A 58942-nucleotide genomic window follows, 5' to 3' on the forward strand; every position below is an offset into this window, starting at 1 on the left:
GCTAGGACACAGAAAACAGTGATTTGAAATATCATGGGCTCTCCACACACACACACAAATGACAGGTGATGAAAACCCTCGGGGGTGTGAGGGAGAATTATTTTCTTGCAATATTTACAGCAACCTTATTTCCGCCGAGGTGGCAATCATGGTGATAGAGAGATAGAGGGAGAGATAGTGAGCCTGTTGTTCTCTAGAGATGACTCACCGACACGAAACCCTTGCTAACATGAGTGTGTGTGTGCATCGAACATTGGAGTCAAGATGTAGACATAGCTTCTTTTACATAGTACAAATTCCCAAAGAAAATCGCTACACTAAGTCCCCTCTCTTGTGATGCAAATGTTGCCAATCTCTCCCACCAAAATACTACTAAGTGCTGACCTCTCATGAACTTGCCCCCCCCCCCCCCCCCCGATAGTGACCTCTCAGTTCCTTTTTATAGGTGCTGGCTGCTTTAGATTAGGGGTAATCTGATTTGATTAGGGTAATCTAATCAGGGGAGACAAAGCAAGGTGGTGGGCCCTGGGTGGTTGACCCTTGCTTTGTCTTGGGAAATATTATAAGGAAAACCTCTAGGTGGGCCTTTGTGACCATCACCTAGAGAGATGAGAATTTACAAAATTGGGATTTTTTTACAAGATTTGCTTTGAAATTGGAAAAATGACGACAACCTATGGATTTTACTGAAGAGAGTATCGTGGATGCAATGTCGGTGAACGGCAGCCTAGCTGGTGCGTCAGTGTAATGCATTCGTCACCTTCGGGGTCGTTTGGGGCATGCCTTCGGCGCCTTTGCTTGTTTTGGTGTCGGCGACGCGCGACTTGACCGTCTCCTTTCTTTGTCGATGACATCGATGTCCTTCGATTTTTTCTTCTTTTTATCAGTGCGCGCGTATATGCGTGCGTGTTATTTGGTTGTGTGGGTGCGCGTGCCGTGTATTTATGTATGTATGTGAGTGTGTGTACGAGAGTGTGAATGCGTTTTATGTGTGTCGGTATGTGTATAGAGGTTGCGGTGTGTGGGAATGAGAGAGGGGGGGTAATTTTAAAAAACAGGTGTGTATAATGTATATAAATATATATTTATATATATATGTGTTTTTTTTTTACGTGTCTTTTGTGCGCAGGGAACAGAGCGAGAGAGCGAGAGTGAGAGAGGGTGGCGTTGGGGAGAGATGGGGGGGAGAGTGTGTTTGTGAGTGCATGTGTGTGTGTGTGTGTCTGTGTGTGTGTGTGTGTGTGTGTGTAGGTGTGTGTGTGGGTGTGTGTGTGTGAGGGAGAGAAAGAGAGCGCCCAGGTTCTGATGGTCGGCGCCTGCGGGCTGTATGACACAGGGAGCGAGGGAGAGACAGGGCAGAGGGGGTGAGATGGCGAGGGATTGGGGAGTGGTAAGGAAGTGTGTGTGGATTAAGAGAGAGAGGGAGAGAACGCCCTGTTGGTGGCGCCTGCATAGGCCGGAAGTAAGAGAGAGAAAGAGAGAGAGAGAGAGAGGGGGGGGGAGAGATGCAATGGGAGTATGAGGGTGTGTGTGTGTGTGTGTGTGTGTGTGTGAATTAAGAGAGAGAGGGGGCGGTGAGGTACCACGTACGGCCTGCGGATTAATGAGAGCTCGAAAGAGAGAGAGATAGATGGGCCCGCCTGTCCGATAGAGAGCGAGAATGGGGGGATGGGAGGTCAACGGAATGGGGAGGGGGTGGTGAGTGGTTGGAGAGAGAGAGAGAGAGAGAGAGAGAGAGAGAGAGAGAGAGAGAGAGAGAGAGAGAGAGAGAGAGAGAGAGAGAGAGAGAGAGCGAGAGAGTGAGAGGGGGGGGGGGGGGGATAAGAGGAAGAGGGTATGTGGGGGGGGTGAATTGAGAGAGAGAGAGAGAGAGAGAGATAGAGATAGAGAGAGAGAGAGAGAGAGAGAGAGAGAGAGAGAGAGAGAGAGAGGAGAGAGAGAGAGAGAGAGAGAGAGAGAGAGTTATTCTATTCCATGCCCGCAGGGATGCTCACTCAGAGGGGAGAGAGTGAGAGCTAATTGAGGGAGGGGAAGATAGGGGAGGATAGAGCGGTGGTCCACCGGTAGGAAGAAAACAAGAGGGGAGAGATGGGGGGGAGAGCAAAGCCGAGGGGGTGTAGACAAGAGGGAAAAAGGAGGGGTGAGGTATGGCGGCCCGCTGGGCTGGGATATGGACGAGCGAAGAGAGAGAGAGAGAGAGAGAGAGAGAGAGAGAGAGAGAGAGAGAGAGAGAGAGAGAGAGAGAGAGAGAGAGAATTCAAAATTGGCGGCCCACCAGGGAATATAGGAAATGTTTTTTTTTTCTTTTTTGCGCCCATTGGGCCCGGCGATGCAGCGGCAGGGTAAGTGAGAGAGAGATTTTGGCGGAGCCGAGAAGCAGGGGAGAGAGGGCTCTGTCTTCTGGCAATAATGGAGAGATGTGGCCAAATTGGTGGCGCCCCGCCAGTGGTTAAGCCTAGAGGGGTGGTGAATGTTAAAGAAATTTTTCTTTTTTGTGTTTTCCCTTGGTAATATGCTCTCCCCTTCTTGGGGTTTGGTTCTTGCGGTCGCGGTTTCGAAAACCGGCTGTCATTAGCCCTCCCGTCTGGCTAGAGGCATTCATGCTTCTAGCCCTACCTCTGGTTCTTTAGTCGCGGAGTTGGAGGGTTCTCCCTCTTCTGGAATATCTAGCATGAACTATGGATCAAACCTAAGGAAATACCGTTTTAGCCTCCATCCATTGACTCTAGTCTTGTGAATTCTCCCATCTGCTTCCATCAGCTTATAGCTGCCGTTGTCATAGCGCCTTTTGACAATGAATGGTCCTTCCCATCGGGGTTGAAATTTCTTGTCCTTCTGGGTGTCAAATCTGTTGTCGTATCTCAATACTAACATGCCTTTTTCCAGGCCCTTTTCCTTAAGCCCTTGACTGAAGGTGAGCCGGTGTTGCTCTGCGTGCACTGCATAATGATTGATTGCATCTTCTCTATCTAGTTGGAGCCTTTCTAGATCCAGGATGTGGTTGCAAAGATTTACAATTGGGCGTTGTAATTGGCTAGCCATGACTTGTAAGCTGCCTATCTATCTATACCTCAATGGGCAGAATTGCCTCCTTTCTGTAAACTAGATGGAAAGGGGTGAAACCTGATGTTCGGAATGTCGTTCGATAGACCCATAGAGTGGCCATGAGATGTTTATCCCAGTCTCCGGTGTGGTTATTCACCTGCTTTGTGATGATTTTGCAGATCATTCCGGTTACCTTTTCTACTAGGCCATTACACTGTGGATAGTATGGTGTGGAATGTCAGCGTGTAATGCCTAACTTTTTCATCAGTTCTCCCACCAGATCGCCTCTGAAACCTGGTCCCCTATCAGATATTATCTCAAGAGGAGTGCCAAAACGGCAACAGATGTGCTCAAATATGAACTTTGCTCCCTCTTGGGCTGTAATGCGGGTGGTGGCTGCTGCTTCCGCCCATCGGGTCATGTAGTCTACACCAACTAGAATGTATAGTTTACCTGATTGGGCCCTTGGTAGAGGAACAATTGCATCTATTCCCCACTTCTCAAACGGACCGTATGAGATGATAGGAGTCTGTGGTTCATAGGTTAGTGTGTGATCACTGGCCACTTGACAGGCCTTGCACGTTTTACACCAATGATGCACATCCCTGTTCAGACTAGGCCAAGAGTATCTTACCTGTAGAATCTTCCTACTAGTGATATCTAAAGCAAAATGACCGCCGCAGACACCATCATGGCAACTTGAAATTACCTCTGTGATCGGACTGGAGGTTGGTACTCGCCTGAGAATCTGATCCTTGCCTTTACAATACAAGTATCATTTACAAGGCGGTATCTTGTAGCCTTCCTTACCAGCCACTGTTTCTGGCCCCTAGTGTACCCTTCCGGACATTCTCCTTGTCAGGCCAAGGGCCAACCAAGGGGTCGCGGACTCGGCCAAGGGCCGGCTGCCAGTGGGAAGGGGTCCGAAAGTGGCTAGGAGCCTATTAAAGGGAGGTTGGGCGGATGGACCAGGACCTGGCAATCCTTTGGTTTTAGATTGGTATCAGAGCCAGGTTTCGATCCTGGGACCTGTGGGTTATGGGCAAGAAGCAATCCTATTGGGAAGATTATCTTCCTATTCTTGAGTTTGCATATAATAGTGCTAAGCATGTTACAACTGGTTTTAGTCCATTCATGCTTATGTATGGTTTTCAACCTAGATCACCAGTGAGGGTGGGGTTGGCAACTGAAAAGCTCCAACAGGTCAAGGAGTTCCTCCAAGATCATATGGAAATGTTGAGACTTGCTCGTCAAAATGTTCGACAAGCACAGGATCAATATAAGAAGTATGCTGATGAGAAAAGTCGGCAAGTTACCTTCACGGAAGGGGAAGAGGTATTTTTGTGTGTGCCAGAGATTCAGAAAGTCTGAAGACTGGGCCTACACCCAAATTATCTCCACGTTATTGTGGGCCATTCAAGATACTCAAGTGAGTTGGAGATAGGGCCTACAAACTTGAGTTACCTGCGCACTATCGTGTCCATCCGGTATTTCATGTAAGTCGTTTACGTAAACGCTTGCATGGGGACGACAATGTTATCGGCCAGCAGATATTGGTTGATTTCACTGAACCTCCCATTCCACCGCATGAACCTGAACGCATTTTAGATTTTCATGAACTCCGTACTCATCATCATGTACGCAGTCAAGCTTTAGTCAAGTGGAAAGATCGCCCTAAAGAGGGTGCCACTTGGGAAAACATTAGTGTTCTTAAGAAGAAATTCCCCACTTTTGTTTTTGAGGACGAAAACGCTTCTCCAAGGGGGGAGTAATGTCAGGCCAAGGGCCAACCAAGGGGTCACGGACTCGGCCAAGGGCCGGCTGCCAGTGGGAAGGGGTCCGAAAGTGGCTAGGAGCCTATTAAAGGGAGGTTGGGTGGATGGACCAGGACGTGGCAGTCCTTTGGTTTTAGATTAGCAAAGTTATTTGTGGACAATCTTTACAGGTTGTATGGATTGCCAAGTAACATTGTGAGTGATCGTAATCCCAAGTTTAACAGTCATTTTTGGAGGGCTGTTTTTAAACGATTGGGTACACAACTTAATTTAAGTACGGCTGATCACCCTGAAACAGATGGTCAGATGGAACGAGTCAACCAAGTGCTAGAGGATATGCTACGAGCATACGTTAGCAAGAAGCAATCCGATTGGGAAGATTATCTTCCTATTCTTGAGTTTGCATATAATAGTGCTAAGCATGTTACAACTGGTTTTAGTCCATTCATGCTTATGTATGGTTTTCAACCTAGATCACCAATGACGGTGGGGTTGGAAACTGAAAAGCTCCAACAGGTCAAGGAGTTCCTCCAAGATCATATGGAAATGTTGAGACTTGCTCGTCAAAATGTTCGACAAGCACAGGATCGGTATAAGAAGTATGCTGATGAAAAACGTCGGCAAGTTACCTTCACGGAAGGGAAAGAGGTATTTTTGCGTGTGCCAGAGCATTTAGAAAGTCTGAAGACTAGGCCTACACCCAAATTATCTCCACGTTATACTGGGCCATTCAAGATACTCAAGCGAGTTGGAGATAGGGCCTACAAAATTTGAGTTACCTGCGCACTCTCGTGTCCATCCGGTATTTCATGTAAGTCGTTTACGTAAACGTTTGCATGGGGACAACAATGTTATCGACCAGCAGATATTGGTTGATATCACTGAACCTCCCATTCCACCGCATGAACCTGAACGCATTTTAGATTTTCATGAACTCCGTACTCGTCATCATGTACGTAGTCAAGCTTTAGTCAAGTGGAAAGATCGCCCTGAAGAGGGTGGCACTTGGGAAAACATTAGTGTTCTTAAGATGAAATTCCCCACTTTTGTTTTCGAGGACGAAAACGCTTCTCCAAGGGGGGAGTAATGTCAGGCCAAGGGCCAACCAAGGGGCCACGGACTCGGCCAAGGGCCGTCGGCCAAGGGCCGGCTGCCAGTGGGAAGGGGTCCGAAAGTGGCTAGGAGCCTATTAAAGGGAGGTTGGGCGGATGGACCAGGACCTGGCAGTCCTTTGGTTTTAGATTAGCGAAGTTATTTGTGGACAATCTTTACAGGTTGTATGGATTGCCAAGTAACATTGTGAGTGATCGTGATCCCAAGTTTAACAGTCATTTTTGGAGGGTTTTTTTTAAACGATTGGGTACACAACTTAATTTAAGTACGGCTGATCACCCTGAAATAGATGGTCAGACGGAACGAGTCAACCAAGTGCTAGAGGATATGCTACGAGCATACGTTAGCAAGAAGCAATCCGATTGGGAAGATTATCTTCCTATTCTTGAGTTTGCATATAATAGTGCTAAGTATGTTACAACTAGATTTAGTCCATTCATGCTTATGTATGGTTTTCAACCTAGATCACCAGTGACGGTGGGGTTGGCAACTGAAAAGCTCCAACAGGTCAAGGAGTTCCTCCAAGATCATATGGAAATGCTGAGACTTGCTCGTCAAAATGTTTGACAAGCAAAGGATTGGTATAAAAAGTATGCTGATGAGAAACGTCGGCAAGTTACCTTCACGGAAGGGGAAGAGGTATTTTTGCGTGTGCCAGAGCATTCAGAAAGTCTGAAAATTGGGCCTACACCCAAATTATCTCCACGTTATTGTGGGCCATTCAAGATACTCAAGCGAGTTGGAGATAGGGCCTACAAACTTGAGTTACCTGCGCACTCTCGTGTCCATCCGGTATTTCATGTAAGTCGTTTACGTAAACGCTTGCATGGGGACGACAATGTTATCGGCCAACAGATATTGGTTGATTTCACTGAACCTCCCATTCCACCGCATGAACCTGAACGCATTTTAGATTTTCATGAACTCCATACTCGTCATCATGTACGTAGTCAAGCTTTAGTCAAGTGGAAAGATCGCCCTGAAGAGGGTGCCACTTGGGAAAACATTAGTGTTCTTAAGAAGAAATTCCCCACTTTTGTTTTCGAGGACGAAAACGCTTCTCCAAGGGGGGAGTAATGTCAGGCCAAGGGCCAACCAAGGGGTCACGGACTCGGCCAAGGGCCGGCTGCCAGTGGGAAGGGGTCCGAAAGTGGCTAGGAGCCTATTAAAGGGAGGTTGGGCGGATGGACCAGGACGTGGCAGTCCTTTGGTTTTAAACTCATGTGTTTAGAAAGCTGATAATATCAGGCATAGCATCACTACCTTGAAAGAGGGGTAGTTTTAGTTTGATTGCTCCTATGGGAACGTCTTGTATTCTTTCCTTGGCAGAGCATCTACCTCCTGATTTTCTGTCCTGGGGACATGAAATAATTGCACTGCTTCAAACCTTCTTAAAAGATCCTTAACTTGGCGTAGTTGACCAAGTAAAACCTGATTTTTACAAACCCAAGTGCTGTTTATCTGCTTTATCAAAAGTAGAGCATCCCAAACACATTTAGGCACTGATTCCCTTGCAAAATACATTGTTCTAACCCAAGAATTAAAGCTTCATACTCTGCTTTGTTGTTGAAGTGGGAGTGTAATAGCTGCCCAATGGAGAATACCCTTTCCTGTTGCTCATTGAAAATGACGATGCCAGCTGCAGACTGGTCCATTATTCTCTTGTATGCTCCGTCAAAGAAAAGAGAGTGAGCTCTTCTAGCCTAGGACTTTCTACCATTGGTGTCTCTTCTTTTGCTTCCGTGTTGACCTTCAGCTTCTTCTCATAGTGGCGATGAGTAAGAATACCTGCTAGATTAGCCCTGGTGGAGTTTTCTACTTGCATGGTGTAGTCAAACTCTTGTAATCTAACCGACCATTTAGAGATCCTAGATGACATCCATGTGTCGCATTACATACGGAAAAACCTCCTCCATTGTCAGAATTACAAAGGGTCTAGGCAGTAGATAAGTGCGGAACTTTGTGGTAGCAAACATTAGTGTGAGCACCATGTGTTCTACTGCAGTGAATCCCTTTTCTGATGGGGTCATGACACGACTAGAGAAGTAGATAGGATGCATGAAAGAAGTTTGGGGGTCCTTTTGCATTAGTTGGCTCCGAGTGTATCACTTCCTACACTGGGGCTCACATAAAATGGCTCGTCCCATCTGGAGGGTGAAATGGTGGGAAGCGTGGCTAGGATTTGCTTCACTTTGGTAAATTGTTGCTCATTTTCTTCACTCCATGAGAACACATCCCTCTAGGTGACTTGTTGTAGAGGCAGAACCACTTGAGATAGCAAGTGAATGAACCTGCTTAAGTATCTTACCTTCTGAAGGAAAGAGACCAACTGCTTAGCTGTGGTGGTGATGACAAAGATACCAAAGCTTGAATCTTGCTAGGGTCAGCCTCAATCCCTTTTGCTGAAATCACATGGCCAAAGCGAGTGACTTTGCTTTCACCAATGTGACACTTATCCACATTGAGTTGGCCACCCAAGGTTTACAGCCTAATCAGGCCATCATAGACTTTGCTCAAATGCAGGGAGCGTGAACTATAGATACAAAAATAATCTATGAAGACCCGTATTGACGTTCCAAAGTATGGTTGGAATACAAAAGTCACATAGCGCTGGAATGCGGCCGGAGCATTGGTGAGGCCAAAAGGCATCACTCTGTAAGCAAAGCATCCCCAAGGTGTTATGAAAGTTGTATTTTTCTGGTCTTCTTCCGCAATGCTAATTTGAAAATATCCTAAGTAGCCATCACATACTGTGTAGCGCTCATGACCTGCCACTTCATTGAGAATTTCATCTTGGAATGGGAGGGGAAAGTGATCCCTCTGTGTGGCTGCATTGAGAGGTTTATAGTCCACACAGACTCTCCACTTGCCATTCTTCTTTGGTGTGACTACTACTGGAGAGACCCATTCTGAGTCTTCGACGGGGTAGATGAAACCTACCTGTAGCAAATTCCTCACTTCTTTGAGTAGTGCCTCTTGTTGGATTACCCAAGTCTTCTGAGCTTTTGCACTACGGGTTTACTTCCTTCTTTGAGTCTTATGCGATGTTGTACTACTGTGATTCCTGTGATCTTATCATAACCATCAATGAACAATGTGATGAAGTTACCTAGCATGGAGACATACTCCTTCCTCTCTTCATCGGTTAACTCATTGGAGAGCATCCGATGTAACTTACTTGTATCCTCTAAGGATTGCATACCTGATGGTCCCTCTTGGTTGGTCGGGGGTGCTTCAGATTGTGTCAATGTTTTTTGGTCTTTAAGGATGACCCCCATCACTTCGATGCTACTGTCACTTTCTTCAGTTGTTGTTGTCTCTTGTCCTAAGGTGGACGAATAGTCAGTGGTGGACTCATCTTCTGATGACAGCTGGTGGTGGGATTTTGGTTGCCTGGGCGGCGGTGGTCTCGCCCTTGGTGGAGAAATCTGATTTTGTCTTCCTCCTCTATTGAAATTCCGCCTTCTTGGATGTGGGCAGTAGTACATGCCATGGCCGTCTTCCCCGCAATTATAGCAGTGGTACTCTTGGTTTTGCCTTCCTTGTCCTCTCCCTTGCTCTGAATTTCTGACAGGTGCATACCCTTGCTGCATCAAATGCACGGATGAACTCTCGAGTTGGGTAGTGATGCGACTCAGCAGGTCTTGCTGCTCTTCTGATGCCTCTTGTGGTTGGGCTCTATGAATGGCTGTTGCAGTCACTGGGGTTAGTCGGACTGAGCTTGATTCCTCTGACTCGTTGACTCTTGCTTGCATGCGCAGCTTCTTGTCTTTAAGGCGGGCTACTTCCACTGCCAACTCATATGTTGTAGGAAACCTCCCCTTCACCTTCTCCTTAAGCGGCGACCACAGGCCAACAATGAAATGGTCCTTCTTTAGGAAATTAGGCTCTCCTTCACCTTCCTCCAGTGAGGCAACCCATCTCTCCCACAAATCCACAAACTTGGACTCGTATGTGGCATACTCTAGCAGACTTCCCTGCTTTAATCCCGTCAGTAGCTGCCATAGCTTTTCTGAGGTTGTGCCTCCACCAAACCTCTTCACAAAGGCAGCACGTAGTACATCCATGCATTTTTGGTAGCTTGGGACAAAGCATTGTACCAAGACTTGGCCTCTACTTTCATCAGTAGAGGAAAAATTTGTAGCCGTGACGCGTCGTCATCCTTGTTGGAAACTACACAAGCGATGTCGAAATCATCCAGAAAGTCGGTGGTGACGTCTTCTCCCTTGTTTCCATTGAACGTGGGGAAAGAAACACTTGCCATGGTAGTTACTCAGGAAATTACAAAAAAAAATTTCTTGAAGATTAATGACAGCAGCGGCTCATAGCGGCTTTTTACAAGGTTGGGTGGATAGATTAAAACAGGATAAAGATGGAAACATTAAAGGAGTGGTGGTAATCCAATATGGGGAGAATGATAGGGTTTGGGGAGCTAAGGATTTCTCCTAGCACCGCAGCACCAAACAGATACACAATCTTCTGTTGGTAGAAGATTTTCCTATCTACATAAATATTCACATGCATATGCTGCAGGAATCTAAACGGGAACGTTGTCGGCCCGTTTTCCATCATGCACAGAGGGTGGAGCACTTACTTATACTCTTACCGTGCCGGTGTTGATGAGTCGGCACATCCACAGGAGGTCGTCGCCTTTCATAGGCTTCACTTTTCCTTCGTCTCTCAGCACGTACGGGGTGATGGTGACACGTCTGACTACTCCCAGCCTTTTGGCTAGCAGCAACTGCAGATAATTACCGTAGTCGACGCATTGCATGAACTCCACTCCATTCAGCTGTAACTCGTCTCCAGCCCACTAGGTTTCACCCGTGGTGGAGAGCTTCTTCAAGATGAGTTGTACGGGGAGAGGAGGAAGACCCTCTACCCGTCCTCCAAAATAGCAAGAGCAATAGCCGAACCACTCTTCCTTAGGGCATGAAAACCTTTTTACCACTTCTGCTTTAGGATTGTCGAAATGGACTAGCAGTACTCGCATGTGCCGTACGAATCGATAGGCGACCTTCCGCCGCTTAGCCTCGGATGACCTTCTCTTTGGCAAACTGGGTACGGTTCGGCTTTCCAAACTTGAAGCACTTGCGTGGCTAGATGCTTCTTCCTTTGGGGTCATGTGTTTCCAGACTGGATTAGCCTTTCCTTACCTTTGGCTCGAGCAGCCCCTTTCAGCCATTTTGGAGTAGAGGTTATACCTTTGATTGCAGTTTCCTTAGGAAAGAGAGGCCTTATCGTTTTCTTTCCTCCTTTGATATGAACGACCTCCTCGCGGTGAATGTCAACGTAGACAATTTTAGTCCCTTCGCTGCCTTCGTTGCTGGCACTCATTGACAGTGTGCTTTGGTTGACAGCAGTGATGACACTTCATAGACCTCCCACCTGATGCTCTCAATTTGTGGTTAGAACGAGCAACACGAGATGGGGAGCTTACATCTTGAATACTGACGAAACTACAGCCTCGTAGTAGTACTTCAATGAAGGCGGCTAGTGCCTCTTTAGTCTCCTCCTCTTCTGTCCTCCAGTTAGAGAACTCCTTCAGCCATTCATCCATGATTGCTGATGTGCGTTTCTTTTAGCATTGTAAATTGAACGTTTCCCAGAAGCCATCCTCAGTGGGGGCACCAAATGACGAGCGCAAAGCGTGACACGAACCCCGAAGGCCTCGAAAACGCCGGGAGCCGATGCACGCCGCAAGCCGGTCACGGTGAAGCGAACAGGAGGCACCACCTAGCTTTGAGCGGCTAGGACGCAGGCAACGGTGATTTGAAACATCACATACTCTCCACACACAAAGACAGAGAGAGAGAGAGAGAGAGAGAGAGAGAGAGAGAGAGAGAGAGAGAGAAAGAAAAAATGACAGGTGATGAAAACCCTCGAGGGTGTGAGGGAGAATTATTTTCTTGCAATATTTACAGCAACATTATTTCCGCCGAGGTGGCAATCATGGTGATAGAGAGATAGAGGGAGAGATAGTGAGCCTATTGGTGTGTTCTCTATAGATGACTCACCGACATGAAACCCTTGCTAACATGAGTGTGTGTGTGCATCGACCATTGGAGTCGAGATGTAGACATAGCTTCTTTTACATAGTACAAATTCCCAAAGAAAATCGCTACACTAAGTCCCCTCTCTTGTGATGCAAATGTTGCCAATCCATCCCACCAAAATACTACCAAGTGCTGACCTCTCATGAACTTGCCCCCCCCCCCCCCCACGATAGTGACCTCTCAGTGCCTTTTTATAGGTGCTGGTTGCTTTAGATTAGGGTAATCTGATTTGATTAGGGTAATCTAATCAGGGGAGACAAAGCAAGGTGGTGGGCCCTGGGTGGTTGACCCTTGCTTTGTCTTAGGAAATATTATAAGGAAAACCTCTAGGTGGGCCTTTGTGACCATCACCTAGAGAGATGAGAATTTACAAAATTGGGATTTTTTTACAAGCTTTGGTTTGAAACTGGAAAAATGACGACAACCTACGGATTTTACTGAAGAGGGTGTCGTGGATGCAATGCCGGTGAACGGCAGCCTAACTGGTGCATCGGTGTAGAGCATTCGTCACCTTCGGGGTCGGTTGGGGCATGCCTTCTACACCTTTGCTTGTTTTGATGTCGGCAACGTGCGACTTGACCGTCTCCTTTCTTTTTGTCGATGACGTCGATGTCCTTCGGATTTTTCTTCGTTTTATCAGTGCGTGTGTATATGCGTGCGTGTTATTTGGTTGTCTGGGTGCATGTGCCGTGTATTTATGTATGTATGTGAGTGTGTGTGCGAGAGTGTGAATATGTACATTTTTTGTGTGTCGGTATGTGTATAGAGGTTGCGGTGTGTGTGAACGAGAGAGGGGGGGATAATTTTATAATGTATATTTATACACATGTTTTTTTTTTAACGTGTCTTTTGTGCGCAGGGAACAGAGCGAGAGAGCGAGAGTGAGAGAGGGCGGCGCTGGGGAGAGATGGGGGGGAGAGTGTGTTTGTGAGTGCATGTGTGTGTGTGTGTGTGTGTGTGTGTGTAGATGTGTGTGTGAGAGAGAGAGAGAAAGAGAGCGCCCGGGTTCTGATGGTCGTCGCCTGCAGGCTATATGACACAGAGAGCAAGGGAGAGACAGGGCGAGGGGGTGAGATGGCAAGGGGCTGGGGAGTGGTAAGGAAGTGTGTGTGTGTGTGTGTGTGTGTGTGTGTGTGTGTGTGTGTGTGTGTGTGTGTGTGTGTGTGTGTGTGTGTGTGTGTGTGTGTGTGTGTGTGTGTGTGTGTGTGTGTGTGTGGATTAAGAGAGAGAGGAAGCGAACGCCCTATTGGCGGCGCCTGCATAGGCCGAGAGAGAGAGAGAGAGAGAGAGAGAGAGAGAGAGAGAGAGAGAGAGAGAGAGAGAGAGAGAGAGAGAGAGGGAGGGAGGGAGGGAGAGATGCAGCGGGAGTGTGAGGGTGTGTGTGTGTGTGTGTGTGTGAATTAAGAGAGAGAGGGGGGCAGTGAGGTACCACGCACGGCCTGCGGATTGACAAGAGAGAGAGAGAGAGAGAGAGAGAGAGAGAGAGAGAGAGAGAGAGAGAGAGAGATGGGCCCGCCTGTCCAACAGAGAGCGAGAAGGGGAGGGTGGGAGGTCAACGGAATGGGGAGGGGGTGGTGAGTGGTTGTAGAGAGAGAGAGAGAGAGAGAGAGAGAGAGAGAGAGAGAGAGAGAGGAGAGAGAGAGAGAGAGAGAGAGAGAGAGAGAGAGAGAGAGAGAGAGAGAGGGGGGGGGGGGGGGGGGATAAGAGGAGAGGGTAGGGGGGGGGGGGGGGGGGGGGGGGGGGGGGGGGGGGGGGGGGGGGGGGGGGGGGGGGGGGGGGGTGAATTGAGAGAGAGAGAGAGAGAGAGAGAGAGAGAGAGAAAGAGTGTGTTATTCTATTCCATGCCCGTGGGGCCGCTCACTCAAAGGGGATAGAGTGAGAGCTAATTGAGGGAGGGGAAGATAGGGGAGGATAGAGCGGTGGTCCACCGGTGGGAAGAAAACAAGAGGGGAGAGATGGGGGGGGAGAGTGAAACCGAGGGGGTGTGGACGAGAGTAAAAAAGGAGGGGTGAGGTATGGCGGCCCGCTGGGCTGGGATATGGACGAGCGAAGAGAGAGAGAGAGAGAGAGAGAGAGAGAGAATTTACAAAATTGGCGGCCCGCCAAGGAATATAGGAAATGTTTTTTTTTTTGCCTTCATTAGGCTGGGCGATGCAGTGGCAGGGTAAGTGAGAGAGAGAGTTTGGCGGAGCCGAGCAGCAGGGGAGAGAGGGCTCTGTCTTCTGGCAATAATGTAGAGATGTGGCCAAATTGGTGGCGTCCCGCTAGTGGTTAAGCTTAGAGGGGTGGTGAATGTTAAAGAAACTTTTCTTTTTTTTGTTTTCCCTTGGTAATATGCTCTCCCCTTCTTGGGGTTTGGTTCTCGCGGTCGCCGTTTCAAAAACCGGTCGTCAATGGCACCATTTGATGATATGTTGTTAATCACGAATGGGCTATTACCTTGCTTTTTTAACTCTTTGGAGTGTTGTTTTAAGGTGTAGACTAATATATAGTCACTCTTTGTGAAATCCTCGTTGATAACATGTTACTCATGGAACTCCTTCATGCTCTTTTTGTGCATAGATGTCTACAACAGCTCGTAAACGTATTTTGTCTAGCTTCTCAAGATCATCAACCCTTTTTGATAGCTCGTGGCATGTCCACTCTAAGTTCTTGTCTACTCGAAGTGTAGAAACCAAGAATTTCATGGACAGTATAGCATTAAATCCGAACATATTAATAGGTGTTGTCCCATTCGTTGTTTTGTAAGCAACTCGATATATCCAAAGAGTTGAGTGTAGCTTTTGGTCCCAGTTTGCTTTCGACTTACTCACTATTTTTGTGAACACCGTGCATAGGATTTTGTTCATGTTGGTTGCCTTTCCATTAGCTTGAGGGTGATAAGGTGATGATTTGCGATGGATTACCATGAATGACCATGAACTCATCTAATAACAATTCAATCACTTCGTTTAGAAAGTGAGTCCCTCTATCGCTAACTATCTCGATTGATAGTCTATATCTCATAAAGACGTTCTCATACAAGAATTGCACTTTCGTTTTTGCATCGTTTTTTCTTGTAGCTTTGGCTTCGACCCATTTGGTTGGATAGTCAGTGGACACTATAGTGTATTGAGCATGAGTAGGATACGCGAGAGGTGCTATCAGTACTACAAAGTCTATGCCCCACTTGGCAAAGGCCCTTGCCCCCATCATCAGTCGTAAAAAAAAATTGTCTCTCCGCATAGGTACTTTTGTCCTTTGAAATTCGTCACATCTCTTCACGTATGCTTCAGCATCCATGAACAATGTTGGCCACCAAATTCCTACAACAAGAGTTGCTTTTGCGGTTTTGTCAGTAGAAAAATATTCACCTGCTTGTCCATCATGAGCTTGCTCAAGAATCAAAATGTATTCACCTTCAGCGGCACACATTTTAAATTGATTGTCCTTTCCTCTCTTATAGAGGTGATCCTCAATCAATAAGTAACTTTTCGCTTTGGTCTAAATGGATTTCATCATCCTTGCTTTACTCAACCCCTCTGGTAAGGTTCTGCTCATCAGGTACAATGTATAAGCTCCACTTAGGTGCAATCGTTACCCTAAATAGTGTCGCATGTTCTACAGGTGCTTGAGTTGCACAAATGTTGCATGAACTAATGTATTCATGAACACTTCTTTGCATTATAAGCCACAGTATACACCAAGTCTCATTAATCTTTGGAAGGTTTGCACTTTTCCATTGTGGATTTTTGTGTTTTGCACATGATCTTGGCTCAAGTAAACATTTTTCTCTATTGGCTCTAGACATAGCCTCAATATACCGTTGTTTCCTTGCTTGTATAGCCTTCCAACTATTAGCACTAATGTTTGTGTTTTCTCAATGATTGATGGATGCCTTTCAATCCGTAGTGAACCAATGGTGAGCAAAGGTATGACATGTTCACTCCACCTTGACACCATTTCAATATTGAATAGATAAGAATCAGGAAAGTCATCATCAACAGCTTGTGAGGGACAAAAAGTGCATAATCAATGAGACTCCTCGGCAGTGCCCTAATGCCCTATCTTGCATTGTAGTGGATGACAGCTGAGTTGGATATAGGCAATAGGGAAAATTGCAGCCAAGGGGATTGGCTCAAGAATGTAAGGGTGGGTGTAAGCCCCTCATTAGAGACGAAAATGGTTTTTTGATTGGTGTAGTATGTGTGATGTGATGTATGAAGCATTAACCTCCTAATGTCTTCCAAGATGTGATACATTGGCATCATCAAAAAGCCTCAGTCACACTGGAGTCTCTTGCAGCATCATTTAGCAAGTGTAATGCATCCCATCTTCCAAACCACTTCTTAATATTTTGCATTCATCTTGAATTTTTGGACTTTTTTACTTACGTCCCATTCAATTCTAGGAAGCCAATGTGAAGCCTTTTTTTCATCTGTAGCATATAACCCCCAACTCTCTTTATTCCCATAACCTCAATAGGAAGTGATACAAACTCAAGAAGCAAAAAGGGGCACTAAGTTCCAATTTTCTCATATTTGGGTCATGAGAACTCATATGTGCCAAGTGTGGGAAGCAGGGGAAGGAAATGGGGTGTTGTTTCAACTTGTGACAGCTTGTTCATCTAGAGTGGATGCTTTTGGTGGAAGCCATGTGCGCTCTTGTGGGTTTGTAAGGATTATCTGGACTTGTTAAAGGTATTTCTTTCCTCCTCAAATCTTTTCAATTTCTCTTTCTTGATTGTAAAAATCCTCTCTTTGTGAGAAGATTTGCACAAGAAGGGTTTCTAGTTGAATATGTCTTATCGCCTACACATATTTTGGTGTGTATTTGCCTTGATGGCTTGCGGTAGTTAGTAGACATCCATGATGAGAACTTTTTTTGAGCTTTTTTAAAGTTCTTTGAGATAAGTTTTCTTAATTTTTCAGTACAAGTGGTGGCCTCTTTTGGTTTTATTTGACGGTGTAGAGAGGGTGTTGTGCCATGTGTAGAGAAAACTGATTGTGCGTGACGTCTTTATTCTTTTGGGTTTTTGTGGATGGTTAAAGCGGTTTGAGAATACATTTTATATATCTTCCTTTTCTGATAAGTCATGGTTTGCAACCTAAGGTGGCCACTTCTAGTTGTGAGGCTCAATACAGGGCAGCTTTCGCAGCGATTGTTGAGTGTGTTTGGCTCAAATGCCTTATGACTAACTTGGGTGTTGGACAGCAGTATGCCACCACTATCTTCACTAACAGTCAAAGTGCTTCTGCAATTGCAAAAGAACCCGGTTTCCATGCTCACACAAAGCACTTTGAGATAGATTATCCTTATCTCAAGGGAAGACTCTCTGTAGGAGAGGTCAGCTCTGCCTATGTGCCTACATAGGACAATCCTACATACCTTTTTACATAGTCTTTGCTTTGTGAGAAGTTCGAAGCTTTTTGCAAAGCTTTGGGCTTACTCCCCTTTTTTTATTGAACCCATAGGACCTGACACTTCCCTATACATGAGAACCAACTCACGTTCACCGCATCACACTCAAGAGAGATTTGTTACCATATATTTGATAGTGGTGTGTGTGAACGCACGTAGGATCGTCTTGGCAGTTTATTGCCAATCTAGGAGGTTTTTTCCCCATCTTATATATATACCCATTGTTCTAGGGTTAGCCTTATCTTTGTACTAGCACACTCCATAATACTACTTCATGTGTTGTGTGCTCTCAAGCTTCTCGTGCTTCTTCGTCATCTTCGCGTGCATTCTTGCATCTACATTTCCAAGTAGGGCTTGAAAGCTTTATCTAGTCTAGATTATTATAACAATGATATTTTTCTATTTTTTGTTTTTTACCATAAGCCGCAAGAAGATTATTTTAAAAGGAAAAAGAAGCTTTACAAGAAAAAGGGGACAAAGGCCTTGGATACAAAAAGAAAGCCTATTTCATAGGCTTATATCTAGGGAATTTTTAGATTTGGCTTCTCCACAATCAGTGTCTAAATTCTTGAGGGACTTTTTGTTGTCGTTTTGAGCCTTCATGGGGGTAGGTCGATCTCTAGTAGAGGGCTCGCCATCCACAATTTGTCGATGAAGATATTTATCCAACTCATTAACTTGCTCTATCAATGCAAGTAAAAGAGCACCTTCCTCCCTCTCTTCCTCTTCCAAGGAGGCTAGAAGAGCATATGAATTTTGCTTTTATGAAGCAGCAACATTATTGTGAGGGGGGGGGGGGGGGGGTCCAGTCTAGTGCGATGAGCCGATGTATCCTTGGTAACACACGTGTCGGATGGGGTCTTGAATCTTGAGGAGGGGCATCCTTTTCAGATTGAGAGGGTGGATGATGTGTAGGAGACTTCTTGCTCGGGCATTCCTTGATAGGTTACAGGAGGAGCCATTTCTTAGAGATCATCTTCTTCCACTACAGAGGTTGAGTATGTTGCAACGCCATATGCCACTAAGGAAGCTATATGGTTGGCACGTTTAGTGGGAGATTAAGATATTCAATGGGTTCCAATTTCGCATTATGATCGTCAGAGTGCCATTGCTTTGGCAAGTATGCCCGTGTTTCGCTCTGTTGAAACACATAGAGGTGAGGTATCATTTCATTCTAGATGCGTTGACGGATAAGAAATTGGAGCTTGTCAAGGTCCACACTCATAACAACCTATCGGATTCTCTTATGAAGAGTCTGGCTACATAGTGGTTTCCACATCGCATCGAATTCGTGGGTGTAGGGTGAACACAATTGTACAAGGATGAAGCTATCGCGCTTCACGATTGTACATACTAGCTTTAGTCATAGCCACTTACGGCCATATTGGCTTTTAAGTGGGAGATTGTAGGGGTAAAGGCCTATGGCCGCCCGCATGACTAACACCCTTCTAACCACTAACTCTTGTACACCATATACATTTACTACTAAAGGAGACACACCCCAACTCGCTTGGTATGCTATTTCTCCCAAAGTCCTTCTCCTTCCTCCTCCTCTTCTTCTCCTTCCTGCACACACGTGCACACAGGCATTAGCTACCCTACATTAACAAATCAACAACCTCCGGAATTTATTGCTTCTATGCCATATCTGATGGTAGAAGCATACTGAAGTTGCCATGTTGGAGACTGGTGCAAAACCAGACATAATTGTTATATAAATTATCATGATAATAATATGTCATCATCTTGTAGACAATTGAACATATTTACCCTTAAATCCAGTAACAGTATCTTTAGCCTAGGCAATCAAGCAACCACTTGACTTGTGATGATGACTAAAAACTCGCAAGCAAGCGATCCAAGTAGACATAAATTATTGTAGTCATGCAAAGATGAACTACCAATTTGGTCAACATGAATGCATTACTCATCTTGTTTTCTTTTGCTTTCTCACTCAACACATAGTGAAAAGGTAATCGATTAGGCACATCCAAAAATAACCTCATCTTGTAAATGAGTATGGCATGAGATTCAAAGTATCCATCCATTTTCCCTTGGTGCTCCTACAAATTCTTGACACAAAGCTTTACACTTTCTTGCAGTTCTTGCAAAACCCAACACTAAAAACTTTCCAAAAAGCAAGTTGGTAAAACAAAACCATGGGAGAAGTCTCTTAATTTGGGTAGAGCCCAAGTTAAGGTGCCCAAAAGCAAATCAACTCTAATATGAAAAGGATCTCATCAACCAATAGCGATGGTGAGCGAGCAACGAACACAAGAGAAAGAGACTCGTGTCATTTTGAGTTGAACTGTAGAAACGAAAAATTGTTAGAAGGTTAAGGTGACCTCTTTTTGGTGCACTTATGTACAAGTTGATGGAGGTTGAAGCGTTGCTTCCCTCCTCTTGACAAGAAGCTCACTCACAATGAGTGTCTTTAGGAGCCCCTTCACTCTAGCATAGTTTTAGCTTTAACCTTATCTTTGGTCTAGGACCTTGTCCAACATACTATTGTTAAGAGTTAAGAAAAAGAAAACCGCTTCCCTCCCTTTGGTATAGGCACATTACCAAAGGAGAGAGACGAAAATCACATCCTCACGTACAATGATCTCAAGAGCAGATGCACTTTTAACATTCCTATGCAATTTGAGTGCTTCAAAAGGAACTTGAGAGGGTAACCGAGGGTTTCACCTCCCTTTCAAGCTAACAAAGCAATCACAACTTTCGTGAAAGAAATGCAAAAAAGTAGACTTTTGCCATTTTTCGGGTATATTTTGTTACTATGTTGAAAGGTTCGAGAAGGAACTAGTTGGCTAATAGTGGTATCAAGACATAACCAACTTCCTCTTCCCAACTCAAGACACTTCACCTTCCCAAAAGGAAGAGATCCAAAGACCCCAAAGGAGGTAAGTGAGATGTGGTAAAGAGTGACTACGATCACAAGGAAGAAGCTAGAGATAAAGGTGTCATTGTGTCTTTTATGGAGTATGTTTTTAGGATATTTGACTTCGTTAAGAAATGTGTGATCATTTCACTTCTATTGTGTGAAGGGTCCCCTCTTCATATAAAATTTGATTTCTCTAATATCTCCAAAAAGTTGCTACCCTACTAGAAATATACTAGTACCAACAATATTTTTTTGAAACAACTTTACCAATATTCCATACAGGTTTCCTACAAAACAATTCAATAATGCTAGTGTCAATAGGACTCCCTTTTCAACCACTATAAAGTGGTAAGAAAACCACTTCTTCAGTGCCTATTGCACATACACCATAGTTAGGAAAGAAGAAAAACTCCTTAAATCACAATATTGCTCGAGCAATCTCAAAAAGAATGCCATCCTCAAGACACAACTAAGAAAAACCTCAATGGCATCCTCAAGACACAACTAAGAAAGACCTCACAAGCTCATGCTTATCATGCTAAAAAGGGTTTTCCTCCCTTTCGAAGCCAACAAAGTAGTAAAAATCTCTATTATACCAAATATATATATATTTCTCGCCTTTTCTATCCTATATTTATATTTTATTGTCGATGTTCTTCTATGTCTGTTATCTTCTATACCAAATTTGCTCCTGAATTTTGGATCACAATGATTTTCTTCCCCTATGTCATTAGCAAATGGCAAGGTATGATTGAATGCAACTCTTAATGCCCATTAGAGCATCTCGTTTGATTCCTTTAGTCTATATATCATCTACTCTTTCATGTTTGTGAAGACTATGATTGATCACTTTAAACTTACAGTAATGTACAGCTTTTACAAATATAGACCTTGTTGAATGGGCTTCACATTAACATTGGGCATAAACATACTAGTCTTGTCATCAAAACTTGAGCACATTCCTTTCATTATCATAATCTCCCTTAAGATTTGGTGAGAGTCAAGGCACCTTCTAGATGTTATCAATCATAATTTCCAACCAACGTTGACATGCAATGATTGGACGCAACACCACCAAGAGCGTAGACTACCTTGGGAGGAACCTCAAACTTAGGTTAAGGTAGAGCTTTTGTGCAAGTCTTTTCATATAGGCAAGAGAATTGACAACCTTTCCCCTCCAATTTTTGCCTAGGCTATGTGATTAAGAAGGCTTCATGCAATACCGGTTGTGTTTGGCATGGATTTTTATAAAATCTCACAATCCCTGCACACATTAGGAGCATCATATGATGGCATGCATGCCCATGTGCAAAATACATGAATAGTGTGGGTTTCTATGTGACCAGCTCCACATGTAGATCATTGCTTACATGTCCCATTGAGCTGAAGTGTTGCTTATCATGGTCACCATCCCGACTCAGACCCTGGAAAACGTTCATGGACAATTTTACCAACCCTTTAGAAGAATAAGTTTAATGCCCACATAATGCTCAGTTGAAACTCTAGAAAGCAATCAAATACATAGCACTACCAACCCTTCAAAAAAATAAACCAAGGCCCATACAAATCTGAAGTTGCTACAATACTCTTTTAAACATCTCCAATGCTGCATGTTGGATGCACTAAATTCAATAGTGATGGACACAAACATGTGCCATTGGATTCGAGCTCAGACTAAAAACTAAATGATCATCACTACGCCAAAGAGTAAATCAAAGAGTATGCATCATTACCAATTAAAAACTGAACTTAAGTCCCTTAACAGAACAGTAGCCATACCTTCCCTCCACACAAATTAGTTCAAAATGTGTGCTAGTCATTACAAATGCCTCCGCACCAAAACACTACCAATGCAAATTGATGTTAAGGACAAGGGAAGATGGAAGCACACTTCCCCATTCTTTAAGTCATAACCATGCCAAGGCTTCCTTTTTAAAGTTCTAGTCATTGTTTCTCAAATGAAGATGATGAAATTTGTCAATGATCCCGTCACTCTCTATTGGAACTTAATAGCCATTGGCACTTAATAGCCTATACTAAAAACACACGTTCCTACTACTCCCAAACTCGGAACTATTTGCAACTTTGATGTTAAACACTCCCAACAGGAGATCACCCGAGAAACATAAGCTCAATTGATAAGGCTTCACAAGACTCGGAGCCAAGGTTAAGCTTTTGTTGCTGGTTTCGCACCAGTGGGCAGGCACCCACTTCCTTGTTGGGGTGGGCAGGTGTGTTCACACCCACCTGCCCAATTAGAGAGAGACATTACATGAACAGGTCAGGGCACGTGCAGCCTATTGGTTGCATCCAGCTTTTGCTACTGTCATAACACAGGTTCCATCCTGCAAAAAAGGCACGCCGCAGGCCTTCTTGGCCCACCAACCCTTGGCCAATGGGGGGTTCACCATCCATGCTCTTGGACGCTCAGATTTTCGCTTTTCAAGTAGCAGGTCACCACCAACTTTGAGCAGGCAACACATAGGCGAGGCTCGTGCTACAATCACGGTGGGTCTGTCGTCTCCCATTTTGGAGGATATTCCCCCGGCTCAAAGGGCAGCCACACAGGATGAGACATGCAGCAATGAGCGCTTGTAATACATGGATATGTATGCAGTTTCACCCTCCTACATACCTGAACTGATAAGTCTCTTTTCTTTAATATGAGGACAACTCATTCCAAATTAATAAATTGATTTCAACTGTTCCATTGTGGATTTAAATACCAACCTTTACATCACAAGAGCCTCAGACAATTATATCTCCCCCACCCTTGCATCAATTCTGGCCAACTACAAGTTCTAACAACATGGACCCATTAAAGCCAACTTGCATTCTGATTGACATACAAGGAAAGGAAGGGCTGTAAGCAAATTGTAAAGATTAAAGAACTAAACAAGCTAGTCAGCCAAGTAGCCACCAAACCAATCTTTCATCAGTCAAATCTTCCAAAAGTTCTCTCAAGTCAATCCTCCTAAGAGACTTTTAAGAGGAACCTTACAATAAGCATGAAAGACGCCTTGAATATTGACAGACAAGAAATCAAAAAACTGTATACGACTTGGGAATTGGACAAGCCAGTCAGCCAGGCAGCCATCAGACCACATACTCATCAGTTGACCTTAAGAAACTTCCAAGAGGCAATCTGGCTAAATTACTTGCAAAAGCTACAATGTGGCAGGAAGGAGAGAGCTGAGAAAGAACTGAAACACCAAGCCACAAACTTCACACTAACGCCCACAACACACACAAGCATACCCAAAGAGCCCTATACAGCAGAGACAATACTTCCTTGTTCACACCAACAGATGGGAACTGGAGATCTTGCCAACCAATTCCATCTGGAAAACTGGATGAAAAGTGTCTTTTTCACAAGAATGAATGATTTGACCTTGTAAAAAGAACACTCTACAAAATTACGGCGCTCTATCCTTCCAGGAAAAGAGAGCTTACCGATTTCAGCTTTCCTAAGCTAAAACTCACTCCAAATACATTGCAAAACAAAAACCCTACCATTCCTTTTCTTTTTTTGACAGCCTAGTCTAAGTCAGGAGGTAACAATGAATGGTTAGTTGATACAACTCCTTGTTGACTCAAGCACCACCTTGAAACCCTCGTCCTTGACCACGGCCACGACCACGAACCCGCCCTCGCCCTCGGCCACGACCACGACCTGCAAAAATAGCATCCATAAGGCCCTAACAAAAGGAGAAGTCATCATTTGTATCTTTCACAAGAGGTGGCAAACTAGGCACAAAACCATGCTACAGCGATCACAGCCTGGCAATAAAGCTTCTTCATGAACATGAATCTCACCACGACCAGGGCCAAACTCCTCTGCCAATGCAGTATTTGTATCCTCATATCCAACTACATCATGGGGCATATCACCACCCCCAAAGCCCCGTCCACGACCCCTTAGACCATATCCCCTTCCACGCCCCCACCCACGTCCTCGCCCTCGATTGTAGCCTCCATCATAGCCATTGTATTCAGGTCCGGCTTCAAAGCCTCCTGAAAAACCAATACAACCATGACAAAAACATCGTGACAGCATTTAAAGGTCAACGTGAACAAAATATCAATTTTCAATTGACCTCTTTCTCTGCCCCTTCCACGACCTCGGCCCCTTCCGCGGCCTCTGCCTCGCCCCCGGCCTCTTATCTGCTGAGGTGAACCCTCTGAAATCAAGCACAAAAAACATGAGACTCTTGACAAGCTTGCCTCGTGCACTGTACCTGAAAAGTCTTCAACTAGTAATATACCTCCTTCCTCATCAAAATCAGCTAATGGCTTCACAAGTTCTGGAGGAAGAGGGGGTTGATACCTTCATCATGTCAAAAGTTCAAATTAGGGCATATGGCACAAAGCTACAACCGACTGACCAATGTTCTGGATCTCATTTTCAAAAAAAAAAAAAGTACAAATTTCTTGATTAACTACCCAATAGATGTAGTATCCAACTCCTTAACAGAAAGGACAATTGTGATCATCGACACATGTCGAACTTGCTCCAACCTATGTCATCAATGCACAAATTAAAGAGAAATTCAGTCAGTCATTAAAGCCATGAACACATTGCAGCCGGGGGGAAGTCATGTAAATGACTTACGGAACAAGACCCTCCTCCAAGGGTTCCCATGTATCCGTTATGTCCGTGGAGCCAATTGTTGTATCCTGGTGGAGACCTGCAACCCTCCTCTGCGACACAAATATTGCATAAAGCCTTACATCTTGGGCAAGGAGATTTACGGCATTCAGACCCAGTAAAAAACAAACCTTGATGATCTCTGCAATGTTCACCGTTTTATTGATAGCACGACCCATTGCTTTCAGAACAATTTCCGGCGTTCCTTTGTCCTGCCAGTTAGAAATCAAGAAGTAAGAGGATGACCCAGAGCAATAACTCGCTCTAGCAACATGCATCCTCTCTACATACAGCAACAGAAACGCTTGTCTTATGTGTCTTTACTGCTTACTAAAACAAGACAACAGATTCTTACAAGGTGTTTGTATGTGTGCATAGAGACGCTAAGCTGCATTGCAAGCCAATTTACAATTGAACCCACAAATAAGAATACTCTGATCAAAAATAATATCCTCCACAAGGTTATCCTCTTATTACAAATTTCCGGCTAGCGGCCATGAACTCAGAAAGTACTCTCTCTCTCTCTCTCTCTCTCTCTCTCTCTCTCTCTCTCTCTCTCTCTCTCTCTCTATCACACACACACACACACACGCACGCACGCACAAAAGGAGTGGCACAATTCATGAAAATCAACGAAGAACAAATGATTGAGAAATTAAGAGAACTAATTACCTGTAGCGTGGAGATGGCGTAGGTGATGTAATTGCGCATCTTGCCCTGTGTGGTAATTCGGATCTCATTCTCGCTAATGGGGGTTTCTGGGCGAGGCTTCTCCACGCGCTGGTAACGATCCATGGCGGCAGATCGGTAAACGAGGGCGCGCGCGAATACACAAACGCAAAAACGCACACACACACTCACACACTCTCTCTCTCTCTTTCTCTTGTCTTGCTATCTCTCAATGATGAGCTCTCTCTCTCTCTCTCTCTCTCTCTCTCTCTCTCTCTCTCTCTCTCTAAGCTCCGCCGAGACAGCCTCTGCAGATACGACCTCCCGATGGCCTTGTCAACCAAATGAAGACGATGAAGACCAGCCCACGCTCCCTCTCTCTCTTGCTCTCAGTTCATCCTAGCACGATGTATACGTAGTGGGTACCTCTCCCCGACCCCAACCCAACCCCCTAGGGTTTTTCCTATCTGGATTCTAGACTTGTCCGTGCCATTCATTTTTTAAATATCTCTCATTCTTATTACCCCAGAGTGTAAACGTGCCCCTTCATCATTAATACGGGGTATCCCCTTTGGTATCTTGTGGCCTTGTACATTTGGTGCATCCTTATTCGCCCACTTCTCTCCTCCTTAACTTGCATATGTGCACGCGCAATACAATAGGCCTCATGAAGAGAAGCCACTCGAGTGAAGTAAAACCGTTTCGTTGGTGCGGCACTAGAGCTACAACTTGGCAATGATGTGTGTGCACACTGGGGGGGGGGGGTAAAAGATGAGGGATGGGTGGAGCTCAGCAATCATAGGAGCAAATAGTGTAGCTCCTTATTCTTAATGAACAAGTGGAAGGGTCACGACGACTTTCAGAAACAGTAAGAAAGTGATAAAATTGTTTAAATTGGTATCAGTATTTGGGAAAGGATTGCATCAGCTTAGTCTTGAGCCGATTGAAAATCGAGACTAGCTAGCTGCAAACCATGGTAAATGAATGAAATATGTGAGAAAGTCGTCCAAACATTTTGCAAATCTCAAAGTTTCTGCTAGTATTTCCGTTTTTTCTTTGTGAGGAGGAAACTCGATCAGCAGCCGCTTAATAAAAGAGACTTTCTTGAATGCTAACACTAATTGGAATCAAGCTATAAAATGTGAGAAATGTAAAGCCCTGTGAAGTTGTGAAATGAAAGGTGAAATAAAAAGAGCTAATTAATATATGTGTGTGTGTAAAATTTATTAGAATTATCCAAGGTGAAGCTTCACTTTAGCATTCTTAAACAATAGAATGCAAAAAAAACATATATGTGTGTGTGTGTGTATAAAATTTACTAAAATTATGTAAGGTAAAACTTCACTTTAGCATAGTAAAACAATAGAATGCAAGAAAATTAAAGACAAGATGTGAAATGAAGGTAAGTCTCCATCATGCACTGAAAACTATGAAAGTCCTCCTAACCCAGCCCAACACTAAGGGTTTCTTTTAGAAAGCCAAAAAGGCTATGAATGAAGGCTAGTAATGGGTGCCTAATCAAACCTAGGCGACTAAGAAATCCATTGGCCTTTAGACCCAACACAACTTGTAGGAAACCCAAGCCAGACATTCACATGTCTCTTGGCATTGTTACTCTACCCCTAATTGACCCATGGCATGTCATGGACACAAATGCATCACAATTTCTCCTTGATTCCTTCTGTGTTTTACTCTTTCTTGACTTTTTCTTTGTGTGATGGATTACTTGTGCATCTCTTCCTTGATTTTTTCTTTGTTTGATGGATTACTTGTGCATTTTGGGGATCCATTATAGTTAAACGCATATTCTAAACGAAATTCATAGATAATTGCAGCACCCGGTCGACTAAAGTATGTCAAAGCGATCACTATTAGTGCTCACATAACCCAGCTCGAAATGTAAATTTCTCACTTGTAGTTTCCTTTGAGCTTTATTATCAAGGGATATTTGTAAGCATTTTAGTCACAAATCGTGGTATAAACCTTAGATTTTTGAAAGAATCCTAGAAGTCTAATCATGTCGCCCTAGGTGTATTTCATTGCAAATTAAGGGGCTAGACCACCAATGGTAAGATTATAGCTACAACATAAACCAAGGCTAGGGACCAGTAATTGTCATAATTGTGGGGGCTGATAGTGGAAGAACATGTCATAATAACTAATATCTAATTCTCCTCAATGATTTTCTCAAGTTTAACTGATCATTTAATATGGGAAAGTGCCAGGGGAGAAAAGGCTAGAATATTGGTTAAGCTGGCAGACTGGCCACATTAGGGATCCAACGGAGGGAAAATAGGGATCCAAAGGGGGGGCCATCTGCAAAAGAGCAATGTGCAACAACGGGCTCCAAAGACCTTACGGTTCCGCCCATTAAGACTTCCAAAATGCTAAGGTTCCAAAATTCAAAGGTAAGTCCAAGTGGTCAGGCTTAGTGGAATTGGATGCTTTGTGAGTGTACAAAAAAGTCTTCAAGTGGTCCTAGATTGATGGGGGCGAGCCCTTTTAGTAGGGGATGAGAGAGAAACACACACACACACACATATGCAAGCCCCTTTGCACAAAGGGAATAAGGGACACATGTCAGCTCCCTAGCCCAGTTGCCCTCAAGGTGCACTCAAATCCTATTGGATGGCCATAGAGGTGGACCAATGAGGATTAGGCTAGAGTACTTTTAGTTTAATTCATTTAAAAACACTTGATAATAGAACCAATAATAATTAAGCTCTCCAGAAGACTATTGGACAGTCTCCCAAGGGGTCCAATGAGCATTCAGCAACCCAATGGCTTGCCTGATTCCTATTGGCCAGAAGACAAAGGGGTCCAATGAGAGTTTAGTTGCATTATTTAATTACCTAAAGCTCTCACAAAAGGGGAAAGGGGGCACATGTCACAAGGCTATCACTTATGCCTCTTATTTCTTATTGGCTAAGCTTGGAAAGGTCCAATGGGAAGCCAACAAGAGGAATTAGCAGGAGGGATTGACCAAGATGAGAGAGGGGGCTGATTTGTGAAGTCATTATCACTTACACACTCACACTAGCTCATGTGTGAAGCAAGAAGACTCTCTCTCTCCTTCTCAAGCTTTAATGGAAAGCTTATCATCTACTCCAAGCTTGTGAGAAGGGAGGCCTACACCAACAACTCTTGGCTTTGTGATGAAAATCCAACCAAGAGCCAAGCTTCAATGCATGCTCATCTCCTCTACCATGCTAATTACTAAGCTACGCTATGCTAATATGAGTGATTATGTGAGGAGATATACATCTTTCTCGTAAGATTACTCCTTCTCCCCATCGGAGATCGAGGACAAAGAAGAGGTGCTGCAGCTCGAGTCCATTCTCCGACATAAAGACAAGGTATTAAGAGGCGGTAAGACTATCGGACGATATCTTATTAAGTTTAAGAATTGTCCTTTTGAAGATGCTATATGGATGCAAGGCATACAATTAAAGGATAACCTAAACCTTTTCAATGCTTACAATGCTCCCTAGATTAAGAAAATGTACAAATGTTTAAAATTAACAAAGTTTTTGTCTTATAAGACTCTCTTTTTCTTTATTGTGCACAAATGTGAAGTATTATGCATGCTTAGAATGAAGTTTGCGGAGAGGACGTCTCCCAAACACCAAGTAAAGCTTGTCACTCTACTATGGAAGATTGATAGGATTAAAGATTGATAGGACTAATGTGCATACATGCTTGCGGCAGCTTAGGCTCTCAATCACCAAATGGATTAGTTATCCATTCTGGAATGATGTCGTACGGTAAGATAGGTGTCCTCTACCCGCTAGAAAAAGGACTAATAAATAGGCTTTATCTTCCCTACCCCATAGATGAGGACGACTATGATTTCAAGAGAGAGGTAATGTAATAATAACTATTACCATATACATGTGGTAGTGATGTGTCTGAACATACTAGGACTGCCGGGGCATTTTTCCCCTCTTTAGGAGGTTTTTTCCCTCGTGCATTGTATATACGCCCATCACTCTAGGGCTATCTATCTTTCCATTGCACACTAAGTAGCACACTCTCTATTGTGTGCCTTGAGCTTCCTTCGTCTTTTCCAAGCTGTGTGCGTTTCTCTGCAACCCTAATTCCAACAATTGGTATCAGAGCAGGTTACATCCTCCCGGGCTTAGTCGCCAGCTACTCCAGCACATGCCTGCTCACTTTCTCCGATTACAGTGACGTTTGGCAAGCGTTCGCAGGTCGACAAATATTTTGGGTGTGCTCATAGAGCTCAGTCTGCTTAGATTTCTGATTCGGGCTCAATTCGGCCTCCGTTTCCACTACATGCAGGTCTGCACAAGCAATTTTGTCATTTTGTGCAAAATTTTTGTCAATGCCAATTTCTGCATAACAGGTGCCTTACAGTCTTCTACGGTTTGTGCTATATAGCACATGTTGTTCCCGCTCTATTTCTCCTATTTTTGGGCAGTTTTCACATAAGGTGCAGCATTTACCATGGCTGACAACAACACAGATGTGTTCAAGATGTTTGCTGCTGAGGACAGGTTGGATGGGGACAACTACCCTATGTGGGCTTATATGATGCAACATGTTCCTGTGTCAAAGGGCGTCTGGAACATTGTGCAGGGCATTGATGTACGTCCTGGTTCTGAGGATGTAGGCGATGTTGAGGATGTTGCAGGTCTTGCTGCAAGGATTGCTGCTATTAGAGTTGTTTTGCCTACGGCAGAACAAGCTCGTTGGGATGTAAAGGATGTGAAGGCTCATGCATTGATTGCCTTGTCTGTGAAGTGCACCATTGTTCCTCACATTCGTTCAGCAAAATCTACAAAACAGGCTTGGGATATTCTAGCAGGTCTTTATGCAAGTCGCAATGAGGCTAAAATTGCTTTGCTGCGTAAAGAGCTGGAGTCGAAGATTATGCATGAGGGAGATGATATGGACACTTTCCTTACTAGTGTCAAGGATACCAATGAGCACCTTATTTCTGCAGGTGAAGTCATTTCAGACAGTTCACTTGTGCAGACTGTTCTTGATGCCTTACCAGATTCTTACCAAAATTTTGCTAGTACTTGGAGACTTATGACCCAAGGAAATCCAGAAGTTGTCAAGTTTGATCCATTATGCACATTGCTGTTGCAAGAGTCACTCTCTAGAAAAAACAGGACTAGACAGCGTGCAGCTGAACATGCTTTTATTGCTTCTCAAAGAAAGGGTGGTAACAGCAATGCAGCCACTTCTTATGGTTCTGCTGCGAGTGGCAAAACTTATGTTCCCAATGCTTCTGCTGGCAGCACTTCGTCTGGCAATTGTGGTGATAAGGGCAAAAAGAAGATGCGTTGCCATTATTGTAAAGCTAATGATCACTTGATCAAGTCGTGTCCTAAGTTGAAGGCCAAAGAGGCTAAGAAGAAAGAGGGTGGTTCCATTGCAAATGTTGGTTCCACTACAAATGCAGTCATTGTTGAGTCTTCTACAAAAGGATATTGTGTTGCTGATGTCGATGCAGAATGGGCTTTTAGCGCAGAGTGAACTTACAATCCTGTTATCCATGATGCATGCTTGTCGGTTGCTGCAGATTCACATGTGTGGTATTTTGACAGTGGTGCTACAAAGCACAATACCTCACATCGTGAATTGTTTACCTCTCTCAAGTCTGTCCCTCATGGGAATTCAGTCACTCGTGCCAACAATGCCTCTTATCCGGTTCAGGGAGTTGGAAAGATTGTGCTTACTGCTGCAAATGGCAGTTCCTTCACACTTGTTGATGCACTTTATGTACCTGGGATCAAGAAGAATCTCTTTTCTGTATCCGCACTTTCTAGACTTGGACTTGTAGTCAAATTTGTGGATGACATATGTACAATTCATGATCTCAGTTTTGGTGATGAAATTGTTGCATCTGGCCTTTTGTGCCGTGGGTTGTATAAGCTCACTTTGTATGACAAGTGTGGACAAAATTTTGCAAATGCTGTTGTAGATTCAAGGGCTATTTCAGATGCAAAACTTTGGCATGCACGTTTTGGTCAACTGAATTTTGCCAGTTTACTGCGTTTGCAAAAATCTGATATGGTTGCTTCTTTGCCACCTCTTGAAGCTCCCGTCAAAAATGTTTGTGAAGACTGTATTTTGGGTAAGATGCAGAGTCCTAAGTTTCCAAAGGATGGTTCAGTTCGGGCCACATGTAGGTTGCAGCTTGTGCATAGTGATGTTTGTGGGCCCATGCAGACTCCGTCCTTGGGCAATTACCTTTATTTCGTGACCTTCATTGATGATTACTCCAGGCATGCATGGGTATTTCCGTTTAAAGCGAAGTCCGAAGTTTTTATGTGCTTCAAACAATTTCTGGCCATGGTTGAAAATGTCTCGAAATGTACTATGGGCACCCTCCGTTCCGATCAAGGGGGGGAGTAGATGTCTCATGAATTTAATGCATTTCTAGCTAGTTGTGGGATAAAACACCAATATACAGTGCCTTATACACCTCAGCAAAATGGTGTTGCTGAGAGGAAAAACTGATCACTGACGGAAATGGCACGATGTATGGTCAAAAGTCAAGCTTTGCCACATTCTTTTTGGCTTGAGGCCCTCATGTGTGCAACTTATGTACTTAACAGGTGTCCTATGAAAGCTTTGCAGTCTATTACTCCATATGAAGCATGGAATGATAGAAAGCCTTCTATTGAGCACATGCGTGTTTTTGGTTGTTTGGCATATGCTTTGGTGCCACAAACACAACGCAAAAAATTGGATGATAAGGCTTCCAAATGTATTTTTGTTGGTTATAGTGCTGAAAGCAAAGGTTACAGGTTATACCATCCGCAAACAAAGCGTATTTTGGTTTCACGGGATGTAGTGTTTGTGAAAGATTCTGTTCAGCCCTTGCTGTCATGTACTAGAGACAGTAATGTAAGCTCACAGGACATTTATGACACTTTGTTGCCTCTTTTCAGTGGTGGAAATACAAATGTAAGTTCCAATGAGGCAAATGTACAGCCTATGGGGGTTTCTGAAAATGTTATAGATCAGCCTATTACTGATGCAGATGTACATGATGTACTTGATGAGGAAAGGGCTGAAAATGAGCAGGCTAGAGGTATGCCAAAATGGCTGGTGCACACTTTGCGTGACTGTAAATTGGATGCACCTTTGTCTAGTCGTACTCGTTCAGGCTGTCGCCATGCATCTTATGCATCAGATTGTTATGCTTTGGCTGTGTCTAGCTTACATGATGTTGAGGAGCCTCTGTCTTTTGATGAAGCACATAATTTAGAAAAATGGATGGCTGCCATGCAATCAGAATATGATGCACTTATAGAAAATGACACATGGACTTCATGTGATTTGCCTCCTGGCAAAAATTCCATTGGTACGAAGTGGGTTTACAAGTTGAAACGCAAGCCGTATGGTGAGATCGATTGCCATAAGGCTCGACTTGTTGCAAAGGTTATGCACAGCAAAAAGGCATAGATTATGAAGAGACTTTTGCTCCCACTTGTCGTATGACTACTGTGCATTTTCTATGTGCATTAGCAGCTCATTTTGGTTGGGATGTACATCAATCAGACATTATTACTACTTTCTTGAATGATGACAAATCACATTGAGGTGCACTACCACTATGTCTGTCATAAAAATTAATATCTATCCAACCCAAATGATTTTCTCATATTAAACTGATCACTTAATGTGGGAGAATACACGGGAACACGGGTTAAGATATAGACATGTGCTTATAGATCTATCTCAACACGGGGCCAATGGTTAAGGGGCCCAAATGAGAGATGGTCTATCAAAGAGCAAGGCTAACCAATGGAGCATAAGACCTTAGGGTTAGCTTCATTGAAGACCTCCAATAATGTGTGTAAAAGTCCTTTGACCTTAGGCAAGCTAGGGCTGAGCTCGATGTGGGAACCCGGCCTAAGCTCGAGGTGCTTGTCCTGCTTGAGGTGCTTGTCGTGCTTGAGGTGCTTGACATGCTTGAGGTGCTTGACTGGCTCCATGCTTGAGGTGGTTGACTTGCTACATGATTAAGGTGCTTGAGGTGCCTTGAGATGCTTGCCTGAGATGCTTGTGGGAACACCCCCTAGTCCAAGTGCTTTGTCATGCTTGATGACTAAGGTGCTTGAGCTCCTAAAGTCAAAAAGATCCCTACAAGGAGGGGGGCGAGCCTTCAAGGGGGGGGGATGAGAGAGAACACACACACACACACACACACACACACACAAGGGAAGCCCCAGCTTGAAGAGGCAGCAAGGACACTTGTCAAGTTCCTCCTCATGTTGTCCTCATGGTGTGCCTAAAGCCTATTGGTTGGCCACCCAAGGGGTCCAATGATAATTTAGGATATTTAATTAATTGATTTTGCATTTATCAAGTCCTCTCTCTCAAAGGGGAAAGGGGGACACTTGTCCCAAGGCTACCCCTGTTGCTTGTAATGGCTCCTGCTTGTGATTGGCTAGGCCTGGAGGGGTCCAATGAGCTTCAAGCATGAGCTACAAGGGGGGGTCGACCCAAGCAAGCTAGGGGGGTGCTTAGGGGGTATACTCACCCACACACACTCACAAACACTCTCATGGTGTGCTATGCAAAGTGCAAGAGCTCCCTCTCCAAGCAAGTAGAGGTTGAGAGCCTACACCAACACTCTTGGCTATGGAGTGCAAATCCAACCAAGATCCATGCTTCAATGCTTGAGCTTGTCATCTCCTTCTTCTTCATTACTATGCTATTATGTATGCTAGCAACAAGAGTATGATAAGTGAGGAACTACTTCTTTCTCCTATGAAATGTTTCTTCTTCCTCTTCCCTACCCTCATTCCCTGCTAGCTCTCTCCACCTTCGAAGGTGTTTGAGGTCTTGGGATTGAGGCTTGGGATAGTTAATGCTTTCTACAAGTGCATGTTATGCTTATTGCAAGAAGGCTAATGGTTTATTTCAAGTAGATTAATTACTTAATGCAAGTAGATTAATTGTATTGCAAGGTAGATTAATTATTGCTTTAAGCACAAGTTGATGCATAAAAAGTATACATCTTCATGCACTCAAATGATTTAGGGAACACAAAGATTAATGATGTTCACAAGTTCTTGATTGTTTCCAAGCTAAGATTGATTGTTGAAATTATGCAAAAGCTTGGTGTGTGAACCTTCCATCTTCATATTGCCAAGGAGGTCTCAAGGAACACAAAGATTGTATTGTACCAAGTCTCTCTTAATGAGAGAATCTATAATACAAATGCCTTTTGGAGGGGGGACCGGCTCCACATAAATCCGGTCCTCAACTGTTGTCATATTCTCTACACTCTCTCTCTCTTGTAAAAGTATTGTTCATGCCTAGTTAATTAAGTGTTATGATAGAGTTGCTACTACAAATTAAGTTCACCCTCTATGCTCTCAAAATTGCTCACTCTAATTCTCTTAATTCCACTATTCTCTAAGTTCATAGGCCATTCCCATTACATTGGTATCAAAGCATTTGTTTTCTCTTTTCTTGCTTAAGAAGAGGGGTCCTTAAGTAGCCTATAAATGGTTGATGTTGTTAATTATAATAGGGTAAGTGGAACTGGGATCTAATATCGGTTTTGTTAAGCCCACTATGTGGGGGATGGTGCACACCTCGGGAGCTTTGGACTTAATAATGGAGTCTTTTTAGACTTGCCCACGGCTTTACCATTATTGAGCCATAAGAAGTCCGAAAGGAGCTAGCCCTTGGCAACTCTGCTATGTTAGACCTACTCCTCTACTCTCTATAATTAACCACTTTGAGCCGTGGGTGTAGATACTTAAGAGCCGATTTTCAAAGGCTAAGAGGAGGGGAAACTAAGGTTTTGTATTGCCAAAGCATACACTAAGTATAAACATAAATTTTGTTAACATGGCTGACAATAATCAAGAGAGTAGAATGAACATTGATAGCTTTGATTTTGCACATGAAAGTGCTAATGATGATGCTCCCATGCTTATCAAATGTCTTATTTCTAAGCTGCAACAAGATATGGCAAACCCATTCCTACAAGGCGAAGTTTTCCAACAACTTCATAGTTATGGGATTCTCCAAACTCCCCCAAAAGAGAGAGCACCTGAGAAGTCTCTTCATGAGATTTCCAAGAGAGGGCTCTCTACGGTGAGAGAAGAGGAGAACCCATACGAAGCGCTTAAATGTTTACTAGCGGGCTTACCTCCATCCAAGAAGAAAGACAAAGTCTCTACTTTAGAGCCTTCACCAAGAGGAGGAGAAGGAAGTGAGTCTTCCAATACTTCCAAAGATATGGCTCCAAGAAGACGGCAACCTCAACGATCTCCAACTTCCCCCAAGGGGGAAAGATCACTGCAAAGTCCTCCTCCTCGTTATCACAAAAGGGAAGAGAGGTACCAAATAAAGGAAAAGGAGAGAAAGAGGTCACCCTCTTCTCCATCTTCATCAACTTCCTCATATTCCAATGAAGGTAGCGGCTCTTCTCTCAAAGAGCCCCAGAGGAAAGGCCATCGCAAGTTCTATCTGGTATGGACAAGGTCCAAGAAGCTAAAGAAGTTCAAAGAGGGAGGGAAGAACACCACTTTCCTTGCCTATGCTGGCACCTTTGGTGCTATGGACAAGGTCTTGGCCTTCGTCCAACAACTTGATGCGGCCTTTGGTGATGAGGGCTTCACAGAGTCCTCTAAACTGCGTCAAGTATCTATGCATTACCAAAGTTCAGCTCGACAATGGTGGGATAGCCTACAAGCCCAAAGAAAAGCTCCAAAGACATGGAAGGCTTTAAGAGCCTCCATCATAAAACAGTTTCTGGCAAGCAACGCTCAAGAAAATGTCCTCACAGAATGGCAAAACTTGAAACTCTCTCCCTACGAGTTTATCCAAAAATATGTAGATAAGTTTTGGGATTTATTTCTCAAAGCCACTATCTACAAAAAGATAGACTTTGGGGAGCAAGAGCAACAATTATGTGCGGGTATTTCTGAAGAGAAGGCCGAGTATATTAACTCACAAAGGCCTAATACCATATCGGCGGTCATATACCATACTATGGTCGCCTCTCAAATCGATTCCCAACAAGGGGTTAAGAGAAACTCTAAATCCATGGACGTGAAGGATCAAAATGAGCCTAGAGGGAGGAATAATGCTCAAACTTCCTCCAAAGGCAACTCTAGCAACACCGATAACAAAGCTAAGGAAAAAGGAGTCTATAAAGGTAAGAATAAACTCTCTGCAATAGAGCTAGAGTGTTATCGTAAGGATAACAAATGCTACAAGTGTGGACAACAAGGGCATGTCTATCGTGCTTGTCCCCAAAGAAATGCACGCAACAAGCCACCTTGAGTTTCTATGTTGGAAACTCCAAAAGAGGATGCTTATAGAAAAAGGCTTTTGTTTTTCCTATGCTAGGAGATATGTACATACATGTTTATGAGTCGGGTAGTATCCTATTCCTTGTAAATATGCATGCTTTCACAAGTTAATGAAAATTTATATTTTCACATACATGATTTCTGTTAGAAAGTCTGTAAATGAATTTAATGTTTCAACCAATAACAATATTATTAAAAAAAAACGGGAATCAAGAGGAATTAGAATTGTCTAAATTCCTAAATGGATTCCAAAATGTTTTTATTGATGATATCCCCATGAGCTATCTCCACAATGAGGGGACAATGGCCATACAATGGAGATTTTACCATGAAGCTCACTGCCTAATAAGCCTCCTTATTGAGCTTTACAAGATCCACAAGAGGAGTTCGAAAAGGCAATAACATGGACTGGTAAGTTTCGAGAGAGATTCAATAATTAGGTCACATTATCTCTAAAGGTGGTATTTCTATGGATCCACAAAAAGTAGAGGTAATAAAAGATGGCCTAATCCAAGGAATCTACATGAGTTGCAAAGCTCTAAGGGTATGAGTGCATACTAGAGATGCTTCATAAGAAAAATCCATGCTTATAGCAGGTCCAATACATGACTTAACAAAAAAGAACGTTAAGTATACATGGACCGCAAAGAGAGAAAAATATTTCTAAAAAGTTTAAAGAGAAACTTATTTCTCAACTTATGGGATCTCTCAAAGCTATTTGAGGTCCAATGTAATGCCTGGATGATTGCCTTTGAGCAAAACTTTGCTTCAAGAAGGGAATACCATAGCATACGAGATTCAAAGACTCAACTCCAATGAGCGAATGTTGGTCATATACAAAAGGACCTATGAGCTGTTTTAAATGCTCTAGACACATGGAAGTACTTCTTGCGGACTCCATTCATGATGCAAACCAAGCTCTCGGACAATCAAATGAGGTAGGAAAATTTCTTTTTGCAATTTAAATTCTACTTTGCTCACATTGTTGGCAAGCACAATCATGTAGCCGATGCACTTTCCCAATGGCCAAGGGTAGATAGGATATCAATAGCAACTTACAATGAGCTATGTTTTATGATAGTTAAATATGCTTCTAACCCAGGCTTTAGGGATATGATAATAGCCTTACAAATGGAAGAAAAAGAACCACTCACGTAAAAGGATGGTTATCTTCCATACCTCAATAGGCTATATCTTCCTTACTTCCCATGCTCCTTCCATATGCGGGGCAAAGAGAAATTCCAATTTACTCTGCTAGGAGTAAAAGCATACTTGTATTGGCTTACCAAGAAACAATAACATACAAGAGAATGTTTCAAAATGTATGGTATACCAAAAGATGAAGTATGAAAAAAGGACCATGGCTTGCCAACATCCAATTGTGTCGAATAGAAATCCTACTATGACCACGAATTTTAGTCTCTATCAGAATTAGAGTAATCCTCTTATGTCGGCCTACTATTCCAACGGATGGCCAAAAGCAAAGTTACAAAACTAATGATCATTGATCTACTAAAAGCCTGTGATTCGAAGTAGATCAATGCTCAAAATGAGAGAAGTACTTATCTTAACAACAGTATGTCTCTAATAACGTGAACATACTTCTAAGGACAAACTACCTTTCGAGGCTAAAGACGGAAGATCCAAAAGTCCCTTGTAGCTTAAGGTACCTGGGAAGATCTTCACTGCAAAGGAGTATAGCCGAGATCAAAACGAATATTTTTACAAGATTAAACAGGCTATATCCATTTATTAGCTAGGCAAAAGAGGCTCCTGCCGTTACGCACAAAAGAGCCTTATCCTTTTATAAAAAAAAAAAAAAAAAAAGTTGGGTCTTACTAAACTTTCCCAAGGCTCATGTAAGGCAAATTACACATAAATGAAGACCCGCCACAGATAGAGGATGAAGCAGAGGAGCTCCAACCCAAGTTCATCCTTCAACAAGAAGACAAGGTATTAAGAAATGGTAAGATTAATGACAGTATCTTATTTAATTATCCTTTCAAAGATGCTAAATGCATGCAAAGAACATGGCTTAAGGATAATATGAACCTTGTTAATGATTCTTACAATGACACAAAAGAGTAAGCAAATGTAGAAGAAATGCATTTTAAATGATCAATGTTTTTGTCTTATAGGACTCTCTTTTTATGTTTTGTGCACAAATTTTAAAGTATGCATACTTAGGATCATGTTTGTGGTGACTAAGTCTCCCAAACACCAAGTAGACCTTGTCACTCTACTTTGGAAGTATGATATGGACTAAAAAGAGCAGACATGCTTGCGGCAGACAATGTCTCTCAAGCACCAAGTGGATTAGTCATCCACTCTAGAATGATGTCGTAGGGTAAAAATGGATCCTCTACCCGCTAAGACCAATGGACTAATGGGTGAGACTTTACCATCTCTACCTCATAGTCGAGGACGACTATGATTTCAAGAGAGAGGTAATGTCATAAAAATTAATATCTATCCAACCCAAATGATTTTCTCATATTAAACTGATCACTTAATGTGGGAGAATACACGGGAACAAGGGTTAAGATATAGACATGTGCTTATAGATCTATCTCAACACGGGGCCAATGGTTAAGGGGCCCAAATGAGAGATGGTCTATCAAAGAGCAAGGCTAACCAATGGAGCATAAGACCTTAGGGTTAGCTTCATTGAAGACCTCCAATAATGTGTGTAAAAGTCCTTTGACCTTAGGCAAGCTAGGGCTGAGCTTGAGGTGGGAACCCGGCCTAAGCTCGAGGTGCTTGTCCTGCTTGAGGTGCTTGTCGTGCTTGAGGTGCTTGACATGCTTGAGGTGCTTGACTGGCTCCATGCTTGAGGTGGTTGACTTGCTACATGATTAAGGTGCTTGAGGTGCCTTGAGATGCTTGCCTGAGATGCTTGTGGGAACACCCCCTAGTCCAAGTGCTTTGTCATGCTTGATGACTAAGGTGCTTGAGCTCCTAAAGTCAAAAAGATCCCTACAAGGAGGGGGGCGAGCCTTCAAGGGGGGGGGATGAGAGAGAACACACACACACACACACACACACACACACACACACACACACACACACAAGGGAAGCCCCAGCTTGAAGAGGCAGCAAGGACACTTGTCAAGTTCCTCCTCATGTTGTCCTCATGGTGTGCCTAAAGCCTATTGGTTGGCCACCCAAGGGGTCCAATGATAATTTAGGATATTTAATTAATTGATTTTGCATTTATCAAGTCCTCTCTCTCAAAGGGGAAAGGGGGACACTTGTCCCAAGGCTACCCCTGTTGCTTGTAATGGCTCCTGCTTGTGATTGGCTAGGCCTGGAGGGGTCCAATGAGCTTCAAGCATGAGCTACAAGGGGGGGTCGACCCAAGCAAGCTAGGGGGGTGCTTAGGGGGTATACTCACCCACAAACACTCACAAACACTCTCATGGTGTGCTATGCAAAGTGCAAGAGCTCCCTCTCCAAGCAAGTAGAGGTTGAGAGCCTACACCAACACTCTTGGCTATGGAGTGCAAATCCAACCAAGATCCATGCTTCAATGCTTGAGCTTGTCATCTCCTTCTTCTTCATTACTATGCTATTATGTATGCTAGCAACAAGAGTATGATAAGTGAGGAACTACTTCTTTCTCCTATGAAATGTTTCTTCTTCCTCTTCCCTACCCTCATTCCCTGCTAGCTCTCTCCACCTTCGAAGGTGTTTGAGGTCTTGGGATTGAGGCTTGGGATAGTTAATGCTTTCTACAAGTGCATGTTATGCTTATTGCAAGAAGGCTAATGGTTTATTTCAAGTAGATTAATTACTTAATGCAAGTAGATTAATTGTATTGCAAGGTAGATTAATTATTGCTTTAAGCACAAGTTGATGCATAAAAAGTATACATCTTCATGCACTCAAATGATTTAGGGAACACAAAGATTAATGATGTTCACAAGTTCTTGATTGTTTCCAAGCTAAGATTGATTGTTGAAATTATGCAAAAGCTTGGTGTGTGAACCTTCCATCTTCATATTGCCAAGGAGGTCTCAAGGAACACAAAGATTGTATTGTACCAAGTCTCTCTTAATGAGAGAATCTATAATACAAATGCCTTTTGGAGGGGGGACCGGCTCCACATAAATCCGGTCCTCAACTGTTGTCAGATTCTCTACACTCTCTCTCTTGTAAAAGTATTGTTCATGCCTAGTTAATTAAGTGTTATGATAGAGTTGCTACTACCAATTAAGTTCACCCTCTATGCTCTCAAAATTGCTCACTCTAATTCTCTTAATTCCGCTATTCTCTAAGTTCATAGGCCATTCCCATTACAATGTCAGGGAGAGGCTCTCAGCAGGAGAGATCGGCTTGGCTTATGTGCCAACACAGGACAACCTTGCAGATCTTTTCACAAAGGCATTGTCTCGTGAGAAGCTTGAAGCTTTCCACAAAGCTTTGGCTTACTCCCCTTTGTGGACTGATCATGTCCTTAGGGCATGGCACTTCCCTTTACTCATGTGCCATCTCTCGCTCACTGCATCACTCCAAGGGGGATTTGTTACCATATATATGTGGTAGTGATGTGTGTGAACACACTATGACCGCCGAGGCATTTTTTCCCTCTTTAGGAGGTCTTTTCTTCCTTGCATTGTATATACGCCTATCACACTAGGGCTATCTATATTTCCATTGGACACTAAGTAACACACTCTCTATTATGTGCCTTGAGCTTCCTTCGTCTTCTCCAAGCTGTGTGCGTTTCTTTGCAACCCTAATTCCAACAATAACTAATATCTAATTCTCCTAAATGATTTTCTCATATTAAATTGATCATTTAATATGGGGAAGTGCCAGGGGAGAAAAAGCTAGAATATTGGTTAAGCTGGCAGACCGGCCACAGTAGGGATCCAAAGAAGGGAACCTAGGGATCCAAAGGGGGGGCCATCTTCAAAAGAGCAATGTGCAACAATAGGCTCCAAAGACCTTAGGGTTCAGCCCATTAAGACTTTTAGTAGGAGATGAGAGAGAAACACACACACACACACACACACACACACACACACACACACACACACTCCCATGCAAGACGCTTTACACAAAGGGAATAAGGGACACATGTCATATCCCTAGCCTAGTTGCCCCCAAGGTGCACTCAAATCCTATTGGATGGCCATAGAGGTGGACAAATGAGAATTAGGCCAAAGTACTTTTAGTTTAATTCATTTAAAAACACTTGACAAAAGAACCAATAAGAATTAATCTCTCTAGAAGACTATTGGACAGTCTCCCAAGGGGTCCAATGAGTATTCAACAGCCCAATGGCTTGCTTGATTCCTATTGGCCAGAAGACAAAGGGTCCAATGAGAGTTTAGTTGCTTTATTTAATTACCTAAAGCTCTCACAAAAGGGGAAAGGGGGACACATGTCACAAGGCTATCACTTATGCCTCTTATTTCTTATTGGCTAAGCTTGAAAAGGTCCAATGGGAAGCCAACAGGAGGAATTAGCAGGAGGGGTCGACCAAGATGAGAGAGGGGGCTGATTTGTGAAGGCATTATCACTTACATACTCACACTAGCTCATGTGTGAAGCAAGAAGAGACTCTCTCTCCTTCTCAAGCTTTAATGGAAAGCTTATCACAAACTCCTTGTGAGAAGGGAGGCCTACACCAACAACTCTTAGCTTTCTGATGCAAATCCAACCAAGAGCCAAGCTTCAATGCATACTCATCTCCTCTACCATGCTAATTACTAAGCTATGCTATGCTAATATGAGTGATTATGTGTAATGGAATTGGCCTATTTAACTTGAGAGTAGCGAAAATTAATGAGAATACTTTTGAGAGATTACTTTGTCAGCATAACGGGTGAACATAATTGAAGATAACAACATAGACATAGAAATTAGTTAACTTGGCATGAACAATACTTTTGCAAGAGAGAGAATTCAGAGAACATGACAACAGTTGAGGACCGGGTTTATGTGGAGCTGGTCCCCCCTCCAATAGGCATTTGTATTATGATTTCTCCCATTAAGAAAGACTTGTTACAATACAATCTTTGTGTTCCGTGTGACCTAGATGATGCAATGAAGATGGAAAGCTTCATGCATCACAAGTATAACATAAACTTTGAAGAAAGATTTAACTATCCCAAGCCTCACTCCGAAGACCTCAAACACCTTCGAAGGTGGAGAGAGCTAGCAGGGAATGAGGGCAGGGAAGAGGAAGAAGAAACATTTCATAGGACAAAGAATTAACTCCTCACTTATCATAACTCTTCTTGCTAGCATACATAATAGCATAGTAATGAAGAAGAAGGAGATGTCAAGCTTAAGCATTGAAGCATGGCTCTTGGTTGGATTTGCACTCCATAGCCAAGAGTGTTGGTGTAGGCTCTCAACCTCTACTTGCTTGGAGAAGGAGAGGGAGCTCTTGCACTTTGCACATTGCATAATGAGAGTGTGTGTGAGTGTGTGTGGGTGAGTATACTCCCTAAACAGCCCCCTAGCTTGCTTTGGTCGACCCCCCCTTGTAGCTCATGCTTGAAGCTCATTGGACCCCTCCAGGCCTAGCCAATCACAAGCAGGAGGCATTACAAGCAACAAGGGTAGCCTTGGGACAAGTGTCCCCCTTTCCCCTTTGAGAGATAGGACTTTGATAAATGCAAAATCAATTGATTAAATCTCCTAATTTATCATTGGACCCCTTGGGTGGCTAACCAATAGGCTTCAGGCACACCATGAGGGCAACATGATGAGGAACTTGACAAGTGTCCCTTTTGCTTTCTTTGAACCATGCATGCCTTGTGTGAGTGTGTGGGTGTTCTCTCTCATCCCCCCTCTTGTAGGGCTCGTCCCCTCCTTGTAGGGACAATTTATTTTACTTTTGACACCTCAAGCCCCTCATGCATAGGCCCAGTTTCCACCACAAGCTTGGCCCTTAAGCACTTTAAGCTTGGGCTGGGTTCTCGCCTCAAGTGCAACCCTAGCATCTCAAGCATGACAAGCACCTCAAGCATCTCAATCATCAAGCACCTCAAGCTTGGGCCGGGTTCCCACCTCAAGCTCAGCCCTAACTTACCTAAGGTCAAAGGACTTTTACACTAACTATTGGAGGTCTTCAATGAAGCTAACCTTAAGGTCTTATGATCCATTGGTTAGCCTTGCTCTTTGATAAATCATCTCTCATTTGGGCCCCTTTACCATTGGCCCCATGTTGAGATAGATCTATAAGCACATCTCAATATCTTAACCCTTGTTCCCGTTTATTCTCCCATATTAAGTGATCAGTTTAATATGAGAAAATCATTTGAGTTGGTTAGATATTAGCTTTTATGACATTACCTCTATCTTGAAATCATAGTCGTCCTCGACTATGAGGTAGAAGAGATAAAGCCTTAGTCATTAGTCAATCTTACTTAGCGGATAGAGGATCCCTTTTTACCCTACAACATCTTTCCAAGATGGATGACTAATCCATAGCTGCCGCAAGCATGTCTGCTCTTTAGTCCATTTCATTCTCCCAAAGTAGAGTGACAAATTCTACTTACCGTTTGAGAGACGTCGTCATCACAAACATGATTCTAAGCATGCATACTATTTAAATTTGTGCACAATTAAAAAGAGAACTAGTCTTATAAGACAAAAACATGGATCATTTAAAAGAAATTTGTACATTTTCTTACTCTAATATAGCATTGTAAGCATTGACAAGGTTCATACTATCCTTAAGCTGTATTTCTTGCATCCATCTAGCATCTTCAAAAGGATAATTTTTGAACTTAATAAGATTCCGTCGGATAATCTTTGATGGGGAGGAGCTGGGAGCACACGGAAGAAGAATACGCACGCACACACTCACACACACATTACCATAGCCACACACTGGTTGAAGGGGGAGAGCCAACATACTGTGTGCCCCCTTTCTTTCTTTCCTTATCTTATGCACTAAGGCACAATACACATTGTACTTAGTGTTAGTGGCTCACACAAGTGTATAGTTGTACACTTAGGGTTAGTGGCAGTTAGTGATGGGCGGTCGGCCATATGGCCATTAAACCTAACATTCTCCCACTTGATGGCCAATGTGGGAGACTATAAAAATGGAAGAGCACCACTCTTCACCCAATGCCCATCAACTCACGACAGTGTTGAAACTGATGGCTGGAGAGACTCTTAGTGAGTACATCCTGTGTCGTTCTCTCTCTCTCCCTCTCTCTCTCCTTCGCACTCTCTGTGCATGCGCACCGCATCCGCGCACTCACAATTGGTAAACCAAAAGGTCAGACATGAGAGACCCGAAAGCTGACGAAACATACACTATGTGTGCCAACCTATCCCTGTCAGCAACCTTAGTGCCATATGCATCCTCATCAGGAACCACCTGACTATGCATCACCATGTCAGCATCCTCTGGCAAAGGCATATCTGCTGAGAATGATTGCAAAACCAAAAAATTAGCACCACTGCAATCACACACAGCTGTCTGAAGGACACTGTCGCCCTCAAACATATCAGACGTGTCATAGAACAATACATCGATCTCTGGCTCAACTAATGTCACCTCAACTGATGACTGAAAAGTTGTGCATCCCTAGAGATACCATTGTCTGCGTGAACATCACCACAAGACAAATGCACAACTTGCTCTCCATGCAGCACATCCGCAAAAGAGACACCCCTTGTCTCTCGCTCCAAACATGGCTACAAATACACAGAGACTACATCGCCTCGTGTGTCAGAAATATGCAAAGGGTATACCAAACCACTCCTAGCACCTCTGGCTATCACCAATGATCCCCTATGCATCTGAAATGACCACTCTCTAAGCAGTACACAATGTACACTACTCTGCAACTGACGCACTGAAATGAGACTCTGGCTGAGTCCTAGTACATAATGTACATCTCGTAGCGTAAGCAATGCACCGCTAGGCAAAGACATGCATACATCTCCAACACCCTCTATGTCATATGCTGAACCGTCAGCAAACTGCACACAACCAAGTCTCCCACTAGAGAAAGAGAAAAACAAAATAACGACGTGGCGTAAACGTGAAAAACTGTATGCTGGTCTAGTAGAAAATGCGTAGACAATGTGCTATCCCAAGACACAAAGTAGTATGAAGGCAAGCTAGATTCAAAAATGACATGCCCGTCACATGCATACTCTCTAGCATCTGTCCTCATAGTAGCACCATGCATCTGCCTCTTCCGCTGCCTCATACGCCTGAAGCAACGGCGCCTAATATGTCCCTTATGGCCGCAGTGCCAACATGTCAGTCGTGATCGTGAACGAGAACCGCCTCTAACCTGAAGCGCCTCCATGCCAAAACTATGGCAAACAATGCTTGAGATCACAAGACTCTCCCACCCGAGAGCAAACCACTATCTCAAGCAAAGAAGGATACACAACTCCTCACTCTTGCGAGAGTGGATACAAGAACACCAAAATGTGTCCAAACTGACAAAACCTGTCAAAGTGAGAGTAAACTCTCGATCACTATCAAAGTGGGAATATATCAACCACTATACCATTAGAGAGCAAACTGGGAATACGCATAAACCATGACAAGAATCTGGAAAAAATCCGACAGAGTTTTCCCTGAGAACTGAGCAAAAAACTCAAGTACAATCTCTACCATAAACCATAACACTACTCAATGCCAATGAGTAGAAATTCCAAAATGGCTCCACATTTTCACATACAATGGCAATCCGCACTCAACGTACATCAACGGAGTGACTGCGCATAAGCAAGCGCCAAAAGAGTTGCAATCCGGAAACTTGATCAATGCAAAAAACAATGCTCTCAAGAGAGCTTATCGGCACTTGAAAGTGCTCGCCAAAATGCATGTATAATGGGCATCAACTATGCACCATAACCATATGCAAACCCATTCACAAAGACCATGAATCCAAGCACAAAATCACTACCAAAGTATCCTGTGAAAACCAGTGAAAGAAGCTCCACCTGTGTGCTCCAAAAACCGTGTCTCTCAAGAGACCGCTTCGGTGGTGTGTAAACGCTTCCGTACTTCGTTGCCCAAATCTACCAAAAACCCTCAAACCACAAGTTCTACACAAGCTGAAATTGCATCTTCAGCTCAAAATTTATGCACCTAACTTCGAGCACCTACCGTGCTTCCAAAAGTGCATCAAACTCGCACACTATGCGAAAACAAAAAACCTGCAATTTCTGTATACAGTCAGTCTGAGCTGAATATCAGCAAAATGGTGAGAAATTTGCAAAACATTTCTTCTGCAAAGTTGTAGACCACATCGAAACGGATGGGCATGGCTGATAGAATTCTCAGATCTGCATTCTACAAGGAGAAAACGAATCTGAAAACAGTGCTGCTGCGCACACAGTTTTTAGGGTAGCACCTTCACTTACACACAATCTTCCACACTCCTTTCTGAGCTTCCACAAGAGCATACATCACTCTCAACTGAGCTCACAAGCTCCCATTGCATTCTCACAAAGCTTTCAAGCTTTCTTAATCTCTCCACCGCCGAGAGCGAGCGAGCTATCGCTTCGAAGCTCTCAAAGCCTTCGTGCTCTCCGCGGTCACCATGGCTCTGATACCAGATGATGGGGAGGAGCTGGGAGCACAACGGAAGAAGAATACGCACGCACACACACCACCATAGCCACACACTGGTTGAAGGGGGAGAGACAACGTACTGTGTGCCCCCTTTCTTTCTTTTCTTATCTTATGCACTAAGGCACAATACACATGGTACTTAGTGTTAGTGGCTCACACAAGTGTATAGCTGTACACTTAGGGTTAGTGGCAGTTAGTGATGGGCGGTCAGCCACATGGCCATTAAACCTAACAATCTTACCATGTCGTAGTACCTTGTCTTCATGCCAAAGGATAGCTTCGGGTTGTAGCACCCCTTATTGGTTTTCAACTTCAGGAGGGTCTTCAATAATTGGTTCACTTGGTGGCTCTCCTTTGTAGGGCTTAAGTAGGCTTACATGAAAAGCATTGTGTATGAGCCAATGGTTGGGCAACTTGAGTTGGTAGGCCATCTCATTGATAGGCTTCAAGATTTGGAAAGGACCATAGTATCTTTTTGCTAGCTTAGCATAATACTTTTGATGGCCCATAGGACTTTTGCCCGTTGTTTTTCTTAATCGAGCCTTAGGAAACTTAAGTAAGACCCTATCATTTTCCTTGAATGTTAAGGCCCTTTTGTGCTTGTCAGCAGTAGCTTTTTGCCTTTGTTGAGAGATGGATATAGCCTCCTTAATCTTTTGAAAAGATTCTTGTAGGTCACGGCTATACTCATCGGCGGCGAAGATCTTCCCGTGTACTTTGAGTAGCAAGGGACTTTTAGGTCTTCCCTCAATGATCTCAAAAGCTGCTTTTCCCGTAGAAGTATGTACAGTATTATTATCAGGAAATCCCGCACAGAATTGCTACCTTTGCTCTATAAAGTGTATCGTTTGAAAGACAGTAGCCTTGAGATGTAAATCCCAAAACTTGTCTACATACTTGTGGATAGACTCATGAGAGAGAAGCTTCAAGCAACGCCATTCGGTAAGCAATATGTCCTTTGCATCGCTTGCAAGGAATTGCTTCATGATGGAAACTTGTAGAGTTTTCCATGTCTTTGGGGCTTCACCATTGCCACGAAGGCTAGCCCACCATTGACGAGCTGATTTTTGGAAGTGCATAGCTACATGGTGTAGCTTGGAGGACTCTGTGAAGCCCTTGTCTCCAAAGGCCACATCAAATTGCTGGATGAAGGACAACACTTTGTCGATAGCACCAAACGTGCCATCATAGGTGAGAAAAAAGATACTCTTTCCTCCCTCTTTGAACTTCTTTAGCTTTTGCGACCTTCACCATGCAGGAAATGATTTGCGATGTCCTCCCGTCTTGTATTCTCTAGGAGAATAGCCATAGCTTTCGTCGAAAGAGGAGGAAGGTGAAGAAGAAGGAGAAGAGGGTGACCTCTTTCTAGCCCTTTTCTTCCTTTGTTTCCTCTCTTCCCTTTCAGAATGACAAGGAGAAGGACTGTGTGTTTATCTTTTCCTCTTGGGAGGAGTGGGCGATTGTCTAGACCGCCGTCTTCGTGGAGCCACATCTTCACAGAAACTTAATGTTTCATTGCTTTCTTGCTCTTTGGATTCCTCCTCTCGAATGGGAGAGAGTCTTCTTTTGGGAGTCTCTTCAAGAGGCCTCCTAAGCTCTCTCTCCTCTTGGAGAGGAAGGGAAATTCCATAAGCACGAAGTTATTGAGTAACTTCGGCTTGCAAAGCAGGGTTGCCCATAGCTTGCTGCAACCTAGTAACGAGATAATTGACAAACATGGGGGCATCATCATTAGCACCTTCATGTGCAAAATCAAATCTATCAATGTTCATTCTACTCTCTTGATTATTATCAGCCATGTTAAAAAAAATTTATGTATGTACTTAGTGTATGCTTTGGCAATTCAAAACTTTAGTTGCCACTCCTCTTAGCCTTTGAAAATTGGATCCTAAGTATCTACACCCATGGCTCAAAGTGGTTAATTATAGAGAGTGGTGGAGTAGGTCTAACATAGCAGAGTTGCCGAGGGCTAGCTCCTTTCGGACTTCTTATGGCTCAATAATGGTAAAGCCGTAGATAGGCAAGTCTAAAACGACTCCATTATTAAGTCCAAAGCTCCCAAGGTGCGCACCATATCCCACATAGTGCACATAGTGGGCTCAACAAAACCAATAATAGATCCCAATTCCACTTACCCTATTATAATTAACAACATCAACCATTTATAGCTACTTAAGGACCTCTCTTCTTAAGCAAGAAAAGAGAAACCAAATGCTATGATACCAATATAATGGAATTGTCCTATTTAACTTGAGAGTAGTGGAAATTGATGAGATCACTTTTGAGAGATTACTTTGTGAGCATAGCGGGTGAACATAATTGAAGATAACAACATAGACATAGCAATTAGTTAACTTGGCATGAACAATACTTTTGCAAGAGAGAATTTAGAGAACATGACAACAGTTGAGGACTGGATTTATGTGGAGTCGGTCCCCCCTCCAATAGGCATTTGTATTATGATTTCTCCCATTAAGAGAGACTTGTTACAAAACAATCTTTGTGTTCCTTGTGACCTAGGTGATGCAATAAAGATGGAAAGCTTCATGCATCACAAGTATAACATAAACTTCGAAGAAAGCTTTAACTATCCCAATCCTCACTCCCAAGACCTCAAACACCTTCGAAGGTGGAGAGAGCTAGCCGGGAATGAGGGTAGGGAAGAGGAAGAAGAAACATTTCATAGGAAAAAGAATTACCTCCTCACTTATCATAACTCTTCTTGCTAGCATATATAATAGCATAGTAATAAAGAAGAAGGAGATGGCAAGCTTAAGCATTGAAGCATGGTTCTTGGTTGGATTTGCACTCCATAGCCAAGAGTGTTGGTGTAGGCTCTCAACCTCTACTTGCTTGGATAAGGAGAGGGAGCTCTTGCACTTTGCACATTTCATAATGAGAGTGTGTGTGAGTGTGTGTGGGTGAGTATACCCCCTAAGCAACCCCCTAGCTTGCTTTGATCGCGACCCCCCCCCCCCCCCCCCCCCCCCCCCCCCCCCCCCCTTGTAGCTCATGCTTGAAGCTCATTGGACCCCTCCAGGCCTAGCCAATCACAAGCAGGAGGCATTACAAGCGACAAGGGTAGCCTTGGGACAAGTGTCCCCCTTTCCCCTTTGAGAGATAGGACTTTGATAAATGCAAAATCAATTGATTAAATCTCCTAATTTATCATTGGACCCCTTGGGTGGCTAACCAATAGGCGGAGGAACTTGACAAGTGTCCCTTTTGCTTTCTTTAAACCATGCATGCCTTGTGTGAGTGTGTGGGTGTTCTCTCTCATCCCCCCTCTTGTAGGGCTCGTCCCTCCTTGTAGGGATTATATATTTGACTTTTGACACCTCAAGCCCCTCATGCATAGGCCCAGTTCCCACCACAAGCTTGGCCCTTAAGCACTTTAAGCTTGGGTTGGGTTCTCACCTCAAGTGCAATCCTAGCATCTCAAGCATGACAAGCATCTCAATCATCAAGCATGACAAGCACCTCAAGCATCTCAATCATCAAGCACCTTAAGCTTGGGCTGGCGGGCTCCCACCTCAAGCACCTCAAGCTTGGGCCGGGTTCCCACCTCAAGCTCAGCCCTAGCTTACCTAAGGTCAAAGGACTTTTACACCAACTATTGGAGGTCTTCAATGAAGCTAACCCTAAGGTCTTATGCTCCATTGGTTAGCCTTGCTCTTTGATAGACCATATTTCATTTGGGCCCCTTTACCATTGGCCCTGTCTTGAGATAGATCTATAAGCACATCTCAATATCTTAACCCTTGTTCCCGTTTATTCTCCCACATTAAGTGATCAGTTTAATATGAGAAAATCATTTGGGTTGGTTAGATATTAGTTTTTATGACATTATGTGAGGAGATGTACATCTTTCTCATAAGATTACTCCTTCCTCCTCTCAATCTAATCTCGTACCCCGCTAGCTCTCACCATCTTCGAATGTGTGTGATGTCTTGGGTCTGAGACCGTGAGGGGATTAATGTTGTGTTTTATAGTGTTTGCTAGTGCTTGAAGCTTCCATCTTCATTGCACTAGCTAGTTATTGAAGGAACACGAAGAATTGTATTGTAAAATGTCTCCCTATCCTCATTGCACTAGCTAGTTATTGAAGGAACACGAAGAATTGTATTGTAAAATGTCTCCCTTGATGGGGGAACCTATAATACAAAGCCTTTTGGAGGATTTTAAGCCTTTTTGACTATTGCCTGTTGTTTCCTTTTCCTTTTGGACTAGGCTTAGGAAAAGTAAAACTTGAGGCAAACCAAAAGCTAGTCCAGATTACAAAAAAACTTCTAGACATTCAAAAGAAAGGACCATCACGACTATTAGAAACTAAACTAGATGAATCAAACACTAGTGAAGAAGTGCACGATGAAAAAGAAAAAGAAGTAGAGCTCACAAGAAAACCAACTATTGTAGTGCTATTGTGGAAGACTGGCCTAATCATCCATGCGATGTTGTTAAAGATACAAATGATGGTAGTTTTTTAAAGTTTGCACAATTTGAAGTTTTGTTCTTAGAGCATCTGCACATAGACAAATTAGCCATAGTGGTTTATGGATAAAAGATCTAAAACAATGTGCAAATATAAAATGGTCAAGGAATTTAATTATTTCCAACGTCTCCTCCTCAACTCCCAAAACTCCAATCTACAAGTCATCAACTCACATTTAGTTAAAAAATAGAAAGATAGCACATTAGTTATCCATTACACTCCAGCTATCCCAATTGTAGTTAACCACATAAAACAGGAGGGTGCCCAGTCTTGTAACATCCCTCTCTCCACCCTCTTTTACACTTAGTTCCACTTTAGCTATGAGTGGAGCATATCACTTATTGCATGACCCTCTTAGGGTGAGTTCTCACTATTCTATTTAGTACAAAGCAGCCATAGTGGCTTATTGATAAAAGATCTAAAACACTCTGCAAATATAAAATGGTCGGGGAATTTTTTTATCACCAACAACTTCTCCTCAACTCCCAAAACTCCAATCTACAAGTCATCAACTCACAACTAGTAAAAAATAGAAAGACATCACAAGAATAACCCATTACGCTTCAACTATCCCAATTGTAGTTAACCACATACAACAGGAGGGTGCCCAGTCTTCTCGTAACATAATGCAATAAGTATACCATACCATTATAAAATTATACCCTTAAGAATAGAAGGATCGTTATTCAACAAGATATGAGGTGATGGCCCAAAAGATGCCAAGCAGGTAGACCTAGCCCTACCAAGTGAAGATCCTAAGCTGGTATATATTTCTACAAACTTATCCCTTGAAGAAGAAGAAATTCTAATCAAAAGTGTAAAGAAATGTAGAGATGTATTTGCACGGTCTTATAAATATGTGAAGGGGGTGGATCCTGAGATATGTTAGCACTCAATCCATATGCAAGATGATGTTAAGTCTTCATCAAGATGAAGGTCGTGAATTATAATGAAATCATTGCTAAGAAGATAAAGGAAGAAATAGAGAAACTAAAGGATGCAAAATATATCTATAAGATTGATCATACAAATGGGTGCTATCAATTGTGGTTGAACCCAATAAAAATGGCAAACTTCAAGTTTGTGTGAATCTCAAGAAGATGAATGCGGCTAGTGTCAACCTAAGGATCAACCCAAAATAGTTTTTGCAATTGACTGGGACATTTTTGCTTTTACAATCATGCCATTTGGATTGACCAATTCTCCAGCTACCTTTCAAAGACTAATTAGTCATGCTTTTAAAGAATACCTAAGAGTGAAATATATATCGATGAACTCTATTGACACTCTTCTTTGCGGGAGACCACTTTGATCATCTACAAAGGGTCTTTTTTGAAACATGACGCCTGTATAAGGTTAATTTAAATCTTGAAAAGTGTGTATGCATGGTACAATAAGGAAATATTATAGGGCATCTAATGTCCAAAATTGGAATGTCAATAGATCTAGAAAAGATCAAGGCTATCATAGAATTGGCTAGACTACTTTGAGAAGTACAAGCATTCATGGGACATAGTGGATACTATAGTCGTTTTATCTACATGTATGCCATAGTCGCAAAGCCCCTTTATGCTTTGATTACTAACTTCAATTGGACTTATGAGTGCGAGAAGTCCTTTCAAAAGTTAAAGGATGCATTGGTATCACTACCAATATTAAAGACACTAGACTAGTATAATATTTTTCCATGTGCATGTAGATGCCTCCAAGTTTTCCATTGGTTGTGTTTGAGCTCAACCCAAAGGCACATTGGATTTTTCATTTTGTTATGCTAGTAGGTAGGTGAATACTAAAGAGAAAAGTTATACCACCACTTAGAGGGAAGGGTTGAGGATGATATATGTTGTCAAAAAATTTCACCATATTTATTTGCTAACACGTTTACATTCTTTGTAAACCACCAAGCCCTACTCTATTTAGTGAACAAACCATGTATCAATTAGTCAAAGAGTGAGATGATTCATAATATTGTTGGAATTTGATTTTTTGGTCATGGTAAAGAAAGGTACTACACATGCTTGAGAGTCAGTCGCTGCCTGCATCATCGCCTACATCATCGCTAGAAGGCTCTAGAAGGATCTAGAAGATTCTAGAAGTTCTAAAGTATCAAGGAGATTCTAGAAGTTTCTAGAAGCATGGAGAAGATTTCGAAAGAATCTAGAAGTTTCTGGAAAGCTCTAGAAAGTTAAAGAAGGTTCTAGAAGAACTAGAAGGATCAAGAAGTTTCTAGAAGCTTGGAGAAGATTCCGGAAGAATCTAGAAGTTTTTGGAAAGCTCTAGAAAGTTGAAGAAGGATCCATAAGGTTCTAGAAGAACTAGAAGGATCAAGACGGTTCTAGAAGATTCTAACCTCCTCAAGAAGAACCTAGAAAGTCCTAACCTCCTCAAGTAACCTCCTCAAGCACTAGTATAAATAGGGGTCTTGGGTCACAAGCCCCTCAGTCTTGCCAACACCAATTGTGAGCCTCCTATGAGGAAATCCCTCTTCTAGTTCTTATGTTCAAGTCTTGTCCTTGCAATCAAGCCTTGTCTTGTACTCAAGTCATGTAATCCAAGTCTTGCAGTATCTAGCACTCTTAATAAAGTATTAAGTCTTGTAATCAATATTAAGCTTATCATCAAATTCAAGTTCTTGTACATTGTGAGTGCCTCCTCTTGCTCTCTTCTAGCTCTATACGCGCTCATAACAGTTTGGCAAGACTACCATCTCTTAATCTTCTCAAGCCATCATGGAGCCGGCGATGGAAGGTGTAATCAACGCATTGCAAAGCATCCAAGCTCAATACAAGAACTTCGCGAGAGTAACGCTCAACTTCAAGCAAGGAAACCCCTAATCTTGGGATTGGCGTTGCAAGATCTTCAATGTCAAATTCAAGAGCTTCAAGAGACAAGCACACATCAAGCACAAGCTGCAAGATCTAGCTATTCTCAACAACATAAGAAGGAGCCGAAGGTTAGCATGCCTGAAAAATTTGATGGGACTAGATCAAAGTTTAGAGGTTTTCTCCAACAAGTGCGTCTCTTCATTCGAATGCAACGAGAGCGTTATCCAGATGATGCCTCTCAAGTATGCCTCATTGGGACCCTCCTCTCGTGTACGGCTCTCTCTTGGTTTGCTCCCTTACTTGAAAAAGAGTCTCCTCTTCTTTATGACTTTGAAGATTTTGTGCGGGAGTTCTCTGCAACCTTTGGGGATACTGATAGAGCAAGGGTTGCTGAAACCAAACTTAGAAATCTCCGCCAAGGATCAAGACCTACATCCATCTATGCATCCGAATTTCAACAGCTCACTTGTGATCTGACTTGACATGTGGAATATTTCATTAGCCAATTTTGGTGGGGATTAAAGGATGACGTAAAAGATCTTTTATTGACTATGCCAAAGGTTCACACACTAAGCGAGTTCATCTCTCAAGCAATAGAATGTGACAATCGACTATTTGAGAGGAGACAAGAGAGGCATCTTGGGGCACCATTGCGATCCCAAACATAAGTGACACATAATGGCTACACACCTCAACAGGGCCATGAATCAAGCATTGAGCCCATGCAAATTGATTCAGCACGGTTTCAACCTCTCTCAGCGTAGGAGAAGCAAAGGTGACGCATTAATGGCTTATGTATGTATTGTGGAGAGCAGGGGCACATAGTTCAACAGTGTCCAAGGAAGAGAAGGATGAAGGTTCATGATGCAATGGCCTCAACATGTTCGGAAAACATGGACGTCCAACCCCAATAGAGACCGACTGGTTGGACAAAAGACAAGCAAAAAAAAGTCTCTTTCTTCCCGCTAATTCCACTTCAAGTTTTATGCTACCAGTCAAGATCCATATGCCAGGTAGGCACATGGATTGTGAAGCATAACTAGATTCAGGCGCAACGGCGTGCTTCATGGACAAAGAATTTGCAAAAGAGCAAGGCATACCACTTGTGGAGAAGTCTAATCCAACAACTATAGATGTCATTGATGGTCGTCCCCTCGCTTCAGGGGATTTCAGGTATGAAACTCGCCCCATAGAAGTAACATTGCAGGAGCATGTTTCAAGAATAGTGTTCAATATTATACAAAGCCCAAGCAGCCCAATTGTTATTGGGCTACCATGGCTTGAATTACATAATCCGGACATTGGTTGGAGGGCTCGGAGAATTGAACCACAAAAAGTCCAAAAGAAGAAGGGAAGGCATAATAGGCCTATAAATCTTGGAGCCAAGGTCTTCGTGTGTGCAGCCAAAAAGTATCCAACTTTCCTGATATTTGCAACACCAACCGACACGTCGACAACAAAAATCATGGAGGCATTGCCACGTCAATATCAAGATTACAATGATGTTTTTGAGAAGAAGAACGCAGACCTCTTACCGGAGCATCGACCCTATGATTGTGCTATAGAGCTTCAAGAGGGAACCCAACCCCCTTTTGGCCCAATATACAAGCTATCTCAAGATAAATTGGTAGAATTGAAAAAAATTATTGATGAGAATATTGCTAAGGGGTTCATATGGCATTCAAAGTCCCCAGCAGGAGCTCCAATACTCTTTGTAAAAAAGAAGGACGGAACTCTCCGGATGTGCGTGGATTATAGGGGCCTAAACAAGATCACCGTCAAGAATCGCTATCCCATTCCCTTGATCCCAGAGCTTCTTGAGCGCCTTGGCAAGGCAAGAATATTTACAAAAATAGGTCTTCGTGGTGCTTACAACCTAGTCAAAATCAAAGAAGGTGATGAATGGAAGACAGTCTTTCGGACAAGGTATGGCCACTTTGAATATACCGTCATGCCATTTGGTCTCACAAATGCCCCAACTGTTTTTCAAAATTTTATGAACGATATCTTTCGGGAGTATTTGGATTATTTTGCGGTAATATATTTGGATGATATCTTGATATTTTCCAAGGATCAAGAAGAGCATGAGCACCATGTATGATTAGTGCTTAAAAAGCTTCGTGCATCACGGTTATATGCAAAGTTGGAGAAGTGCTCTTTTCATCGATCTAAGGTGGAATTTCTTGGTTATGTAATTTCTGAAAAGGGAATCTCCATGGATTCAAAGAAGGTTCAAACCATCCTTGATTGGGAGACACCCACCTCGATAAGAGATGTTCAATGTTTCCTCGGATTTGCAAATTTTTATTGTACCTTTATACAGGGATACTCCAAGGTGGTTACAACACTCACAAGGTTGACAGGCCATAATAAGTTTGTTTGGGACTCAGAGGCCGCAAAAGCATTTCAGACTCTTAAGCAAGCTTTCATGACCGCATCCATTCTAATTCATGTAGATCCTACAAAGCCTTTCATCCTAGAAACAGACGCTTCAAATTTTGCCCTTGGCACTATTCTATCCCAAGTAGGAGAGGATGGTCGAGTACATCCAGTGGCTTTTCATTCCCGCAAGTTCTCAGCTGCAGAAATCAATTATGAAATCCATGACAAAGAGCTCTTAGAAATCATCGACTCCTTTGACACTTGGCGTCACCTACTTGAAGGAGATCCTCATAAGATCATTTTCTATAGAGATCGCAAGAATTTGCAATACTTCATGACATCCTGCGTCTTGAATTGTCGCCAAGCCAGGTGGAGTGGTATCCTATCAAGGTTTGATTTTCTTATCTCTTATAGACCTAGCCATCAACAAGCTAAGCTAGATGCCTTATCAAGAAGATCCTACCTTGCACCTAGAGAAGGCGACGCAGCATTTGATCAACAAGAGTCAGTGATTTTGAAACCTGAGCAGCTTAAGCTAAACGCCACCATGAGCCAAGCTCCTGAAGATTCTACTTTTCTTTCTAAGGTGAAGACACAAATAGCCAAAGACCCACTTGCTCAGAATATTAGACAACAACTACAAGGACAAGAGGTTAATGAGGACTTTCAAGAAATTGATGGACTAATTTACTATAAGGGTCTTCTCTATATTCCGCTAGGATCAACACGCTTGGAGGTACTTCAACAACGGCATGATCTTCCATCAGCAAGGCATTTTGGGGTTAACAAGACAATTGAGCTTCTCTCCTGGGACTTTTGGTGGCCTCAAATGTGGAAGCTTGTCAAGGAGTATGTAGGCACTTGTGACACTTGCAATAGATCAAAGGCACCTCGTCATTGTCCTCATGGGTTACTCCATCCCTTGCCCATTCCAACCAAACCATGGTCATCCACCTCCATGGATTTCATTGTAGAGCTACCCTTGTCACAAGGATTTGACTCCAGTTTAGTAGTCGTGGATCGGTTTACAAAAATGGCACACTTCATTCCAACCACTAAAACCATCACCAACGAAGGTACGACCAAACTCTTTCTATAACATATCTATAGTTATCACGGATTATCGGATGACATATTTTCATATCGAGGCCCATTATTCATCTCTAGCTTTTGGAAAAGCTTATTCAAGCTACTCGGAGTACAAATCAACCTCTCCTCAGCCAATCACCCACAAAGTGATGGACAAACAGAGAGAGTAAATCAAGTTTTGGAACAATATCTCCGTTGTACTATCAATTATCACCAGGATAATTGGGTCAAGCTCCTACAGCTAGCAGAATTCTCCTATAATAATAGTTTTCATGCCTCCACCCGTCACACTCCATTCTTTGCTAATTATGGTCAACATCCCAAATAGGATATCCACAGACACTATCAAGTCAAGAATCCAGCTGCTATTCATCTTACACAACAATTATCTACAATTCACAAAGAACTTACAAATTCATATCAAAGAAGCTCAATCCAAGTATAAGGAAAGTGCAGATCTCCATCGCATGCAACATCCAAAATACAAAGAAGGGGATAAAGTGTGGCTCCTCCGACGTGATCTGCGTTCATCTCGTCCATGTCAAAAGCTTGATTATCGAAGGCTTGGCCCGTTTAAAATTATCCGTCAAGTCAATCCAGTCACCTATCGACTCCGATTGCCCTCATCCATGAAAATCCATCCGGTCTTTCATGTCTCAGTCCTAGAACCTTG

General features: G+C 43.2%; 2 protein-coding genes across 2 annotated transcripts; both read right to left on the reverse strand.

The window, feature by feature from the left end:
- Positions 1-1409: 1409 nt before the first annotated feature.
- LOC147440366 (uncharacterized) lies at positions 1410-15403 on the reverse strand. Its single transcript, XM_086483291.1, has 6 exons — positions 15343-15403; positions 11731-11841; positions 2329-2391; positions 2156-2255; positions 1711-1967; positions 1410-1525 (listed from the first exon to the last, which is right to left on the reverse strand). The coding sequence occupies exons 1-6, from the start codon at positions 15401-15403 to the stop codon at positions 1410-1412; spliced, it is 708 nt and encodes a 235-aa protein (XP_086339417.1).
- Positions 15404-23409: 8006 nt separating this feature from the next.
- Positions 23410-26022, reverse strand: LOC147440367 (uncharacterized). Its single transcript, XM_086530124.1, has 8 exons — positions 25594-26022; positions 25053-25133; positions 24886-24974; positions 24717-24791; positions 24539-24600; positions 24371-24454; positions 24090-24287; positions 23410-23946 (listed from the first exon to the last, which is right to left on the reverse strand). Exons 1-8 carry the CDS (start codon positions 25714-25716, stop codon positions 23867-23869), a joined length of 792 nt encoding a protein of 263 aa, XP_086386250.1. The 5' UTR covers positions 25717-26022; the 3' UTR covers positions 23410-23866.
- Between the last annotated feature and the right edge of the window lie 32920 nt (positions 26023-58942).

Source organism: Adiantum capillus-veneris, chromosome 15 (assembly GCF_014529385.1).
Source record: "Adiantum capillus-veneris isolate H3 chromosome 15, ASM1452938v2, whole genome shotgun sequence".
NCBI lineage: Eukaryota > Viridiplantae > Streptophyta > Polypodiopsida > Polypodiales > Pteridaceae > Adiantum > Adiantum capillus-veneris.

Coding starts and splice junctions, on each gene's coding strand:
- LOC147440366 (XM_086483291.1), bottom strand. CDS start 15,403: ATGTGTGCCGCTGAAGGTGAATACATTTTGATTCTTGAGCAAGCTCAT. Junction 2,392..11,730: donor CTCTCTCTCTCTGTCTTTGT/GTGTGGAGAGTA, acceptor CAGAAGACAGAG/CCCTCTCTCCCCTGCTTCTC. Junction 1,526..1,710: donor CTCTCTCTCTCTCTCTCTCT/CCAACCACTCAC, acceptor CACACACACACA/CCCTCATACTCCCATTGCAT.
- LOC147440367 (XM_086530124.1), bottom strand. CDS start 25,716: ATGGATCGTTACCAGCGCGTGGAGAAGCCTCGCCCAGAAACCCCCATT. Junction 24,792..24,885: donor TTGGAGGAGGGTCTTGTTCC/GTAAGTCATTTA, acceptor TTGATGACATAG/GTTGGAGCAAGTTCGACATG. Junction 24,601..24,716: donor TTGGATACTACATCTATTGG/GTAGTTAATCAA, acceptor GACATGATGAAG/GTATCAACCCCCTCTTCCTC.